Below are 72089 nucleotides of genomic sequence, written 5' to 3' on the forward strand. Positions count from 1 at the left end.
TACCAAACTTTTTCGATGTATTAAGCCTCCTGAAGATGTTAGAGAACTGCAAAAGGACATTGATGCACTCTTCTGCTGGTCCAAGCAATGGCTTTTGTCATTCAACATTACCAAGTGTAAGGTCCTCCGTATAGGTTCACACCACTATCAGATTCCCTACACATTGAATGGCACAATTGTCAAAATACTGATAGTGTTAGAGATCTTGGCATTCAAATGGACATCCAACTAAAATTCCATCAAACATCAAAAGTTGTACAAAAAGCAAACAGAGTCCTATCATTAATAAATAAATCTTTTGAGTACAATATTATTACCACATACACTACCAGTTTTATATAAGTCACTAGTTCGGCCTATCATTGAATATGGTAATCTTGTTATAACCAGGATATCAAGAGAGTTGAAAGTGTCCAGAGATGAGCTACTAGAATTGTTCCATCACTAGCTGTCATGCTGTACTCAGAAAGGTTGAAATCCCTAAATTTTCCATCCTTGGAATACAGGCATAAGAGAGATTTTTTACCTACCAACTTTTACACAATCAGTTTGACATGGACATGTCCACCCTAATCTATCCAGCAACATATGACAGCAGAGGCGGATCCAGAATTTGGAAAGGGGGGGGTACACTTTGCTAAAAAAGTTGAAGAGCAAAAAAAAAAAAGGACACAGCATCAATGGTTGTTCTTTACCAAACGTCTTTATTATAAAGTATATAAAGATCCTTATTCAGATTCTTATTCATAGCTTCATAGTTAAGCTATGTATACACTGCCTCATGAACACTGTGACTGCTTTATTAGAGTGATTGACTGCTCTATTAGAGTATCTCGATCTTGTATGCAGTTTTTTTAAGAAAGAGGGGGAACAGCACAAGGGGCCACAACTTTAAAATTATACAAACTGTTTTTAAGTATACTCAGCCAAAGACGTCGTTTTTCAGTTAGAGTGATCAATAATTGGAACAATTTACCCTATCAAGTAGTAACTTCTGAATCATTAAATACCTTTAAGAACAGACTAGATAATTATTGGCATAATATGTATGATTGTATGTAAATTCACACAATGCACACACTCATGCAGGTCAGGATACACAGGCATTGCCTTTAGATCCTTAACAAATACTAATAATAATAATAATAATAATAATAACAGTATAATTATCAATACTATACAATAAGGTTACAAGTTTATAAGCTCTAAGTATTAGTGCTAATGACTTCTCAGACTGCCAGTTTAGCACTGATTGCTAAGTATAGTTGAGCTCCTGCTCATTTGATCAAGTTTGGTAACGGTGTACATACTTCAGGTGATGGTGTCCTGAAATATAAATGTAATAGGTAGATTGTATTCTCCAGCTGAACAAGTGACACTGGCAGTGCAAGGCATATTAGCTACCTTCTACAGCAGCAGTAACCTAGCCCATGCATAAATTGCAAAATTTGGCAAGCTGTGATCATCTCATACACCTGATATTTTGTATGGAAATATTAACATAAGTATGAGCTATTTAGTGCAGATCTACAAGACAATATGCAAAAGAAGATATTATATCATATGACAGATAGTTATTATTTTCCAAAAATGTGCAGCCTTAGTTTAAGCACTTATGAAACATGCGTACAATATGTTTTACAATATGATTGATTATGAGATTACTGATTGGTAGGGGAAAGCAATAATATTTTCAGTTGGTGCTTAAAAATTTGCTATGATTTGCTAAAATTGGTCTTATCATGGCATTATAACATTTCAGTTTAATTTGAGTTGGGCAGGACTTAAGATTTCTCTGTAGGAATGCTTTGACTGATAGAGCCTTGGATGTGATGTTAGTAATGTGTGTGGACCATGACAAATCATTGGTGATTGTAACTCCTAAATATTTAGTAGATGAAACTTCTTTGATAGAGATGTTGTTAATGGTGTAGTTATAGGTGATAGGATTGTGTTTACAGGTGATTCTCATGAATACTTTTTTACCAGGACTAAAAAACATAGAGCCCCATTGTGATAGGGAGTTGAGATCATTTGGAGTGATAAACAGTCGGATGTAGAGTGAATAACAGTGTAAAGTATGGTATTGTCAGCATACAGACCAATGTTAGCACTGAGTGATAATGGTAGGTTATTAATATAACATAAAAATAATAAAGGGGCTAAAATTGTTCCTTGGGGACACCAGAGTTATCTGCATGTAACTCACTGGTTGGACCATCAGGAAGTACTTGTTGATGCCTACCGATGAGGAAGTTTTGTAGCCATGTTAGTGGTTCCCCTCTAATACCATAGTAGGATAATTTGTTACATGAACGGTGATGGGGGACTTTATCAATGCCTTAGATAGATCTAGAAAGATGATATCAATTTGAAAGCCAGAGTCAAGATATTAGAAATGTTATTTACAGTAGTAATAAGTTGTGATTCGCATGATCTTCTAGGTCGGAAGCCATGTTGTTGGTCATAGAATATATTTATTGATTCTAGGTGGGAGAAGAGATGAGTGTGAATTAGGCACTCCATGATCTTGCAACTGATACCGGTTAGCGATATTGATCTGTAATTGGATGCAAGTGTTTTGTCTCCTTTTTTGAATATAGGTACAATATTAGCATGTTTCCAGCCCATGGGAAGTTCTCCTTGATGAAGTGAAGATCAGAGTTAGTACTGGAGCAATTTCTTGAGAGGCTAATTGAAGTAAGTGTGATAGAATTTTGTCTGGTCCTGGTACTTTATGAACTTCCAAAGTTGTTAGGAGCTGGGAGACGTCAGTATAAGTAAAGGAAATAGGTTGTATATCAGGATAAGGGCTTTCATATGGTGTGAGAGTAGACTGGGTGTCTTTGGTAATAAACACTGAGCTAAAGTAATCGTTGAGGACGTTAGCTTTGTGGGTGGAATCAGTAATGGTATGACCATTATGTGACAGTGGGGGTATTCCAACATGATCCAATTTTTGCCTTTGGATATATGATCATAGTTTTTTGAATTAGCTGTGGAACTGGAGTCAATGAGCTTTGAAAAGTAGTCATTATAGGCTTGACGGCATTCTTTTTGAGCTAGGTTTTATAATATTGCCAGTTGGTAGGTGAGCATGATTGGTGATACTGAACATAAGCTCGCTTCTTTCGTCTACAAAGTCTTTTGATGTAGGTGGTGATCCATGGTTGGTTTGATGTCTTGTTTGAAGATAACTTACTAAGAAGTTACATTTAGAAAACAAGGTGAATGCATAAATTTAATGTGTACTGCAATGCTATAGTATTTATGACATTCCCAACACTATAAGGTTTAGTTCAGGTCTAGTAGAAATGTTCTGTAATAAAGGAAAAGTATAAGAGAATTTCATACGACAGATTTCCAGTTGCTGATAAAATGCAAGGAAATTTAGTGTGCACTGCAATGCAAGTATTTATGGTATTCTCTCACTTAGGTTAAGGTCAGGTCTAGTAGGAATTTCCTGTATCAAAGGAAAGTGCAGGAGAAAGCCATGTGGTAGGTCCAGTATATCTGCTGGAAATCTGCTACTTATATATCCTGCTGAATTCACAAAAATATAGGAAATTTGGATTTTCCTAGTGCTATATGTGTACAATAGCTTAGTTTAATTTTGAATAGTTTCTTTATGTGTCATACCTCATCTGTTGAAGTTGGATATCACATGGCCAATTAACATTTAAGAGTTGCTGTTAAAATATTAATAGGGCAAACTACAACAATACTTTCATTAGTACTTCTAGAAATTACTTTGTATTTTTATTAATTTAAAAAAAATGAAGTAGGAATCTATGCAATAAAAAGTAATGAAACAAGAGATGAATGATGGTATTACAGCATAACTTGGTGAGAAAGGCACATTAGCTGTAACAATTATTTTATTCAGTGCCAAAGTAGGGACTATCCCACCGAGTTATGCTGTAATAGCATCATTCATCTCTTGTTTCATTACATAGATCCCTACTTGACAATTTTAAATTGATAATACTTGTTTATTTAGTTTTTTTGTTGTAGCTCAGGAACTGTTCTGTTAGAATAATAAATGCATGACTGCTGTATTAGAGTGACTTGTATTAGAGCATCTTGAGTCAGACAAGGAGTGTACAGCTAGGTACACCAATAAGGTCTTGTTCTCTGTTTAGCAAATAGCTAGATAGTGAAGAGGTGTGGTCACCATACTCTATCGCGATTATAGCCAACCTAGGTGGGCGTAGTCACAAACCTATCGCAAATTAGTCTGGTGGCACCCTCTCTTTTGCAGGTGCATATCCCAATAGTAAAGTTGCAGATATCTACCTCTTATAGCAGAGCCAGGACTAAAGCACTTCAAAAATCCAGCTCTGAAATAACTCTGTGTCATCTAAGTGTGCTACTGAAAGAAAGTGTTGTTACGGAAAATTAACACTCCAATAATTATGGTTTCATTGGATGAAAAAGAAGACAAGCAGCCTGTTTGAAGATAAAATAAAAGACAAGGCACAGAGGACCTATGCTCTTCAGAATCCCAAAAGGCACATCCCACTAGTGAGTTTGTTATTGTGGTGTGAAATGGTTATGGTGCGCTGCTTCGTTTGGCCTCTAGCCTTGCAACTGTGATCAGGCAGTCAGGCAGTGCGTCTAAAATTCAAGTTTTGGCAATTTTTAAAAATTCTATACCCGGCCACTGTTAGTGTTTGGTTATATTTTATGCTGTAGTAGTATCAAAGTAGATATAGTACCGGCACCGGTTACGAACGTGAACGGCTATTTTACTGGCACAAGTCCATCATTTGCTGGACTATCAAACAAGCTAGTTGTCTCTAGGAGAGCTAGAGTTGGTACGCGCCCAATATGCCCCGAGCATTCAACTTTAGGGCACACGTATAGTAGGTTTCCCCGAGCATTCAACTTTAGGGGATGTGTCTAGTAGGTTTCCCTGAGCATTCAACTTTAGGGGACGTAAAAAGTAGTTCCTTAGCATTAGGGGTAGGTTAGGGTTCAGCTTTGGTTTCTTCTTCACTCTTGTTATATATAGCTAGAAGTCACTTCAGTCGGATGTTTATAAGGTAGAGACTAGAGAAGATAAGTAGCTGCAGCACTGGTGGTACAATGGTTACAAGCATTGCTTATGAGTACAGATTCCCAGGTTCAAGCCCCTGCTGAGAGAACTTTTTTCCCCACTTTCTTAGGTTTTTTTTGTCAATTTTTTAAAAAATGCATGTGACTGCAGGCACTATATAACTTGCCTATTAGTATATCGTATAGCTGGTAATGTTTGAAGGGTTTTTATTTTTGGATATTTCGAAGAGGCCCTTCTCTTCAAGAATAAATTCCCACGTCTGGTTATTCTTCCAAAATAAATCCCACAAGTGAAAGCAACAATCCAACTTTTTCTGATTCACTTGTATATTCCTAGAGTTTTAGCTCAGTGTTACTGATGATAATGGGTAAACTGTATCATTACTGTACCAATAACCAGAAAACAAGTGATCCAGAATGGGAATTGATGCCTAGAATCTATGGTAGATAGCTTATAGCTAGCTACGATTGAGTGTGATCAGCGAGAAAGTGAATTTACTCCACTTGAGACTCCCTCAGTCTTTTCTCCAGTGCACAGAGATGGGGATTATTCCATCAGTAAGTCAGTTTTTGGCAAGATTCATGCATCTTCATAATTTATGACACGAATTTCCATTTATTTGAAATCCATCCGGACTTCAAAATATGCACTCTTCAAAATTAAAATCCTTCGAAATTCTCTTCTTGTGCAAAATTTTGTTTCAAAAATAACCAGCTATACAGTATGTAATAGGATGGATGGCTGTGGTATTCGGGATTAATAGTGCGAGCATTGTAAACAGGAAGGAGTAAAATAGTGCGAGGCAAAGCCGAGCACTATTTCCTTCCTGTTTACAATGTGAGAACTATTAATCCTGAATACCACAGCCATCTGTCTTATTGCAAATTAATCCGACAACCATAGCAACTGTTACTAGGCAACAAAAATTCAATAACTACTGCAAAAGACCAATCACATCTAGCAACCACTGCTATGGTCTCAAAGTGATGTTTACCCTATCAATGGTTACTTAGCAACCATTGCTAAGCAACCACATTGTTGCTATGTCATGGGGCATCTATCACTATGGTAACACTAGTTGTCAAGTTGGACATGTACTTCTAATAGAAATACACCACACTATTTTAGCCAATCGAAGTAGTATTACAGATTTTTGTTAAGAGCCTTGACAAACAAATGTAATACTAATTCTATTGGCTAATTACTTGACGTATTTCAAATTAATACATCAAGGTGCTATTGAGAGTATTATACTGCAACACATTCTCTTGTTGGATTATATATCATATGAACTAGTACTATTCTTTAAAGGTAATTTTTGTTGCGTAAGATGCTTCTAGGGTACTTTTCAAAAACGGAATTTTGGGTGGCATGTGAAATTTTTGGCCCAATCCCTACTTACATGGTACTACTGTACTGTTTGATACTTTTTACTTATGATATGTACTGTAATTCGCTTTATTTTCGTGCAAAAATTTTTGTGATAAAAGTTTTTGTGTAAAAATATTTTCGTATGATTTACGTGAATGACTGTTCTATTAGAGTAGTTCGATCTTGTATATGCACAGAAATGTTTGTACAAATTTTGCATACGAAAATTATTTTACAACGAAAAAAAAAGCAAATTACGGCATATGCATTCACTAGTGCTACCTACTATACATGTTCTCAAGCTAACACATCAGGTTTTACTGTACATGTTCTCAAGCTAACACATCAGGTTTCAACATATATCTCTTGCTAGATAGTTTGATATTAAAATGACAGTCAATAGCTAAAAGAGTGTAACCTTAATGTGGCAGTATGTGTCCACTAATACAAAGAGCATGATGACTATAAAATCTGCACAGTACATACATGTGTGATAATTGTCTACTGCCTTACAGTGCAAGAGTTGCCAAAAAAATGGTGATGTTTTGTATTCAAGTAGGGTGACTGACTAGTACCTACACATGTCATACAATGTGTACTTTATTGTACACATTTTTCTTAATATAACACACATAGAATGTTCTAAATTATCCAGTGGAAATTATAAATGCTTACTAATGAGTATACTAGAACTCTGTTTATATAGTATAAATTAAGAGAGCCACAATTAACTGACAACAGTGGCTCAGTGGTGAAGAGTTTAAGAGTTAGGTGTATTTTTTGCTACTTAGTGACTGTTCTAATTTTGACCCTCTATTTTACACTAGGTTGGTTTTCTCCATGTAACCCCTGTTACTGTACTTAGTTTTAAACAACAAAAGATTTTGGTTAATATTGCCAACTATATGCATACTGATTTTCAGGTTATTCTCATTAGCTGTAGGTTTGACAAAACTGGTCCTTCTAATGAAAAACAATTAACTTTCCATAACTCTGTGAATGTTTATCAGATATGCAGACTTGGACAGCTATGTCACCCTATTATGTCCTTGAAGTACACCATTATTTCAAGGCAATCAAATTATGCACAGTAGGACCTCAATTATCCGAACAGTATAAGTGACTGCTCTATTAGAGTATTTCGCCATGAGGTGAACGTTTTATTAGAGTAAGTGTATATTCTATTAGAGTAGTTGCGCACAACTCTGTATATCAATAAATGGGCTTCATATATCTGAACAAATTCAGTTACCTGAACACTTTTATGATTGAACTGGCACACAGGTGTTCAGATAATGGATGTCCTACTGTATTTGCATTTTTACTGACTATTGTGAAGTGTGCAAAAAATAAGAATATAAAGTAACCCCCAATGTAACAAAGAAATCCAGCTAAACTCTGAGGGCTCCTATTTCAAAATGATTTTGCTCATAGTTGGCATGGGATGCCAAAGGTTAAGGGCATGCAACTGCAGTACAAAAATTATCATTCCATCTAGGGAAGGGATCATGTAGCTATGTAATGGAGAGAATCATGTTTTCTTCTACGATGTGGCATGCCAGCTTTCTTAGCTGCATAACACACTACTGTGCGTCTTCATACATAAGTTAACAAACATATTCAGTTCCTCAAGTTTAATTTGTGCACACCAAATTATTTGAGACATGTAGTGAACATTATACAGGTTTTATAGCCATCTAATATAGCTACTATAAAGTAATATTAAACATTCAAACACATCCAGTGTGTACATAGTGGCTAATCATAATAAGCCTAGATTTATACTGCGAGGTTTGTTAATGCATCTGTCTTCTGATAGCATTCACAATATCAATTACACCATTTACGATGGTGTGCGTGCACATCTTAGCTCATGGAGAATGGGTTAATTGCAACTTGTGATTAATTTTGTACATGATTACACTACAAATATAAAACATTTCAAAATGACACAAAATGTGATCCTCATACCAGAACTAAGCTAGATTTCCAGTGTATTGATAAATCTCAAACCAAGTTTCATGTTCAACACAGGAGAATGTAGGCCTTGAAACGATACAAAAGTCACCCGTAATATGCTACCGTCAAACAAATTACGGTGCATTAATTGGTGAACCCATTGGCAGTGAAACAGGTTTTTCAAAATTTCTGTAGTGGGACTTTTTGCGAATGGAACCTGTAACCTTACCCGCATTCATACTTATCGTCCCTCGTTATATACCTGGAAATCTAGTAACTAATACTCCTTCCAAGCCTCCCATTGCGTTAAAAGATTGTTTCGAATAAATGCGCATCATTAAATATTCATATGATCATGTGCATAAATTTATTAATGAAATCAATTGTTTTCCAGTTTCTTTACCACCACCACCATCACAGTGACTCAACAAGGAGGTCAAAGGGATCAATACTGCAATGGTATTATGTCAGATGACAAAACAGTTTCAAAAACACCACTGCTTACTTCTCCAAAAAACTATCCAACTGCTTTTTACTCCGTCATCATTTCACTGCTCCTGTCCAGCCTCATTTGTTTCAAACAAAAGTGACTACAGAATTTTAGTCGATTACAAAACAGTTAAATTAAGCATACCAAATGCTTACATTTCCACTTGTTCACTATTCTGCCTGTAGTTACTGCACCATTTGTCAGTTATTTCAAACAAAAAAGGGACTACAGAATTATGGCAGATTAAAACAGTTAGATAAGCACGCTGATACTTACATTTCCACTTGTTCACAACAGAATCTATTCTACTGGAAGTTTTGTTATTCCACTGCTCAGTTATTTCAAACAAAACGGACTAAAGAAATACGGCAATTAAAACAGTTAAGATAAGCACGCTTATACTTACGTTACCACTTGTTCACTATTCTGCCAGTAGTTACTGCTCCATTCATCAGTTATTTCACACAAAAAAGGCACTACAAAATTATGGCAGATTAAAACAGTTAGATAAGCACACCAATACTTGCATTTCCAACAGAATCCATTCTACTGGCAGTTTTGTTATTCCACTGTTCAGTTATTTCAAACAAAAAGGAGCTACACATTTATGGCAGATTAAAACAGTTGAGATGAGCACACCTGTATACTTACATTTCACTATTCTACCTGTAGCTTCAATATTCCACTGCTCCTGTACTTAAACAACGACAGACTAATTCTACAGAATTATGGTCGATAACAACACAGTTACATAATCATGCCACCACTTGCGTACATTTCACAACTGTAATCATAGTTTTCACTCTTTTGCTGCTCTGTTCTCAGTTCCTCCAAATATTCTACAACAGAATTGTGGTCGATTACAAAACAGTTACATAGCACGAGAACACTTACAATTCCACTTGTTCACAACCATTTCTATTCTGGCATTATTTCACTGCCCCACCCTCAGTTACTCCAAACAAACAAACTTATAGGCTATAACAAACAGTTAGATAAGCATGACAGCACTTATTCTTGCATGGCCAAACCACTATCTTACTTCTTTGTGATGTCATTGGTCGGCAAGATAGGGTCTGGTGAATTACTGTTGACAAAATGCATTCATAGGCAAACGGTTACCACAGTTTCTTGCTATTCTTGCTGGGAAAATGCTATGTAGCAATGGTATCAGCTCTGTTACAAGTTTTGCTGTAGCGTTTATGTCCACCATACTAACATACAGCTAGCCAATGAATCAATTTCACTGGATATTGGTTGAAAGTCACCACTATACTTCACCAGGCACTATCTCGCTGACATACAATGCCACAAAGAAAGAGAGGAGGCAGAAGGCAGTCTAGCCACATGAGACTAAGCAACACTTACAATCCACTTTTTCACAACTGTTGCTATGCCTGTAGTTTACTGCTCCCATCCTCTGTGATTCCAAACAATGAAGAAGTGATTCTACAACAGAATTATGGTTGATAACAAAACAGATACGTTCACATTTTGGAGATACAAATAGGGGTTTGACAATAATGCAGTGGCTTCAGTTAATGTCTGTACCGTACCCTCAGGAATAAATTAAAATCCCTTCATAATGTTGAAAATGTCCTTTACTGGGGGAGATGGGGAATAACATTGATAGCTGCACGTAAGCATACAGATGTTCTAATTTATATAAGTTAAATAATGATGTCAAACAAAGCAGAATTTACTGCACTACAAAAAAAATTATTATTATAGTGGCCATGTCAGTAAGGTGTACTTCATGACCTCTTTACTGAGACCACCTCACTATCAAAGCTGCATTATTTTTCTCCAGAGGTAGTTCCATTAATAAAGTTTGTGTATGCAAGTTAACTGCACAAAAATACTATGTACCTTGTGATCACCTTTCTTGAAATTCAGCCACAACATAACAGCAACATAAAAAATAGCTAGTAGTGTGCCATCTCTCTCCATACGTACTTCATCAATATTCTTCATCCATGTAAACTGTTAACCACTTGCGGTACAAAAAGGTAGTTAATCAGTTTCGGAGGTAAATCTTGTGAAACGTATCTTTGCTGCTACATAGGTCATCAATTTGACTGATAGAGTTTTGTACAGTTGTCCTAAAAATCATATCAATGATAATATTGTTACATGCAGGATTTCTATATAAAACACAGACATTACATACATGTCCCCCCAGCAAGACCGCTCAAGACTGATCGCTGGTTAGGAAACACAGATACATGAATACAAGTCCAACAGCAAGACCTCTCAAGGCTGATCGCTGGTTGGGAAACACATTCATACACTACAAACATGCCTTGTGTACAAGACCATACAAGCATGAACAATAACAGAACAAATATCATCATACATCATGGTCCATTATGTAGTTTCGGGCTCTTCATTTTCTTATTCCATCTTTTTCTTCTTGGATTAGCCATGTCTTATACTTTACAGTTGTGATGCACCTAGAAGGAAACAATTCTGGTTAATACTAGTTCACTGTGCATATCAGACAGAAAGACTATCTAATAAATGCTCACCATGTAATAAAGTAGACTTCCTAGAGTCGCGCAATCATCTAGTGCTGTGTAAATCGTAGGACTAGCTATAGGCCTGGATGACTTGTGTACTTACAACCAATTCTTCCTTCGTGCAGTAGTCCTTCGCTCATGTAAAACTTACTAAAAACAAAACACTGTTCAGTCGATTTGATGGCACATCTTTCTTTATACAATCCGTTCTTTTGTTACTGCGCATAGCAGAACACCCGTAAACGCTCCAGCACATGCTCTGTTCAGCACGCCATTTTTTTCTAGTGCAGCTGGTCATACCTGTGGTTAAGCACACGTGTACAAAATCATTTACCGTATATCGCGAACCGGGGTAGCCGTGTTTTGATATACGGAAATTGTCCCGTGATTTGGATAATCAACGGTAACTCATTAACAACCGTATAAAGGCCTTCAATCTCCTGTGCAGGGAAGCTCAGATGATTAAACAATCACAAGTTTAATGAATTTTATCACGCAGTATGGTAACTGTATACAGAAAATTGCGTTGTCTTTGCAACAACCAGCCATGCGCGGTTTGAGCATGCGCGTGTTTTGAATAATAAAACGCGCGCAATACCGGACGCAGGTACAGAAAATTGTATTGTCTTTGCAACAACCGGCCATGCGCGGTTTGAGCATGCGCGTGTTTTGAATAATAAAACGCGCGCAATACCGGGTATAACAGTCCGCAGGTATTGAAGCCGTTCAATTCAGCGTCAGTTAAATCATTGTATAACCGGAATTATACACACTTTTACGGCAAGTATACCAGGAATGGTAGGATCATCACTAGTTAGCAAATACCAAAACCCTGTATTGCACGCATTTTATTATTCAAAACACGCGCATGCTCAAACCGCGCATGGCCGGTAGTTGCAAAGACAATGCAATTTTCTGTATCGAAGCCGTTCAATTCCGCGTCAGTTAAATCATTGTATAACCGGAATTATACACACTTTTACGGCAAGTATACCAGGAATAGTAGGATCATCACTAGTTAGCAAATACCAAAACCCTGTATTGCACGCATTTTATTATTCAAAACACGCGCATGCTCAAACCGCGCATGGCCGGTTGTTGCAAAGACAATGCAATTTTCTGTATTAGAGATTGCGAAGCATCGACTCGATGCGCATGCGTGAGCTAGAGCACTGCACCTCGTATTTACCCAAATTATCGATTGTGGGTTACTGTCGATGTTGTGAAGAAGCGATCACTACACTGACTACACGAGTGGCGCCTTCCAAGAGAAGAAAAGAAAGTAATGTTTGCGAAGTGGAGGTACGATATTAAGTATAAGATGGCCATTTCGTGGTTATAATCTGTAGAGATGCAGTGGCTGGAGAAAGTGAAATGAAAGTCACGTGATAAAAGTGTTCTGCACACGGAAAGTTCGAGAGTAAGTTTTGATCTATTGCTATTCACAAGAGAAACTTTAGCAATAGCTAGTTGATAATTCAATCTGTACTGGCTCAATACCACTTGTAACAAAGCATTTAGCCTAGCTAAGTCTACAAACTGGCTGTACAATACATTGATTCATAGTTTTTTTTTTGTAAAATATGTATGCAGCAACACAAATTTTGTACATGTATTACTAATAAACAATTAATTCTCTGTAAAATGCATGTGCATAAAGTTCAGTGATAAGTAGCTGAAAGTGGTCTCAGATTCAATCTCAGAGTGATCCTTTTTCAAAAATTTCCTGGGGGGGGGGGCATGCCCCCAGATCCCCCTAGAAGGCTTGTGCTTTGCACTGCGAGGTGTGCTTCGCACACTAGGATAGTACACCTCTATCTTATGGCCATGCAATTTCAGAAATGGCCAATCAAATTTACTTTTGATTGGCCATTCTGTCCGAGCAATAATTTTCCCTTATATTGTACACTGAATGTTACCATGAAAATAAAATAATATTCAGTGGAATTTTCTACTAACTAATCGATTGCCTGACTGATGCTTTTAGACAAGTGTAACTCGATAATGGCTAAGGCCATGGGTAGGGACCCGCCGATTATGCTCATTATTTTACCTATTATGCTATGCTGCACTGCTCAAAAATTTACCTGTTATGCTTAAATGAATGCTCAATATTTACCTATTATGCTCAAATTATGCTCAATATTTTTACCTCAGTTCCCATGTTTTTCTAATAACTTTGTATTTTATGGAAAAGCAGTAAGTGGTTGAAGCACAGACTGTAAATCCTTGCTTATCAAAATACATGTCACAGAAAAGATCGATATACTCTAATAGAACAGTCAGCTACCTGATAATTTTATTAGAGTTACCGATTGTTCTATTAGAGTATATCGATCTTTTTGTCGGATATGTATTTTGATAAGCAAGAATTTATAGCATTGCACAAGTTTTCTGCCTATTATGCTAGCATTATGCTCAATGCTTTCAGGCACATATTATGCTCATAATTATGCTAGCATAATCGGCGGGTCCCTAGCCATGGGTTTGATTTTTTCACCACTCAACATCACTTCAGCCATAGTGCAGTAGCTACGTAGAATGCATGCATGCTTCATGGACATATCTGTGTCCTCCTTGGTGTCCCATGCATTTATCTTTGCTGACAGCCCAAGGTGTTGATTCGTGGTAGCACACAGTACACTTGATGACTTCCATATGTGTTGTGGAGTAAATTGACTTTTAACTGTTGAATTGACTAATTATTGTGTAATTAGACTACAGCTAATTATTATGTTGTTTATTGTTCTTATTCTGGAACTATCTCCAGACTTCTAGAATTGTAGTCTATAAAAGAGCATATTGTTGTACAATTTGTCAGTCCGCTTGAAATCAGTCATTAAAGTTGCTCTGTGAAAACCTTTCTATTACAACAGGTTATGGGCCCAGAGCGTCTTGCTGCGTTTATTGGCTTTGAAGACTGACGCCTCGACTGGAAGAGGAAGGCAAGGCTTCAAGCAATTCGTCTGGAGCAGACGAGAGAGAGACGCGCTACCCTCGTGACCTTTGACCTTGGCTCTGGCTTACAGCGCTTGGGACTGGCAGAACGATGGCTGAAGTCGACAGGTGGTCGATAGACAAGCTGGATTCGTCGAACTGGCCGACGTGGAAATTCCAGATGAAGCATCTTCTGCTGGCGAGAGGGCTGTGGGGGCTGGTCAACGGAACGGAGGCTCTACAGGATGAAGCAAACGCCCAGCAGCAAGCGGACTACAACAAGAGATCCCAGAAAGCTTTCTCAACAATTGTAATGGCGATAGGCTCGTCGCAACTCTACCTAGTAACTTCGTGCGAAGGTCCAGTAGCAGCATGGACGGCCTTACGGAACCATTTCGAGCGTGAGACGCTCGTGAACAAGTTAATGCTGAAGAAGCAGTACTTTCGCATGGAGATGGAGGAAGGAACTTCTGTTGAGGAACACATCAAGAGAATGAAGGAGTTGACGGACAGACTAGCAGCTATCAATGCTCCAATAACAGAGGAAGACCAGATAGTGACGCTCCTAGGGAGCCTACCTGCTACTTATTCCACCCTGGTGACAGCTCTGGAGGCCAGAGACACAGTTACTCTTGGCTATGCTCAACAGGCTCTAATCAGAGAGGAGCAGAGGCTGAAGGGACTGACAGGTGGAAGTGTAGCTACAGGAGGTAGCACAGGGCGAGCACTACTTGGAAAACAGTCTGATGAGGGCAGAAAACATAGCCAGAAGAAGGTATGTTTTTTGTGTGGAGAAACTGGTCACTTCTGTAGGGATTGTCCGAGAAATCAGCAGAGTTCCAGGCCTAAGCACAAGGCAAAGCCCGTTAGTACTGAGTCTGTGGGATCTCACTCCGATTGTGACACTGATGATGGAGCATTTGGAGCGTCATCTAGTTCATGTGAACCTGGGAGGTGGATAGTTGACTCTGCAGCATCAAGCCATATGACACCAGTAAAAGAAGCACTGGTTGATTATGTAGAGTTCGACAAGCCCCAAATGGTTTGTCTAGGGGATGGCCGAACGGTAGAGGCCTTTGGAAGAGGAAACGTCCACCTCTCTATGGTTCTTAGCTCATGTAGTCCTAAGAGGATTACTATGTATGATGCTCTGTATGTACCTAATTTGAAATGTAATTTGTTCTCAGTTAGAGCAGCTGCCACAAAGGGAAACGTTGTCAAATTTGGAGAAGCCAAGTGCTGGATTCATGGGAAGAGTGGCAAGCTGTTAGGAATGGGAACAGTTGCTAGCAAATTGTACTATCTAGACTGCCACACTGTTGCTCAGGACCATGTGACTGTAGTATCAAGACCTCAATCTGGAAACACTGCTGACCTTTGGCACCAGCGTTTGGGTCACTTGAATGGAGGTCAACTGAAAGAGATGCTTACCCATAACATGGTGATGGGAATGAAGATTCCCAAGGCTGAAGATCTTTCTTTTTGTGAAAAGTGTGTGGAAGGGAAGATGGCTAAGATACCTTTTAAGTCAGTGGGAGAGATTCGCTCGGTAAGAAAGTTACAGTGTGTGCATAGTGATGTATGTGGGCCTATGCCTACTGTATCAATTGGAGGTAGAAGGTACTTTGTTACCTTCATTGATGATTACACAAGATGTTGTAGGGTTTATTGTATGAAGAATAAATCAGAGGTGTTTGACAAGTTCAAGGAGTTTGAGCTCTGTACTACTAATGAGTGTGGTAATTTAATTGGAACCTTGCGTTCAGATAATGGTGGAGAGTACCTCTCAAAGGAGTTTGAAGAATACCTACGAGCTAAAGGAATACACCACGAGCTTTCAGCTCCATATTCACCTGCTCAAAATGGTGTTGCTGAGAGGCTGAACCGCACCCTGATGGAGTCTGCACGTACTATGATGGCTCAAGCAGGACTTTCAGAGAAATACTGGGCGGAAGCTGTGGCTACTGCAGCCTACCTGAGAAACAGAAGAGCTACCAGATCTCTGAAGAAGATGACACCCTATGAAAGATGGTACGGTCGTAAGCCAAATCTTGCACATCTTAGAGTGTTTGGTTGTGTGGCTTACGCGTATGTTCCTGACAGTAACAGAAATGGAAAGCTGAGCAAGAAGGCTGAAAGGTTACGTTTTGTTGGATACAGTCTTCAAACAAAGGGATACAGTAGACCCTCGGTTATCCGGCCCCCGTTTATCCGGAACCTCGATTATCCGGAATTGAAAATGACTGTTCTATTAGAGTATTTTGAGTATAGGTGTGCGTTCTATTAGAGTATTTCAACGGAGCTCTGTATATAAATGTATGGGCTTCAATTATCCGAACTATTCACTTATCCGAACACTTTTATCATTTCCTGAGAACAAAGAGGTTCGGATAACCGAGGGTCTACTGTACCGCTTGATTGATGAAAGCACATCGAAAGTGATCATACGTCGAGATGTCATATTCAATGAGGCTGATTTCCAAAATGACCGAGGTATCAACAAGAATTTGGATTGTTTCAATGATGATGTGATTCCTGAGGGAGAGGAGTCAGTTGTACAACAACCCGATGATCAAGATCAAGGTCATCATCGGTATCCTGCAAGACAGAGACGTCCACCAGTAAGGTATGGCATTGATGAGTACACACACATGGCATTGTTAGGTGAAAGCCAAGCAGAAGATCCTCAGAGTATTGAAGAAGCTCTACGGAGTAGGCTTTCTAAGAAGTGGCAAGAGGCAGCCGATTCAGAGTTCCAGTCACTGACAGAAAACAACACATGGGAACTAGTAGAGTTGCCCAGTGGAAGAAAGCCAGTTGGATGTAAATGGATCTTTAAGACTAAGCGTGGTAGTAATGAAACAGTAGAGTATGATGAGGAGAAGACTAGCATGTGGATGCACCAAAGGCTGTACATCCTAACGCTTCTGGATAAGTATGGGCTAAGTGAAGCCAAACCATTCACAACACCAGCTGATATCAGTGTTAAATTAGTTAAGGATGATGGAGTCAGTAAGTCTGTTGACCAAGTAATTTATCAGTCCATGGTGGGCAGTCTGCTATATGCAGCCACTGCAACAAGACCTAACATTGCCCAAGCAGTGGGAGCTATGTCAAAATTTAACTCCTGTTCCACTGAAGCTCACCTTACTGCAGTTAAGCAAAGAACTAAGCATACTGATGTTAAGTTTCACTTTGTGAAAGAAGCTCCAAGTAATGGATGTACTGAATTGATTTATTGTCCAAAAGAACAAATGGTGGTAGATGTGTTAAAACCTCTCTCGTGTGACAGATTCGAACATTTTCAGCTGGAGATGGGACTGAATACCTTACCCAGTGTCAAGTCAATTTAAGTGGGAGTGTTGTGGAGTAAATTGACTTTTAACTGTTGAATTGACTAATTATTGTGTAATTAGACTACAGCTAATTATTATGTTGTTTATTGTTCTTATTCTGGAACTATCTCCAGACTTCTAGAATTGTAGTCTATAAAAGAGCATATTGTTGTACAATTTGTCAGTCCGCTTGAAATCAGTCATTAAAGTTGCTCTGTGAAAACCTTTCTATTACAACAATATGTAACATGAGTTATCCGTTCTACACATCAAGAGGTGTTTCTCATAGTATACTTCATTTGTAACATCATAACTGAAACATAATGGGCACTTCACTATTTCAGTAGTTGATAGTTGGGGTACATGTTCAGATAAAAACAATAAGTCTGGTGCCATTCTTTCTTCTCATGTGGAAGCTATATGTGTTTTCATCAGTCATAATCAAGACACACGGTAGTGTGTCGTGCGGCCCAAGAAGCCGGCGCGTAACACCCGTGAGTATATTGACAGGAAGAAAGAAAACGCAATTTTCGCACCTCCGTAGCTCTGTGCTTCCTTGATGAAACAAGACGATTTTTGCTGTCGACATGCCCTCCAACTGCAGCACTCCACATTCCAAATTTGAGCGAAATCGCTTCGCGCGTTCCCGAGATATGCGACTTCAAAAATTGGCTCAGTTTCTTCGTTTTTTTTTTCTTCTTATTTTTCTTTTTCTTGTCGCACACTTACAAAAACTGCTATAAAACGCGAACGCCATATCCGATTGCCTTGAAATTTGGCACACAGAAGGGGGATATAAAGGCGCATCTCGGTACCAACTTTGGCTGGAATACGATAAACAGGCAAAGAGTTATGAGCGATTATTCACGAAACATAACACCAATATGTTGTCACGCCTACAGGGTAAACCGCGTATGGGAAGAAGCTGAAAATCGGTGGGTGAATAGGTTAACTATTGAACCTCAAACCTTTTGTGGTTTAAAAGAAATCGAGCTAAAAACCAGGAAGATACAACGAAAAAACCAACAGTGTGTAACAATTACGCAATCGAGATCAGCTAATAAAAAAACGACTGCTTGCCACGCCTACCAGATAAACCGCTTGGGGTAATGCTTTGAAAATCGTTGTACAGATGGAGTAATCATCTTAGAAAGGCTCATCAATGGTGTAGAAGAATCAGACTTAAAGCCACGGAGTTATAACACGAAATCCAACTTGGTGCAGCAAGTGCGAGATCGAGATACTCTAATAGAGCAGTCATCCTAATAGAGCAGTCACCCTGAAGAGAATTCAAGAGATCAGCTAGAAATAAGAAACCTGTATAGAGTTCAGCTACACACAAGTCACCCTGTAGAGAGATCAGCTAGAAGAAGTTACCTTGTAGGGAGTTCATGCAACTATGGAAAGAGATAGTTCAGCTAGAAAAAATCACCTTGTAGAGTTCAGCTACAAAGAAACCACCATGTAGAGAGTTCAGCTACAAACAAATCGTCCCGTGGAGAGATCAATAGAAGAAGTTACCTTGCAGAGAGTTCAGCTACAAAGAAACTATCATGTAGAGAGTTCAGCTACAAACAAATCTCCCTGTAGAGAGATTAGCTAGAAGAAGTTACTTGTAGAGAGTTCAGCTACAAAGAAACCATCATGTAGAGAGTTCAGCTACAAACAAATCTCCCTGTAGAGAGATCAGCTAGAAGAAGTTACCTTGTAGAGAGTTCAGCTTCAAACAAATCACACTGTTACAAACAAATCTCCCTGTAGAGAGATCAGCTAGAAGAAGTTACCTTGTAGAGAGTGAAGCTACAAACAAATCATCCTATTGAAAGATCAGCTAGAAGAAGTCACCTTGTAGAAAGTTCAGTTACAAAGAAACCACCATGTAGAGAGTTCAGCTACAAACTAGCTACCTTGTAGAGACATCAGCTAGAAAAGTTACCTTGTAGAGAGTTCAGCTACAAAGAAACCATTCTATAAAGAGCTCAGCTGCAAACAAATCACCTGTACAGAATTCAGCTATGAACAAATCATCCTGTAGAGAGATCAGCTAGAAGAAGTTACCTGGTAGATAGTTCAGCTACAAACAAATCTCCCTGTAGAGAGATCAGTTAGAAGAAATTACCTTGTAGAGAGTTCAGCTACAAAGAAACCATTCTGTAAAGAGCTCAGCTGCAAACAAATCACCTGTAAAGAATTCAGCTACAAACAAATCTCCCTGTAGAGAGATCAGCTAGAAGAAATTACCTTGTAGAGAGTTCAGCTACAAAGAAACCATCATGTAGAGAGTTCAGCTGCAAAGAAATCACCCTGTAGAAAATTCTGCCAGAAACAAATTGCCCTGTAGAAAGATCAGTGAGAAGAAGTTACTTTTTAGAGAGTTCAGCTACAAAGAAACCATTCTGTAAAGAGCTCAGCTGCAAACAAATCACCTGTACAGAATTCAGCTACAAACAAATCACCTGTAGAGAGTTCAGCTACAAACAAATCTCCCTGTAGAGAGATCAGCTAGAAGAAGTTACCTTGTAGAGAGTGAAGCTACAAACAAATCACCCTATTGAAAGATCAGCTAGAAGAAGTCACCTTGTAGAAAGTTCAGTTACAAAGAAACCACCATGTAGAAAGTTCAGCTACAAACTAGTCACCTTGTAGAGACATCAGCTAGAAAAGTTACCTTGTAGAGAGTTCAGCTACAAAGAAACCATTCTGTAAAGAGCTCAGCTGCAAACAAATCACCTGTACAGAATTCAGCTACAAACAAATCACCCTAGTGTAGAGAGATCAGCTAGAAGAAATTACCTTGTAGATAGTTCAGCTACAAACAAATCACCCTGTAGAAAGATCAGTTAGAAGAAGTTACTTTGTAGAGAGTTCAGCTACAAAGAAACAATTTTGTAAAGAGCTCAGCTGCAAACAAATCACCTGTACAGAATTCAGCTACAAACAAATCACCCTGTAGAGAGATCAGCTAGAAGAAGTTACCTTGTAGATAGTTCAGCTACAAAAGAATCTCCCTGTAGAGAGATCAGCTAGAAGAAATTACCTTGTAGAGAGTTCAGCTACAAAGAAACCATCATGTAGAGAGTTCAGCTGCAAAGAAATCACCACTGCCCAAATTTCAAGGCAATAGCTCTTTCCAATCTGAAGTTATCAATTGTCAAAGTTGGCAAATTGGATGTGTGCGGAAGACCCCTTTTCGCAAATCCGGTCACATATGTATTATATATATAATTTGTACATTTACTGATAAGATATTTAAAGTATATCTACTTCATCTTTTCTTCTTCCTGTAGTAAGAAAAACATAGGTTAAAAAAGTCCCAAAGCTGGCCATAGGCCGGATTTGGGGTATACAAATACAAAAAGAAATGAAATCTAATCCAAAACAGCCAAGCTGTAAAAAAAGTGTGCGGCCCTCAGAAAGGCTATGGTGAAAAAAGATGTGAAATCCAAGGTGGCGGCCAAGAAATGGCTGTGATGGTAGGTTAATGGTAAAAATTTTAATAACGACAATTCAGGTGAATTTTTGTGCCACTTCACAAAATTTACCTGAATTGTCATTATTAAAATTTTTGCCATTAACCTACCATCACAGCCATTTCTTGGCCGCCACCTTGGATTTCACATCTTTTTTCACCATAGCCTTTCTGAGGGCCGCACACTTTTTTTACAGCTTGGCTGTTTTGGATTAGATAATGTTAACTACTACAATTAGGAATTTGAAATTTGACTGAAATAGGGATTAAATGTCCACTAGTATTATCTTCAGGTGTGACCTTCCTTAATAGTTTATAATTATTTCTTTGATCCCTAATCAAACTTACTAATTTTTTCTTCTACTTGCATATTAAAAAACTTGGATACCAGAATGCCTACATGTCACTACAATCTTGAACCATTTTAACATTTAACATCTGTTAGCATTTGTGGACTGTGCCCTCAGCATGTGTGACTTACTATCACAGTTGGAAACCCCCATTGGCTATGCCCCCACACATCATAGCTAAGTAACCATTAACATTTATCCATGTATTGTTTATAAAACAAATGTACAATGTTGACCTAATTAATTGTACCGACTCATTATGAATCAGCTTGTCAACTACAAATACAGCAAAGTTGTGCTACAATTGCTTGTGTGCTTAGATAAGTTACAGTTAAAAAACTACATGATTAAATATAATGTGCATGTGTATGTGTTTGTGTAAGATCAACTACGAGTTATGTATCTGTCACACTGTTGTAATATTCTACTGTAAATTCTTTTATTAGTGTTGCATCTTAAGAAATATGTAAATCACATTTTATTTTACTTGCAAGGTCAGTGATGGCCTTGGTTCCATGTTGCTCCATAATATCAAGCATATCTGTGAAACTCTTAGTTGAACCACCTTCAAGATGATTGAATACTATTCTCAGAAGAATCTTTGCTTTACTCTTCATAGTAGGAGCATTATCAATGTTCTCTTCATCATCAATGGAGATGATTTCTTTTGAAACAAAATATGGTGAGAGGTCAGTAGTGAAAAGAACTGATGTCAGTTCAGGATAATATTTCTTGCAAATCTTCAGAGCAGCAGCATGTGGCTCCAATGAACATTCTATGCATATGATAATCAATGTATGTAAAGGAAGATAATAGCTATATCACTTAAAATTCTTGACATCAATAAACATTTATAGATAAGTGATCGGCCTGGCATTGTGGACACAAACTACACCCTGTCACACAACAGGACATACCTCAATACTGAAATAAAATATTTGCATTCTTCAACTTGTATTATAAAGCCAATTAATTGCTGTCTAAAATTTCAAAGCCATAACATAATGGCACTAAGTTATGGACAATAGAAGTTTGAAAATTTTATGTGCCCACATGCCCTATTTTCACAGGCCCGGTCACATATGTTGTTGTATTATGACATATATGCTTTTGCAGTACTATATACAAACAGCTAATGCATGTTGTTTGGTATAGAAGTGAAGCGTTCTATTGCATTGCCTTCTGGTGCGTGAGAGAAAAAATATTCATATCTTATTCAAGAATATCCTCCTGATTATCACTTGACAAAGTGGTGCATACCTAAAGAACTGCACAATTTTATTAGGACCAACTAACCAATATCCAAATAGTTAGAACATTTCTCCACTTCAGTTTGCCATACAGATATCATACAAAGTGAAATATTTAGGCATCAACATGTACACTTTACACCACAGAGTTCACTAAACACAACTAAAAACCATATAATTTTAGTGCATTAAAATTACAGACTTTTACACTGTATAATTTTCATGGTGGTTCAATATGTGACCACCTCAGTGAAAACCTGTCTAGTTCGCACAACTCCTGAATTTCCTTTTATTTTCTCAGCATTATCGGTATAGTCCAAGGAATGGTTCACCAAAATTTCAGTCGATTATGGTGAGTAGTTTTGGAATTACAGCACTAGAAAGTAGGCAAAGCAAGGAAATTGATTTGTACAGTGCACGTGACTATACTAAAAATAAACTACAGGCGCTTGCATTAGCAGCCATAATTTCCGTTTGGATAAGTCTACAAAGTTGGGATTTGGCTTACAGTGTTCACTATGGATTGGCAGATCAGCTATAGTTTTAGCTCTGCAGTCACTTGCGCATAGGCATATGAAGGTGGTTTTATTGAAGAAACGGCGTCGAGTTTGTTTATGTCTACCACATTGTAAACAAACGCATGTGACACGCAAACCATTGGCGCTACAAAAATGAAACAAAGATTTTTGAACTTCCCATGAGTAGGTGAATAGAGGTTTAATCGATTTAACACTTCCTTTCATGAGTAATGGCATGATTAAAACTTGCATAAAATTTTCTTTGTAACATGACTGTGTAATTTCACTAATTTTTTTAAATTTTGTTTTTCTCAATACGCATGCTTGTGCAAACTAGACGGGTTTTCACTACGACAGTCACATATATCAGTTTCCACTATTGCAACAAACTTTTTAGTTGATGGAATATTACACAGCACAACCAAATTTAGTCAAGTTAAAGCGAAGGAGAGGATATTTTCCAAATAGCTGTAATATTCCATCATGTCAATTGTTTAAATAAAGAGAATATTTTCTAATATTCCATCATGTCAATTATTTAAATAAGTTTTTATTGATCCCCGTGATTTTATTTTTAAATTGATAATTAGACTCTGTGGACTTGATGGGTTTTGGAGGTGTCTAGGTTCTTTAGACCCTTCTCAGGTTTACTTAAACTCTTTTCATGTTTATTACATGCACCTGCGCTGGTAATGCTACCAATCCATCGCCACCTGAAAATTAATTTTGAATGCATAACTGTTGATACAAGTGGAGTGATGGCTTGCTTCTACTAATTAATGCTACAGTTCTCTGTTACAAGCAGCTGTCAACAGTGTTAAGGGTGCTCTGTACAGTTCATATACGGTTCCCATGAAATTACCATAACTCACAAATGGTTTGAGCAAATATACTGTACTTTCTTGCTGGATATAAGCTAACACTAGAGAACATTTTATTCCAAACCCAACTGTTAATTTGCTGTAAAATGCGAGTTATGATTTTTCCTTTTAAACTAGAACTAGTCTTACAGTTTACACACTAGAGCTTTAATACTTTCATGATACACTATACAAAACAGTACAAACTATTGTGCGTTTTTATTTTTGTCTTTTAGCTTCTCACTCATCACATAATCAACTTCCGGTTAACTTCTGGTTTGACACTGCCACCAATCTTTCTTTTCACTTCCATGCTATTTGTCACCCGAAGTCGCTATCAAAATCTGCAAGCGCTATTTTTTAGCAAAATTACTACATTGCAATCAATAGCCTATACTGAAAATTTAGGCTTGCACCATTATATTGGGTTTTCGCAGATCCGGTCACATATATACAAGTACATATATGAAAATAAACTAGGAATTTTCAACAAGGGTAGGTCATATAGTACTCCAATAAAAAGTAGTTGGATTGGAGTAGTATGTAGTGCTCAATTAGTAAAAAAAAAAGAAGCAAATATCCCAAATACAAATTATACAAATCACTATAATCTATAGTCTGTCTTGCTGGTGCACACATTGTATTGTATATGCCAATAATTGATATTTCAAGTGCTTCTGTGAAAGAAGTAGGGGTATAGCTGCAGCCAGTTTCTTGACTGAATGCATTAGGCAGGAAAAAAAATTCTGTTACATAATTTTTTTAAAGTTCTGTAACAACTTAACAAAAGTATTTGAGTCAATCTTTTGGGCTTGATTTGACCTAACAATACTGCAATTTCATTTTGATGGGGAAATTAAGGTAGGTGTTTGGGTGATAATTTATCATATTCCATGCCAAAACCTTCCTCATCTTTACTAAACAGAACTACTGCAAGGAATGACTCCATAAGAAACATGCAACTGTGTGAAAAATTCTTTATCCTTTCATCTTAAATTCATGATAAAATTTAGTGCTCAAATTTTTGTACGATGATAAAGTAGTTTACTTTATGTGACTGCTTTGTTAATGTATCTCAGTCTGGTACATAACTACAGTGGTGGAAAAAATTGTTAGTAAGCCATGTAGTTATATGTGGACATTTTGGTAGGTAATTATAAATTATGATTTAGCAACAAACCATGCATTAACAGTGTACATAAACAATTGTACTAACTAACCTCCTTGGTTGCTATGCTTGTGAACACTTTTAGGTGAACAACTTGGTATACTGTGAGGCTAATAAATTAAAAATAATGCAAATGACACTAACACAAGATAAAGAACTTGAAATTACGAATTGATACTAAACATTCACGTCAGCCCCAATGTAGGTATTACACTGATCTGCATTGAAATCATATGAATTAATCATACAACACAAATGGGAACGTCAAATTAATTTCTTGGCAGCAAATGGTCCTAAACCCAAAACTAGTAGAAATTTTATTTCAATTTGCTATAACATTGTTATTATTTACAGAATCCTCGTGCCGATGCTGTTAAGAACTACTGTAATTAAGCCATAATATGTGCTATGAAGTGCTGTACTTTTAAAATAAACAGTACATTAAGATTCTATATATACAGGGTCTTTTACACTGACCATGCCGGTAATGAACAACACCTGCATACATACAGATAACTATTTGTACAATGCCAACTGCAGTATACCAAATAAATCATTTTAGAGATTGTTTGTTACCAATAATTACTAACTACCAAAATTTGCTTTATTTTGTTTCGTGCAAAAGTTTACATTGAACAAATTTATTTTGTGACTGCTCTACTAGACTATCTTAGTCTGTATGTATAATAGTAAAAATGATTTACCTACATTACATTCTTTAAAGCTTGATAGGTGTCAGTTTAAAGCTAATAGCTAAAGGCAGTAAGCCACACAGTTAATACTTGGAGTCTTTGGCTATTAACTCAGTTATATAGATTATACTGTACCAAGAGTTAATTAATAATAAAGGGGCAGAACTATTTGTTAAACAACTCTTCTCTATCACTAACTCTTGGTTACTTATGCAATAAAATGTGTAAAAGATTGGATAATTTTGCATACAAAATTTAATTATACAATGAAAATAAGCAAATTACAGACTACAAGATAACATGCATACACAATCACGTAACTTTACCTGAAGCCACACCAGGTGAGAAGCTGTCAATTCCATTTTGTTGTAATTACACTGTATCCATTGTGGAAGAGTAACAAGCTGTTTGGGTAAAATTGCTAAATGTTTTGCATTTGTATCACTGCAGCTACACAGAAAGCCAAACTGCAACAGGTTACTATCATACTGGAGCCGACTGCATACTATCTCCAAAGCAGTGACAAGAATTCCCCAAATTTTGTAGTGAACAGGAGAGAATTGCTTTATGTGTCTTATCTGAACTTCAAGGTACCCAATTCTGTCAATAAATGACACGGAATGACCAGTGTCTGATGTATGAAAACTTATCAGGTTGCTATAGGTATGGTGTTTCTGCTTGGTGTACTGTAGAGGAATTTGCCAATTTTTTGGTAAGTTTTGCAAAACTTGTACAGCCAAGCAACAGAAGAATCCTTGAGGTAGAGGACAATGTGAAAACTGAACACACAGTGGCTCATACTGAAGATGACCATACTTGTCAAGAATGTTATGACCACTTTGTTGAAAATTGTATCTTGGTAATACACACGGCATGAAATATTTCTCTTGGTCAATTGGAGCAATAATTTTCAAATAAACCAACAAAGCAATAAAGTATTCTGTGTCAATGTCTTTTTCTAATTGTATTTGGTGAATTAGTGACTTGGTAAACAACCCTTCATTTTTAAGTTGGTTGACAGCTTTTTGATTAAAGCCACTGCTTGGAAAAGAAACTTTTACAAGACTAGTCAGTTTATTGAACAACCACTGGTGGTCAACAATGACATATTTGCACATGCCAGGAACATCATGATAGTAAAATAGAATTCCCATGATATGGAAGAACAATAAAGCACTTAGAACTTCACTGTTGTCTCGACACAGATTTCCTTGTGTGCATATAAAACATGCTTCACCACATAATATAAAGCTAACATTTCTTTCAGCACAGAGTCTCTGTATTTCAAGCAATAATATAAGCCAACCAATAGGTACATCATAAACATCTCTTTTCTCTACAAGCTTTTGAATGTTACCACGAATTAATTCAGCATTGTGATCTTCGCTATCTCTGCCTGCTGTTGTGTTATCTACTGTAAATAGTACTTTTTCGTTTTGTTCCCATAAACATTCCCCACATTTCATCTCAAGGGCAACAGACTCTAATTTTCTATCAATTTCCTGGATCTCTGTTGCCTTAACTTTGTCTGCATGAGTGCCCACATAACACTGATATGTGTTATCACTTTCTACACCTTTGTGTGATGGTTGGATTGGTAGTGAAGTTCTTAAACCAGAATTCTTAGAGGATGCCATGAGGAGCTTAACAAGATCCAGGTTGGTCAGGCCTAAATGATAAGGCTCAAATGACTGTTTTCCATATTCACTGTGAACAACCAATACTTGCTCATCTAAAGCTTTTACTCCTCCTTCCATGTTTAGGACAATGAAGGTGAGGGATATTGAACTGCTAACAGCTGGAAGGAGATTAACAAACTCAGGCTGTCCGCCTGTGTCCAAAAGGTTGATCATGTTCCACACTTCACCTAATGATGGTACCCTATAAGACCAAGTTGATGCAATATCATCTTCTACTGCACATTTCTGTTTCTTGATATTTAGACCACTCGGTGGTGATTGTAAATTGATTAACGACATAGTTTTACTGGATACCTTTGAAGTAGTGGCATCTGGATATACTAATGGATCCTGTAGATTGGGTAGTGAGACAGTTTTACTTATTGTTGTATTTTCCTTTTTTTTTCTTACTAATCTCACATTTGACAACAGTTTGTTAAGCTGTGCTAGCATATTCTTGTGATCTAATTCTACCCATTTTGATTTGCTGCCTGATTCAACCATCCCAGCTTGTTTTACTGTCAAAACATGTTCAGATTCTACCACCCCAGTACTGTGGTGATGTGATATGAATTTTCTTTTATTAAGCAAGTTAAGGAAACTTGTTTTTCCTGATCTAGCTGATCCAGTGATCGCAATAGTAGTGTATGACAGTTTTAAAGTTGAGCCATTAGCCTTTGCTTGTTGAAGCTTGTCAATCATTTCTTCTCTCACTAAAATCCAATGAAACAAAACAATTGCTTACGACACATGTCTTATAGAACAAAACATCACTAACTATTACTTATAACCAAACACATTCCAACAAGGGGCTGTGGTTGTACACTTACATTATTGAAAATTATTTTCATGCTTGTGTTTGTGAGTGTCTTATTGTAGTGTAACATCGTTTTCAGCTAAAACAAGATCCAAGTAAAAATAGCGAAGCTGTATAAAAGGGCTGCAGCCTTCAAAAGTTTGAAAGTTGTGAAATCAAAAGTGGTGACCATGAAATGGTAGCAATTATGTAACATCATTTTTGATTATTGGTTTCACAACTTTTTTCACTCAGGCTGTTGAAGGCCACACTCTTTAGAATATAGCTTGGCTTTACATCATTGCAGCCATTTACAATGATGATGATATTAGACAAAGTATACTATACCAATACAGAAAAATACCAACTAATCAAATACAAAAGCCAAAGGATCTATGCAATAACCAATTAATATTGAAAATTGCCCTATAATTTTGTGTTTGCTTGTTCATGGCTATGGCCATATTAAGTTGTATTATAGTGCCTCTTATCATTCTATATATAAAGCCGAATAGCCATCTGTCCATCTGTCTGCATTCAATTTGAGTTCACTGATTCTTCTCGCCAATTGCTGCACGTATCGGAGTGGTTTTGACATCAAACAAAGCACTCATCATCTAGGAATAAGCTAGCATTTAAATGAAGAATAAAGCTTCTAGCTACTGTCGTTTGTCATTTACAGCGCCTTTAGTTCAAAGGTGTAGAGCAAAAATTTGCTTGAATTCTTTCTGTAAACTGCATGCAAACTGCAAGTAAACATCTACATCAGTCAACTACACATGCCTTTATCATACAGTATGATAGTACTGTATAGTAGAGACCACAAAGGAGTAGTAGGCATGGTACACAAAATATCACCCAAAAAACAGCTTTAGTTTCCCCTGACGACAATGAGGCAGTATTGGTTAGGTAAAATTAAGTCCAAACAAGCTTTCAAATCGACCCGAAATGCTTTCAACAAATTGCTACGGAATTTTTAAAAACATTTATTTAACAGAATTTTCTAGTGACTGACTGAATGACTGAGTAAGTGACTGATGCCTTCAGATAAGCATAACTCGATAACGGCTAAGGCTATGGGCTTGATTTTTTCATTGTTTGACGTTGCTTCGGCACGAAAGCTGCCATTTGGCATACCGCAGTACGTACAAAGCATTCTTCATGGACTCACCAGTATCCTCCTTTGTATCCCATTCATCTTTGCTGACAGCAAAGTGTCAACTTGGCGATAGCTGGTACATGATGGCTTCCCTTCGTAATGGAAATCATCTATAGTTGTCATAGTGGCTAGTTTGATAGCAGAGGTGCTTTTCAAGCAGTTCTTGATTCGTACTGGTGTGTAATGGGTTGAACATAGCCGATAATGAAGCGTAATGTATTTTTCACTTTTCAGACGATAATTGGGGCGCACGGCGCCATTTCAGATGCGATATCAGGGGCGGATGCAGGGGGGTTCAAGGGGTTTCATGGAACCCCTTTTCGAAGAGCCTGTCTTACTCGAGATACTCTAATAGAGCAGTCACAGTAGTCTTAATAGGAGCAGTGTAGTAAGCTATGTATGTAGTTAAAAATAAGGAAATATAGGTGGTGAGGAAATCTGTGGTAAGGGGCAGCTATTGTCAGCAGGTGATGACCTTTTTTTTGGTCTTTGACTTACAGCTAGGCTGAAGTTGCAATTCCAGAGTGGAACCCCCTTTTAAAAAGTCTGGATCCGCCCCTGGGTATGCATGGGTTCACCAGTCATAATAATTATTTACAAAAAAAGTTAACAAACAAGTACACAGAAAAATTTGGAATTTTCAACTAGAGTAGGGACCATAGCACATCGATAAAAAGTACTGAAACAAGCTGGAGTAGTGCACAATATTAAATCACAGTAAAACAATAAGAAGTGTTATATCCCTACTGTGCTCAAGATACCATAATGGAAATGCACAGTAGGGATCTTACACTTCTTATTGTTTTACTGTTGTGCACTACTCCAGCTTGTTTCAGTACTTTTTATAGATGTGCTATGGTCCCTACTCTATAGTTGAAAATTTTTTCTGTGTACTTGTAAGATGGTTTTCTTTTTCTTTTTGCTCTGGCAACCATTTTGTGCACACCTTTTTAAAACTCAACTTTTAAGCTCATATTACCTTAGCATGCAAATTACATATCGACGCGGGATTTTAGTGAAAGTATACCCCTTATCATCTGGCAAAGTGAGCATTGTTTGTTCTTTATAGGGCGATGAAGGCACTGGTGCAAGGGCGTCGGAACCAGGAAGGCAGGGGGCCATGGTCCCCTACACTATTTTCAAAAGCATTTTTGGCCCCCTATTTTTTTGGGTCAAGTATTAGTAGCCAATTAGCCAAAGTTATATACACACACAGAGAAATACATACCTCCATAGGAGAAGCCATACAACCATCATGCAAAAGCACTCTCTGGGGTGTGGCATCACCAGTCCACCGCAACTGTCAAGCCATTCATTGTACTGTGCTAAACACAAAAATTCCTGTAATTTTATTTCTGTTATGCTTGCACGTGATATCTGTTGTTCAAATATTTCTTGGATCCTGTGCAGTGAGAAGTTTAAACAGTAGAATGAGTGCCATATCCGTGGCACTCTATGATATGGGAAAGATTTAACCCGAAATGAGGGTGGTAACAGAGCTAAGTCTAAGAGGGCAGTCTCGCTGTAGTGCACAAATGTATGGGAGTTGCTGACTACCAATGATTAAACCAGAAATTATTAAGACTTTGTGGTGAAGTTGATTTATCAAGAGAAACAAACAAGGATGCTGAAAAATGAAAGTGGCCAACCGTGAACGCAGTGTGGTATTCACGTGATCTTCACCTGCTAGAGCAGACATCTCAGCTTGTAGTTCCTTAAAGGTAATAGTGTTTCACTTTGCGGATAATAATTATTAATGCTGTAATCCTTGTAGTGTCAAATATGTAAAGCTCACGTAAAGAGAAGACCTTCGCGTGACCACGATTTCTCATGTGATATATACATGTATCAAGCACATGCAGTAGGTGTAGAGGAGCATAGCAGCCATTAGCAGGATAGGGAGTGTAGACATATAGCTATGCAGTATAGGTGTAGGGCTATTAGCTAGTGATAACACACCCCACAACACCTTTATACAAATGCACGTATGAACTGGGTACAGAAGAGCCGATCAATGGGTCCTTGTGTGTCAGCATGGATGATGATCAGTTTATGGTTAACCGGTTATGGCTACCTGCCCCCACTCTGAAAATCGTTACTAAGCTTTTGCACTGGTGTAGGGAAGGATCACTGAAAAGTTGAGCTACATTCCTGTCAAAACCAGACAAACAACTGTGGTGATTTGCACACCTCCCTTAACCCCAAGTGATTTATTCCATACATATCTGTGATTAACAACGTGCAGTCATGAATGAATACTAGTGCATAAAAATTCTGGAATCGAGGGTTTCGATATTTAAATGCAAACTGCAAATAATATGAACATCTCTAACAAGTAAAACCCCACAAAATATGAACGTCTCTAACAATTAAAACCCCACAAGTAAACCTTTTCATTTATTGTGGTTGAGGAATAAAAGACCTATAGTGAGAATTCTATGCTTGTTACAGACAGTAAAGTGTAGTGCAAACAATAGTCAAGCACAAGCTTTATTGCTATGAACAACTTTACACCTGTCACATGTAGCTAGCTTCAGTCTGCAGGCTGTTAATTAAGAGTAAACAATAGCAAAGATCAAATTTCATCCCTGTAGTCTGGCATGTGTCTATCCTGTAGCACTTCCAGCTGCATGTGCACTTAGTTATATCCGAACACTATACACCATCCAACAGGATTAAAATATTTAGATTTTACATTTGAATACTCTTAATTGAACAAACCTTTGAATTTCAATACATTCATTTATGCACTAATGATTACTATGTCCATTAATTATGTTGCATCTCTGTAAATTTGCATTACACAAACATGAAAATATGATAGTTTTGTATAATTCAACAATGTAACTATATACATGACATGTGTAGCTTGTTTACCTGTTTTTAAGTTTGTTAATAACAGTGGAATTAGTACTAGCATAAGACGCCAATTGTTGTCACCAATTGGTCTAGTGATTGTAATTCTTTGCTGAAATCATGTATGAACTTCTGGTTTGAACTATTGAATAGAGTAGTCTTTAGTCTCTTAGCAAACCAAATTTTAATTATCTCACAGGAGTAATCGTTGTGGTATGAGTGAAATCACAAAGCATATCGTACACCATTTATTGGGATGAGGTACATATTGTCGACACTCCGTACTTCAGCAATTGACCAATTATCAGCAGATTTTGCACATTTGTGAGTAACTTTCTGGTGCCTTGTTGGTTCATTGTGAAATTTTTGTGGGATATACAGTCCTTGGATAACTCCATTTCACAGAAGATTTTATTTATTTATTAATATATCATACAGTACGATAGTACTGTATATTAGGGATGTCGAAGGTGTGGGGGCAATCTGTGATATAATATAACCCAAAAACCTGCCACGATTTTTCCTCACAACGACATGACAGTATTGGTTGGGTAAAACCATACCCAAAAGTGTCTTCAGACCGACCCAAAACGTTTGCACCAAGTTGCTACAGAATTTAGAAAAAAAATTATTCAATAGAATTTTCTACTGTCTGCCTGCCTGCCTGCCTGATGCTTTCAGTCAAGCATAGTGGAAAATTGGCTACAGCTACAGCCCTAATTTTTTTGCAGAAACGTTTCTAGTTCGCTTAAGAAAAAACCTTTGGTATATTGATAAGCATACAATGCTTGCACTATTGTCTTACCTTTTATCCTTCTTTACCATGGCCATCAGTCAAGGTTCTACTGTTGAGCGTTAATAGACTACAGTACGGCTTCCATACTAGTGTATATTGCATCAAATTATTCAAATACACGTGGTCGCCGGTTGCACCAAAAACATACGCGTACATGACTTGCTGGTGATATCGATCAGAGAGAGCAACTCATGACGAGTTATATAGCAACGTGTAAGTCAATAAATATAGTTTATTTAGTAACAATGTTAAACCGAGTTGGGTCATCCAGGTCCTGCTTTACAGATTATTCGGGTCTGACCCCACGTGCTAAATTAAATGTGGACGTGTTACTACACATCATAGCGTAGTTCTGCTTCTTTTGTAAGCCACGCCCACTTATGTAAATTATAGTCTGTAGACATGGTAGCCACATCCATTCATCAGTGTGTAGGTATACACGAATCCACGCCCACTTATGTAAATTACTGTCTGTAGACATATGGTAGCCACGCTCATCTCGTCCGTAGGTATGCATGAATCCATGCCCATTATTGTCTGCAGGCTTATGTAGAGCCACGCCCACTGATCAGTTGTTATTGTATGAGTCATAATCTAGTATAAATGAGCTTGCAAAAAAACTTCACAAACAAGTATAAGAAAAATTTGGAATTTCAATGCACAGTAGGGATGTTCACTTCTTATTGTTTTACAGTATTTGGACATTACGTACTACTCTGATCCAGCTTGTTTCAGTACTTTTTATGGCAGCATTATAAACTGTCCCTAATCTAATTTAAAATTCCAAATTTTTTCTTATACTTGTACTTTGTAGGACTGTACAGATCAATATACAAAATCAAACTAAAAAGCTTAACAGTTAATTTATAGACCTGAAGGTCTACCAGTGTCTTGCACTGGTAGCCATAATCAATTACTTACAAATTACAATTAGCTATATATCTACAAATAATAATTACAAGGGGTAGCTATAAAGAGTACAAGTTAAATAATGAAATAGTTTGTAGAAGCTGGAATGTTCAAACATTTTGGAGCAGGGGCAACAGAAGTAAAAAGTACATAGATTATTACTGTCAAATTGTTAATGAAAAATAGTTCTTGAGTTTGAATTTGATAGTTTGTAGGGTTTGGAATAGTTCAATGACCTTTAAAGAAGTTTAACTAGTATGAGCTGCTAGCTGACACCTGTTAGGCAATTACAAGTATAAGGTTTCCTGCTGAAGACAAAAATTATTTTCCAAATATCATTCAAACTCTGGCAGGACAGTCTCGTATTTCTTGTAATGCTTACAGATCACTTGAATGCACTGCACTGGTAAGTCAAGGGGGGCACACCACTACCTCCTTGTAGGTAATACCTGTGTCACCAGCGGTTCAGCAACCATTGATAATACTTACCAGCACCTGGTGAGCAGATAGTGTTCATTTATATACATGCTGTAGAATTCACCCGTACTTGTATATTGTATGTTACTGCTGTTGTGTTCTCTGCACCACAGGTGTGCCAGGGCTATGTCAGCCATTTTGTCCCCTGCACCATAGGTGTGCCACGGCTAGGTCAGCCATTTTGTCCCCTGCACCATAGGTGTGCCAGGGCTGTGTCAGCCCACTTTATACACACGTTGTATGTGTGTGACTGTGTGTGTGTGTAAGGTACTTGTTGCACCCTCTACACAAGGCTGCAGTTGCAGCACATCCAATTCTTACAGAAGGAGCGGACCGCCTGAGGTTTCACTAGGATGTTGCCTAGTAGGCACTAGGAGTGGCCGGCATTGGAAGAATTTGGAAGACTGGGAAGGTATTTTTAATCCAAATTCTTCCCTGCTTACCCAAGTATCTGTCATTCAAATATCATTCCACACTTTATAAATTTGGCCTGCTTAAAAAATTAGGAACAAATTAGCAGTGTATTTTAAGTTGCACCCAAGGCAGCCAAGACCTCAGGCACTTAGCAAACCACCCCACCATCAGTCGATAGTGGGTAGCCTGTAACATTTAGCAGGTGAAGCACCAAGATAAAAAGGAAGGAACAAAGGTGAGTGTCAATAAGTGAACAACATTAAATTAGTGGTAAACTGTTCCACAATCTGGGTATACAGGAATTCACTACACTGTTCTTAGATGTTTTCATGTGCCTAAGTTTGTATCCTGCTGATCTTGTGGGTCCAGAGACAAATTTTACAAGTTTATTATGTTGAACTTTTCAGATGGAAATTTTACTGATTTTATAAAATCATGATGTCAGCTAAATTGTAAATATACATGATTGGAAGAAGTTTCAGTTTCAAAAGCCTTTCTTTGTAGTTACTGGTGTAATCGTTAAGAGTATATTTGGTTGCTCTTCTTTGCACTCTTTCTAACAGCTCAATATCAGATAGTAAATAGGGCTTCCACAAGCAAGAACAATACATTAAAGTAGATCTAATCATTGAAACATACAGATTCTTCCTAGTCTCCAAACAGTAACTGTCTTTAATAGGTTAGTTCTTTCTTCTAGTTAATCAAGAAGAGGCACACCCCTTAATCCCACCGATTATTCCCATGGATGTCCGATAATTCTAAAATTATGTCTGTAACCATCCTATTATTCCGGAATTATTCTCACGAAATGGGTGACCTATTATTCTCAAAATTATGCCGGCGTATTAGGCGCAGGTCTAAAGTGCATATGGCTCAATGTGAGGCTCAGCTACACACAGGAAGAAAAGCTTGAAGTACTGGAAAATTTATGTCTCCTCAAGCGCTTACATCTTCCTTGCGGTCTCCATTCACTATGTATAAAGCAAATCAACCTTCTGGATTGTGATATTCTTGTTCATCATGAAGGATTTCACACAGAAATGGAGTCAAATATCCTTATACACTGGCGTGGTGACTACAAACTACTCTATTACAACTTACTGATTTTGTGTTAAGTACACCACAATTATAAATTAGACATACGTGATTAACATACATAAAGTTTTCTCCGAAAATTATAAGCACATGTGCTTAACAACCCGACTTAATGGTAGCTGTGTTGTGATACCACTTAGAGATGTACTGATCATTGGATCAGTGTTTCCCAGTTACTGCCATACTAGTACGTAATGTGCAAAAAATGCTCCAAGAACTGATATTGTTGCTGATAGTTCGCATGGCAAGTATAGATACAATTATTTGCAATTCATTACATTTGAGCTTGCCATACTACTTTGCACTCAGAAAAGACATCTCTTAAGACCAGCCTCAAGTAGTTTGAGTAACGAAACCAATAGTATGATAGTGTAGTCATTCACTGGTGGTGCTAGTTCAATTCTGCCTGATTTGCATTTTAGATCAGTTTTCTATATCTAATGTTAATCTGGTATGTAACACTTTCACACCTCAGATGAAAGGAGCTATCTGGGCTACATTTTGTATGTAGCCCAGCTAGTCGGGCTACTTATGAAATGTAGCCAGGCTAAAACTGGGTAGCAATTATATAGACGTCATGGCCGAAATCGATTGTGGGAAGCAATCAATATTCTCGTGATTAGGATGCACGACTTGTATTTTGCCATAAAAACCACTCAGATGGAGAGCGTTTTGTTATCCTCGCCATCCTGAGTTGAAAAATGTTGGCTAAGGTGAGAAATGGTGCTACAGCTTATTCACCGATTGTTTCCGAACAGAAACATGATCCCATCACAAAGTTACCACTCTGTATGGAGTAACCACTCTACAACCAAGCTTACCTATCTAGACCTTTAGTGAACTCTGTACTTTTTCTAAAAAAGGTTCAATAACACTGATCAAAACATTGAACTTGCATAACCGAAATTCTCCCTAATATTGACTCTAGGACAAGTCCATTCAACGTAATCAAACGTAACCAGAACCAGCAGAACGTACTAGCTGCTGACCCATAATCGAAACTTTTAGGTACGCATACAACTGTGTATAATATATCCAATGGCTACACTTTTCATAGTTATACTAGTGTTCATTTTGACATACTATCATGTGCAAATTGTTTAACTTGTTGAATATAAACAAACTAGAATCAATCCAGAGAACTGCTGCTAGATTTTGCTTTAATGAGTTTTTCAACATACTCAAGTGTTGCTAACATGTTGTTTTCTCTTAATCTACCATGTTTACAGGCAAGAAGAACCCAAGCTAAATTAAGTACTCTTTAAAAAATAATTAACGGATATTTGATTGTGCCAACAGATAATCTTACACCCAAACTTTCAAGTTTAAGGAGTGGCTACTATCACCAACCAATGACTCTAACTGATGTGTATAAATTTTCCTTTATCCCATCAACCATCAAATTATGGAATTCCTCTACCCCTAATGAGATTTGTAATAACTTAAGAAGCTGGAGTAGTGCACGATAGTATAAACAATAAGGAGTGTTATATCCCTACTGAGCATTTCCATTATGGTATCTTGAGCACAGTAGGGATATAATACTTCTTATTGTTTTACTGTGATTTAATATGCACTACTCCACCTTGTTTCAGCACTTTTTAATGGTCACTACTCTAGTTGAAAATTCCAAATTTTCTGTGTATTTTGCTAACTTTTTTGTAAACAATTATTATGACTGGTGAACCCATGCATACTGCAAAAGAAATGGTGTTGCACGTCCCAGCTAAAGCAATTAATGTCTGAAAAGTGAAGTATCTATTACGCTTCATTGTCAGCTATGTTCAACCCGTTACACAGCAGTATGAATCAAGAACTGTTGGAAAAGCACCCCAACAATCAAAATATCCACTATGAAAAATACGGACAATTTCCATTATGAAGGGAAGCCATCACGTGCCACCACCAAATTGACACTTCTTGCTGACAGCAAAGATGAATGAGACACAAAGGAGGACATTGGTAAGTGCATGAAGAATGCATTGTATATACTACGGTATGCCAAAAGGCATCTTTCAGACCAAAACGACATCGAACAGTGAAAAATTTAAGCCCATAGCCTTAGCCATTATCGAGTTATGCTTGTCTGAAGGAAACAGTCAGTTACTCAGTCAGTCAGTCAGTCAGTCAGTCACTATAAAGTTCCGTTAAATAAATATTTTTTATAAAAAAGTCTGTAGCAACTTGTTGAAAGTGTTTCAGGTCGATCTGAAGGCTTGTTTGGGCTTAGTTTTATCTAACCAATATTGCCTCATTGTCGTCAAGGAAAATTGAGGCTAATTTTTAGGTGATGTTATTTTGTGGGCCACGCCTACTCCTTTGTGGTCCCTACTATACAGTACTATTGTACTGTATGATATAAAACTTACATACCAGAAATTGCATAATTACCTACTACAAAGAAAAATTCACTAAAAAAACTAAAGTTACAACTACACTACCTAGACTAGCTTACTGTACTGGCAAACAAGCGTTACATTACTTAAATCATCCTCTGAGGTGAGAGAGCATACTGGCAAAGAATCATCCTGGCATTATAATGCCACAGGGTTACAGAAAGTTGCTGCAGTAACTGTATTCTAGCAATCTTCAGGGGCAAACCATTCCTAACTGTAGATCTGTTAACAACGGAGACCACCAGACATTGAAGCTCTTGCAAACAAGAGGAATAAAGTCTCCTCCAGTGCTGTTGACAATGTCCAGGTACTAGTTATCCTTAGCCTCCTCACCAGCAGCAGCAGCCACCCCAGCCTGAGAAGCAGCAGAAGAAATAACAGTAGACTGAGTGGTACACCTGATAGAGAAGTCAACGTAAGCAGAATAATGAAGGCGGAAGTTTGGGTGATAAATATTTGGGTGGGAAGTGGCTGCACTCATATTGGCTTGAGTGATTGATTGCCCTACACAGCCTATCAGTCTGATATGTGTTACATATTAGCTGTAACATTGGGCATTTAGGCTTTTCCTGATATGTATGCCCTTTGCCCTCGGGCAGTTGGATATACATATCAGGCAGAGCCCTCATGCCTGCGTTACAACTATTACATATATGTTGTACTTTGTGTGGGAGGATCAAAGTGATACCATGTACTGTATTGTCCATACAGTACTAATTAGCTGCATAACTGTACTGTATGAGTCCAGGGGCGTAGTTAGCCAGAAGGTGACGGAGGGGCAGGCAAGCCCCCAAAAAATTATTCATGATTGCAAAAGAAAGACTAATGACCCAAGGAGGGCTAGCCAACATATGGTGTTGTATTATTACAGCTTACATAACTAGCTATACACAACTATTTCAGTACTGATTGCTTTGGAGGTATATTCGTCGAGCATCATTGCACATGCCACAACTGTACTCCAACTAATTCATCCACAATCTGGTAGAGCTATATTGTTATTTTAGCGTCAATACAAGTAGCCACAGCCTGTGTTGCAGTCCTAGCACACTGCGGAGAGGATGACGTGTTCACTCACTTCAACCAACGAAATTCAAATGCCACGTGTTGCACGAAATCCCAGTTTAACACCAGTCTTGCTCAAGCAGAACTTGTAACCTTGTGACTGATCCACCTGACTGACAAAGTAAAAACTTAGACTGGCATGCCACTGCACTGCCATATGAAGATCCAGTGTGATCGACTTAAGAAAATAATCTTGTCGGGGACATTTAACACTTCATCACCTCGTAGACAGTAGGTTCGTAGCATCATATGGGCTCCTTTGTCACTTGTGAGTTGCGACTTCTGCGAGGTCAGTTTGAATGGGTCACTCTTTAGGTTTAAAAATGCTCCATCATGTGAGTAATCTAGGCTAAATATAGAAGTGTATCTCTAATATTTTCATTCAGTGGATTCACATACGAGTTGAATGTTGAGCAACTCCTGGCGATACCGTGTAGTTGCGCACATAATTTATAGTAATTTGCTTGTCAGATTAATACTGGTAAGCTTGTGATGGAGACTAAAAAAAAACACTGGGGGCAAATTCCTCCCCCTAGCTACACCTCTGTATGAGTCATACAGAACAGTTATGAAACTACTTGGACAAATACAGTACAGTCATGCACTTAATTGGGAAAATACAGAACACTCGGGCAAATACAATACAGCTATGCGGAGAATTTATTTAAGGAACATTACGAAAACAACCCCACATGCGTCACACTGTAAATCACTAAAACCAGCCAAATTAATCCCACCAATTCGTTTTACGGCTAGAAATAGATTGTATAAACACTTACTGATCATCTGATCACAAAGCTATTTAAACACAAGACAGCATGTTTGATCATGTGTGTGACATTGTAAATCGCTAATACTAGCCTAACTAATCCTACTAGTTCGTTCTATGACTAGAAATAGATTATATAAACACTTACTGATATCCTGATCACCAAAAATCGCAGCAGTTTGAGTCTAGAGAAAATTACTCTGAGCCAGATGACCAGGAAGTACAATATACCACTTAAAGCACCACCTATGATTGTGTGTACGAAAAATACAGCACTAAAAGGGTGTCTTAAGGCAAATACAGTACTCGGCGAAGCCTCTTGACACGCCTCCTCATGTTATATTATCCATACACACGTGTGGTGGTGCTTTAACTATAACACACACACATATATGTGTGTGTGTGTGAGTAGTTCAAGTAAAATCCAAGTATTATTGCTCCATTTTAAATCATATTTTACATAATTAAGTCTGTGATGAATGTCATATCAACATAATGAATCAGTTTGATGCATTGTGAAGTCGTAACAATGATGTCATAATGTTGACATCATAATGCAAAATTTTAAGTTGCATTTTAATAATGTTTAAAAATACCTTTAAACCTAGTTAATGTTGAAAACGATGGCAGCACCAGACACTCCACCATAGAGTGGGACAGCAAATAGGATCGACGGGGCACTAATTAGAACATCTGTGCACCAATAGGAATAGTGACGCCGCGCATGCGCACTAACACGTGATCAAGAAGTAGGAGCTGACGCTAACGCGCGACAACAAAAAACATCATGTCGACGAGATCACAGTCCAAAAGGACGCCATTGCAGAAGACGCCCCCAGCTGGAAACAAGAAGACCGCCAGCGGAAGGAGGAGGAAGCGTGCAAATAGCGGCAGTAACCCGAATCCAAAGAGAACGAAGACGAGGAGTTCTTCGGAAGTACGCCCTCTGACATCTGCGGACATTCCGGACATAGTTGCAACAGTTGCCGACGCCCACCAGCGCGAGATACCGGATGCAGTCAACGGCAGCCGACACACACGTAGAGATGGTAGCAGCTCTAGAAGAGTCTCATCGACAGCACACCATCGGAGCCGAGACAAGTCACCAAGCAGCGAATCCCAGCCCAGTTCGGATGAGGAAGACATGGAACACGAAAACTTTGGTAAGTACAGTCGCACAACAGATAATGTACAGCCTTCTAATATACAGTGTACCCTATATAATGACATAACTTATATATAATGTTCTATATAAAGCACACTAGCAATGTTTTGAGAGGTCTCACAGTAGCTCTATATAAAGCACAACCATATACAGTGGCCAGCTCTATGCAAATGCATTAACAACACTTCATGGCAATTTACAGCACTAATACCCATGTTTGCACATTGTTATGCTCCCTCGATAAACTGCTTGCATGCTGCCTGCTTTTTTTCCTATCCCCTTAGCCTTTGATGAGCTTCCTGATGGTGAGCAGATACCTCATGTTCAGCAGCTAGATGATGACTTTATTAGCATTGACAGTTCCAGCTCGGGGTTCGTGTACTCATCCAAGAAGTTGCACCCACCAGTACTGATCAGCAACGGCATCCCCCCTGTCCCCCTCAAACTTGTGAAGCGGGTGGAAGAAGGCCTATTTGTAGAGATGGCAGAACTTCATCCAAATTACCTTGAGTCAGTGGACTTCAACTAGGGTGATCAACCTACAGGATCACACAAGCGACCCCCGGAAGTCTTCGACATTGTGGACTAGATCCAGTGCTTCGGCATATACATGGCCATAATATCTCGCTCTAAACCAAAATGCATCGCTGACTTGATAGGCTACCAAAGCCTCATGATTGGGGCTTCTCAGCTGTGCCATGAGAGCCAATGGATCTTGTATGACTGCCGCTTCCGCCTCAAAGCATCTGCTTCCCGCACCAAACAGTGGTCTGTAATTGACATCACCATCTGGAACACGACGTTCCCGGATAGGGCAATTAGAAGGCACCAGGCACAGGGCCTCAACATTCACCCAACTCCCCTCAATCACTCTCAGCGATCACTTCGCCAAAACCAGCCCCCTCCCAAAAAAATGGCAATCTGCTTAGACTGGAATGATAGCCCCAATGGGTGCACTCGGACGGCTTGCCGCTATGAACACGTATGTTACAGATGTGTCCATAGTCCCAAGGAACAAGATAGGCAGCATAAAGCATCCCGATGTCCAGCTACCCAGCGAGTAAGCAAGCAAACCGAAAGACCACGATCCCTGATGCCATAAAGTACTCAACTTAATAATGATTGTTTTGCTGGAACTACTCTGCTTGCTTGCATAGCACATCACTTTATGTAACTATTGTGTGTGTTTCATGGTTTCTTATTAAATCTGAGCATCAATTTAAATATGTGTAAAAGAGTAGGAATGTTGCCACATTGGCATGAGAATGTTATATATCCAGATTTAATTAGCACAAATGTGCATGCCTACATACAAATGGTAGCTACCTATAGGTATATATATATATATATATATCACCATCCCCCCCCAAAGTGATGACAGAGGAACACATTATTGGAGTTCACACTGAAGACGTGCGTTGCAACTATGACAAACGGATCTCAGCTTGGACATCCCACTTAGGCAGAGCTCCAGCTACTGTAAGAGTTCCACCAGGGGCCACAGTAATCTCTATACCGCTGAGGGTAGACAATTGGAAAAGGATGTTGACAGACCACCCAAACAGGCCACTAGTGGAGTTTTTCATCAATGGACTAACTGAGGGGTTTCGGATTGGTTTTAGAGAACAATCAACACCGTTGAAGTCCGCTAAATGGAATTTATATTGTGCACTCCAGCACCCAGACATAGTGCAGAACTATTTGACTGAGGAAATTGCTCTCGGACGTGTATCCGGCCCATTTCCAAAATCTTCAGTCCCACAGGCACAGGTTAGTCGGTTCGGGGTCATCCCTAAGAACCACCAGCCTAGCAAGTGGAGGTTGATAGTTGACCTCTCTCATCCTATTGGGAGAAGTATTAATGAAGGAATCCCCAAGGTGTTGTGTTCCCTGAAGTACATTACGGTAGACTCGGCAATTGAACACATTAAGCAGATTGGCCATGGCACACTGCTGGCAAAAATAGACATAAAGAGTGCCTTTCGCCTTCTACCGGTTCACCCAGCAGACCGCCATCTCTTAGCTATGAGATGGGATCAGCACATATTTATTGACACCTGCCTACCCTTTGGTCTCAGGTCCGCCCCCAAATTGTTCAATGTCTTGGCGGATCTACTGTCATGGATACTTGAACAACAGCAGGTCACACCAGTCCTTCACTACTTGGATGATTTCCTGACGATGGGCCCTCCACAGTCCCCCACATGCTCCAATAACTTAACTGAGATCAAGGATATATGCTCTATGCTGGGAATTCCCCTAGCTTTAGAGAAGGTTAAGGGACCTTCAGATGGTTTGACCTTCTTAGGGATTACACTAGACTCCCAAAGTATGCAGGCACTCTTACCCGATGACAAGCTACAAAGAATCCGCCTCCAAGTTGCTTCCTGGTTATCTCGAAAGAAAGCCACGAAAAGAGAGATACTATCATTGGTGGGCCTTCTACAGCATGCTACTAAGGTAGTAACCCCAGGGAGGACATTCTTATCCAGAATGTACCGCACAGCAGCTCGCCTCAAGCGTCTGTCTTATTATACTCGCCTTAACACGGCCTTTCGGTCTGATTTAAGATGGTGGCACCTCTTTGTCTCTTCTTGGAATGGTCGCAGCTTCTTCAATTGTTCTCTCCCAGACCACGAGATACTTACTGACGCTTCAGGATCCTGGGGCTGTGGTGCAGTCTTCGGGACTCAGTGGATGCAACTGGCGTGGTGCAACGAGTGGTCACGAACGGACATCATGACCAAGGAGCTTGTCCCGATAGTTTTAAGCTGTGCCGTATGGGGGCCATTACTATCTGGCTACAGAGTAGAATTCAAGTGTGATAACCGGAGTGTCGTTGATTCTATTAATAAATGTTCTTCCAAGGAACCAATCACTATGCATTTGCTGCGATGTCTCTGGTTCTTCTCTGCTCATTTCGACATCAGAGTAGTTGCTTCCCATATCCCTGGAGTAGTAAATATTGCCGCGGACCAGCTCTCGAGAAATAAATCAATGGAATTTCTTCAGGCAAACCCTCATGCCTCCAGAACTCCTGTGCCGTTTCCAACACCCCTTTTAAAGCTGGTATCACCCCGAAAGCAGGACTGGACTTCACCTTCCTTTCTGCGCCACTTCAAGCGAACCATAAACAGACTGCAAATCAACTCCTAGCAATCTCAAAACACCAGACAAACACCTCACACATAACTCAATATATTTATGATTGTATATCGCATTTAGCAGCGTTGTCTCTTTGTTTGTTCTCAAAATGTATAATTGCATACCGTTCATTGAGAATGTTAACAATAAAATTTATAAGTGCACACTGCTCATTGAGAATAGTACAAAATGCATAAGGGCATACCGTCATGGAGAATGTTTTTATATCACCGCTGGTCATTCACCTTTAGGTGGCCACCAGCAGAATACCCACATCCGCGGGCTCCTCAGCAAGCCCAAAAGCTTTTGCAAACTGGCCTGTCCAAGTCAAGCAGATCCACCTACATGGCTGGTCAAAGAAGATATCTTCACTTCTGCAAGGCAGCAGGGATCAAGCCACTTCCTGCGTCCGAAGGTGCTCTGACGCTGTTTACAACACACCTGGCAGTTTCCAATGTTTCCCATGGAACCATTAAAGTGTATTTATCAGCAGTTAGACACCTGCACATCTGTAAAGGATTGCACGCCCATTTCAGCCAACAACTGACACCCCGACTTCTCCTTATCTTGAGAGGCATTAAAAAGCGTCAGGCTGATGTTCACTCAAAGAGGAAGCGTCTCCCAATCACCATTCAGCTACTCGGCAAAATTAGACATCTCCTGTCTAAACAACCTACCTACGACAACACCACTCTTTGGGTTATGTGCTGTCTTGCCTTCTTTGGCTTTCTAAGAGTCAGCGAATTTACAATTCCCTTAGAGGGCTCATATGACTCATCCCGCCACCTCTCACTTCAAGATGTCACAGTTGACAACAGAGCAAAACCCCGCCTACTACAACTGTTTCTCAAGCAGTGAAAGGCGGATCCATTCAAACAAGGTGAACAAGTCTACATTGGTGCCACCGACACGACTATTTGTCCAGTCAAAGCAGTGCTATCTTACCTGGCAAGACGAAGCAGTCACTCAGGCCCTCTTTTCATCACCAAGGAAGAAAAGGCTGGACAAACTCCATGTTCTGTGCAGCTCTCCAAAGCCTTATGGGGGAACTGAAGTTAAACAGGCACCACTATAATACCCATAGTTTTCGTATAGGAACAGCAACCTCGGCATCATTAGCAAACATTTCAGACACCCATATCCAGATGCTAGGTCGCTGGAGAAGCAACGCCTTCCAGTGATATATCCAGCCTCCGCCCACTGAGGTAGCGAAACTTTCCAAGTCAATTGCCACAGGGAATCAGTAATCAAGACACACGGTAGTGTGTCGTGCGGCCCAAGAAGCCGGCGCGCCACACCCGTGAGTATATTGACAGGAAGAACGAAAACGTCATTTCCACACCTTTGTATCTCAGTGATCACTTATACGATTGGAACTAAATTTGCTACACAGTTGCCCGCCAGCCAGGGGAGTCTACATTCCAAATTTGAAGGAAATCGCTCCAGCCATTTCCGAGATACGAGCTGCCAAAGTTTCGTTTTTTTTTCTTCTTCGTCTTTTCGAACACTTGCAAAAATTGCTATAACAAGCAAGCGCGTACTCCGATCGCCATGAAATTGGGTACACAGAAAGGGAGTCCAACGGCGAATCCTAGCATCAAATTTGGTACAAATCCGATGAATGGTTCAGGAGTTATGACCGATTATTCGCGTAAAACAAGATCGATTTGTTGTCACGCCTACAGGGTAAACCGCTTCATGGAATGAGTTGAAAATTGCTATGTAGATGGAGTAACCATCGTAGGAGTGCCTTTTGGTGGTTTGAAAGGAATCGAGATAAAGACCACGGAGATATGACACAAAACCCAACCTGTGTCACAATTACGCGATCGATTTTTACGAATAAAATAATATTAGTTTTCACGCCTACTAGGCAAACCGCTTAGAACAATGAGCTGAAAATCGGTGTATAGCTGGAATAATCTTCATAGAAAGTCCTTACAGTAGTACAGAAGAATCGGATTACAAACCACTGAGTTATGATTCTAAAGCCAACTCCGTGTAGCAAATGCGAGATCGAGATACTCTAATAGAACAGTCACCCTAATAGAGCATTCGGCTAATTTATTTACTCCATTATAGAATTTTATTACATCACAAGTTATTCTGTAGGGAGTTCAGCTGCTAACAGTTAATCTTATAGACAGTTCAGCAAGAAGCAAGTCGCCATGTGGAGAGTTAAGCAAATATATCACTATAGAGATTCAGAACATTACAAGTCACACTGAAGAAAGTTCAGCTATAAACAAGTCATGCACCCTGTAGAGAATTCAGCTACAATTAAGTCACTCTCTAGAGAATTCAGCTACACAGAATTCAGCTACACACAAGTCACTGTGGAGAGAGTTCAGCTACAAACAAATTACCCTGTAGAGAGATCAGCTACAAATAAAACACTTTGCAGAGTGTTCAGCTACAAAAAATCAACCTTTAGAGCGATCAGCAATGAACAAATCAACACAAATCTACATGTAGAGAGATAAGCTAGAAACAAATCACCCTGTAGAGAGTTCAGCTACAAAAAATCACTCTGTAGAGACATCAGCTAGAAACTATACACAATGTAAGGAGTTTAGCTACAAGCAATCACCCTGTAGAGAGTTCAGCTAAAACAAATCAACCTGCAGAGAGATCAGCTACAAACAAATCACCTTATAGAGAGTTCAGCTACAAACAAATTACCCTGTAGAGAGATCGGCTACAAACAAATCAACCTGCAGAGAGATCAGCTACACACAAATCAACTTGTAGAGAGATCAGCTATAAAAAATCACCCCGTAGAGACATCAGCTAGAAACTAGACACAATGTAAGGAGTTCAACTACAAGCAATCACCCTGTAGAGAGTTCAGACAGAGAGATCAGCTACAAACAAATCACCTTATAGAGAATTCAGCTACAAACAAATTACCCTGTAGAGAGATCAGCTAGAAACTAGACACAATGTAAGGAGTTCAGCTACAAATAAATCACCCTGTAGAGAGTTCAGCTAAATCAAATCAACCTGCAGAGAGATCAGCTACAAACAAATCACCTTTTAGACAGTTCAGCTACAAACAAATTACCTTGTCGAGAGATCGGCTACAAACAAATCAACCTGCAGAGAGATCAGCTGCACACAATTCAACTTGTAGAGAGATCAGCTACAAACAAATCACCCTGTAGAGAGATCAGCTAGAAACAAATCACCCTGTAGAGAGATCAGCTAGAAACTAGACATAATGTAAGGAGTTCAGCTACAAGCAAATCACCCTGTAGAGAGTTCAGCTACAAACAAACCAACCTGTAGAGCGATCAGCTAGAAACAAATAGCCCTGAAGAGAGGTCAGCTACAAAAAATCACCCTGTTGAGATATCTGCTAGAAACAAATCACCCTGAAGAGAGGTCAGCTACAAAAAATCACCCTGTAGAGATATCAGCTAGAAACAAATCACCCTTAAGAGAGGTCAGCTAGAAACAAATCAACCTTTAGAGCGATCAGCAACAAACAAATCAACCTGTAGAGATCATCTAGAAACAAATCAACCTGCAGAGAGATCAGCTAGAAACAAATCACCCTGTAGAGAGATCAGCTAGAAACAAATCACCCTGTAGAGAGATCAGCTAGAAACTAGACATAATGTAAGGAGTTCAGCTACAAGCAAATCACCCTGTAGAGAGTTCAGCTACAAACAAACCAACCTGTAGAGCGATCAGCTAGAAACAAATCACCCTGAAGAGAGGTCAGCTACAAAAAATCACCCTGTTGAGATATCTGCTAGAAACAAATCACCCTGAAGAGAGGTCAGCTACAAAAAATCACCCTGTAGAGATATCAGCTAGAAACAAATCACCCTTAAGAGAGGTCAGCTAGAAACAAATCAACCTTTAGAGCGATCAGCAACAAACAAATCAACCTGTAGAGAGATCATCTAGAAACAAATCAACCTGCAGAGAGATCAGCTACAAACAAATCAGCTTGTAGAGAGATCAGTTACACACAAATCAACCTGTAGAGAGATAAGCTAGAAACAAATCACCCTGTAGAGAGTTCAGCTAAAACAAATCAATCTGCAGAGAGATCAGCTACAAACAAATCACCTTATAGATAGTTCAGCTACAAACAAATTACCTTGTAGAGAGATCGGCTACAAACAAATCACCCTGCAGAGAGATCAGCTACACACAAATCAACTTGTATAGAGATCAGCTACAAACAAATCACCCTGTAGAGAAATCAGCTACAAACTAGACACAATGTAAGGAGTTCAGCTACAAGCAAATTACCCTGTAGAGAGTTCATCTACAAACAAATCAACCTGTAGAGCAATCAGCTAGAAACAAATCACCCTGAAGAGAGGTCAGCTACAAAAAATCACCCTGTAGAGAGAAACAAATCACCCTGGAGAGAGGTTAGCTACAAACAAAACACTTTGCAGAGAGTTCAGCTACAAACAAATCAACTTTTAGAGTGATCAGCAACAAACAAATCAACTTGTAGAGAGATCAGCTACAAATAAATCAGTTTGTAGAGAGACCAGTTACACACAAACCAACCTGTAGAGAGATAAGCTAGAAATAAATCACCCTGCAGAGAGTTCAGTTACAAGCAAAACACCCTGTAGAGAGTTCAGCAACAAAGTAACCACCATGTAGAGAGTTCAGCTGCAAACAAATCACCATATAGAGAGTTCAGCTACAAACAAATTATCCTGTAGAGAGATCGGCTACAAACAAATCAACCTGTAGAGAGATCAGCTAAAAACTAGACACAATGTAAGGAGTTCAGCTACAAGTAAATCAGCCTGTAGAGAGTTCAGCTAAAACAAATCAACCTGCAGAGAGATCAGCTACAAACAAATCACCTTATAGACAGTTCAGCTACAAACAAATTACCCTGTAGAGAGATTGGCTACAAACAAATCAACCTGCAGAGAGATCAGCTACACACAAATCAGCTTGTAGAGAGATCAGCTATAAAAAAATCACCCCGTAGAGACATCAGCTAGAAACTAGACACAATGTAAGGAGTTCAGCTACAGGCAAATCACCCTTTAGTGAGTTCAGCTACAAACAAATCAACCTGCAGTGAGATCACCTACAAAAAAGCACCTTGTACAGAGTTCAGCTACAAACAAATTACCCTGTAGAGAGATCAGCTACAAAAAAATCAACCTGTAGAAAGATCAGCTACACACAAATCAACTTGTAGAGAGATCGGCTACAAACAAATCACCCTGTAGAGAGATCAGCTAGAAACTAGACACAATTCAAGGAGTTCAGCTACAAGTACATCACCCTGTAGAGAGTTCAGCTAAAACAAATAAACCTGCAGAGAGTTCAACTACAAACAAATCATCTTATAGACAGTTCAGCTACAAACAAATTACACTGTAGAGAAATCGGCTACAAATTAATCAACCTGCAGAGAGATCAGCTACAAACAAATCAACTTGTAGAGAGATCAGCTACAAACAAATCACTTTGTAGAGAGATCAGCTAGAAACTAGACATAATGCAAGGAGTTCAGCTACAAGCAAATCACCCTTTAGTGAGTTCAGCTACAAACAAATCAACCTGCAGTGAGATCACCCACAAAAACACACCTTGTACAGAGTTCAGTTACAAACAAATTACCCTGTAGAGAGATCAAGTAAAAGAATTCACCTTGTAGAGAGTTCAGCAACAAAGAAACCACCATGTAGAGAGTTCAGCTGCAAACAAATCACCCGGTAGAAAGATCAGCTAGAAGAAGTCACCTTGTAAAGAGTTCAGCTACAAAGAAACCATCATGTACAGAGTTCAGCAACAAAGAAACCACCATGTAGAGTGTTTAGCTGCAAAAAATCACCTGTAGAGAGTTCGGCTAGAAACAAATCACCCTGTAGAGAGATCAGCTAGAAGAGGTCACCTTGTAGAGAGTTCAGCTACAAAGAAACCACCACATAAAGAGTTCAGCTAGAAGAAGTCACCTTGTAGAGAGTTCAGCTACAAAGAAACCATCATGTAGAGAGTTCAGTTACAAACAAATCACCCTGTAGAGAGATCAGCTAGAAGAAGTTACCTTGTAGATAGTTCAGCTACAAACAATTCACCCTGTAGAAAGATCAGCTAGAAGAAGTCACCTTGTAGAGTGTTCAGTTACAAAGAAACCATCATGTAGAGAGTTCAGCTGCAAACAAATCACTCTGTAGAGAGTTCAGCTACAAAGAAACCGCCATGTAGAGAGTTCAGCCTCAAACAAACCACCTTGTAGAGAATTCAACTACAACAAATCACCCTGTAGAGAAGAAGTTACCTTGTAGAGAGTTCAGCTACAAAGAAACCATCATGTAGGGAGATCAGCTACAAAGAAACCACCATGTAGAGAGTTTAGCTGCAAACAAATCACCTGTAGAGAGTTCAGCTAGAAACAAATCACTTGTAGAGAGTTCAGCTAGAAACAAATCACCCCATAGAGAGATCAGATGGACGAAGCCACCTTGTAGAGAGTTCAGCTACAAAGAAACCATCATGTAGAGAGTTCAGCTGCAAACAAATCACCCTGTAGAGAGTTCAGCTAGACGAAGTCACCTTATAGAGAGTTCAGCTACAAAGAAACCATCATGTAGAGAGTTCAGCTACAATGAAACCACCATGTAGAGAGTTTAGCTGCAAACAAATCACCCTGTAGAGAGACCAGCTAGAAGAGGTCACCTTGTAGAGAGTTCAGCTACAAAGAAACCATCCTGTATATAGTTCAGCTACATTTAAAGTCACCCAGTAGAGAGATCAGCTGCAAAAAATATCCTGTGGGGAATAATGGGCATGTAATAAATATATGTATATAATTTGTATAATTACTAATAAAATCAAAGATAATTGAAGTATTACAAATCTTCTTTAAGTTCTTTTCTTCTTCCTGTGGTAAAGAAAAAAACACATGGGTTAAAAAAGCCCCTTTGCAGTATACAAATACAAAAAGAAGTGATATCTAATCAAAAACAGCCAAGCTGTAAAAAAAGGTGCGGCCCCCCAAAAGGCCATGGTGAAAAAAGATGTGAAATCCAAGGTGGCGGCCAAGAAATGGCTGTGATGGTAGATTAATGGTTACATTTTAATAACGACAATTCAAGTGAATTTTGTGCCACTTGGTCTTGGCACCAAATTCACCTGAATTGTCGTTATTAAAATGTAACCATTAACCTACCATCACAGCCATTTCTTGGCCGCCACCTTGGATTTCACATCTTTTTTCACCATGGCCTTTTTGGGGGCCACACCTTTTTTTATAGCTTGGCTGTTTTTGATTAGATACAACTAAACTACACAAACAGTTTTTTTTAGTGTACACATGCTATGTAGTCACCCAGGTGCGTACTTCTAATTGTATGAATGTATATAATAATCATGTTAATATATATAACTTACCACTTGCGGGTGATGCCATACCTACACATCCAGAGATCAGGCACTCACACAGAAACTACGATACCTGGGTAAAAGGTAACACCTCTCTATGCAGCTATGGAGTGTCCCCTTTTTGTGGCTTAAGGGAAGGTACTCGGCGTGCAGAATGCCTCTGGATGCCAAATCCCTTCCTGGCCCAAGTATCGAGAATTTTAAAAAGGATATAAAAAAATTTAGGGCCTTATAGATATTTGACCTCAAAAAACTAGTAAGAAAAAATTTTAAAGGACCAAACATGGCAATCAAGACAAAGTACATTTACCAAACCACCACCACAAACATCAGTTTGTGGGAGGCGAAGAGCTACTAGTGGGTTGGCATCTTGGGCACATAAGAAAGGTTAGTCAAGTGATCAACATTAAATAATGTTTAAAAATACCTTTAAACCTAGTTAATGTTGAAAACGATGGCAGCACCAGACATTCCACCATAGAGCGGGACAGCAAATAGGATCAACGGGGCACTAATTAGAACATCTGTGCACCAATAGGAATAGTGACGCCACGCATACGCACTAACACGTGATCAAGAAGTAGGAGCTGACGCTAACGCGTGACAACAAAAAACATCACCCACCTCCCCCTCTTCATGGCTATTCTTTCCATACCTCTGCCTCTGTAGTGCTACAACTGCTAGAAATCACTCAAAAGATAACAATGAATAAAATAAAATAATTACAATTTGCTTATGATAACAGGCTAACATAGTTTTACACCTACAATCTGTTATGGGGTATACTGTTACATAATCTATGTTCCATATTGTTGTTCAATAGGTAATTATACACTGTGTATTGCCATCTTGTTGCTGATGTATAGCTATGTGTATGGCTAACATCTGTTGTATTCATTAGCAGTAGATTAGGCCACTCAAACAGGAGCGTTGATGTGCGACTCCCTAACGGGTCAACGTCAGCTCCTTCAAAGGTGGTGTTGATGGGGCCGCTCTCAAGGAGCACCATTGATCACCTTGTCTACAGAGAGCTCCAGCCTAGCATTTGTGCTGTCTCTCAGCAGGAGTGTTGGCCCCATGCTCCTTCATGAGCATGGGGCCAGCTCCACACAAATAGGAGTGTTAACGTGCGACTCCTCCGTGGGTCAACGTCAGCTCCTTCCAGAGGTGTTGACGGGGCCGCTCTCAAGGAGCACCGTCGACCACCTTGTCCACAGAGAGCTCCAGCCTAGCATTTGTGCTGTCTCTCAGCTGGAGTGTTGACTCCATGCTCCTTCGGGAGCATGGGCCAGCTCCGCACATGTCAGAGGGTGCATCAGCACGTTGTCACATGGTGGCAATGCTGGTTGTGCCGCTCTGATGTAGAGCTTATCCATAGCTCTAGCTGCACTCGCAGCATCTCCATTCCTGATAGGAGGAATGTGACAGTACTGCGCCCAACTAGGATGGTTGCCATGTACTTATAAGTATATTGCCAACGCAGATGTGGCTTAAGGGAAGGTACTCGGCGTGCAGAATGCCTCTGGACGCCAAATCCCTTCATGGCCCAAGTATCGAGAATTTTAAAAAGAATATTAAAAAATTTAGAGCCTTATAGATATTTGACCTCAAAAAAACTAGTAAGAAAAAATTTTAAAGGATCAAACATGGCAATCAAGGCAAAGTACATTTACCAAACCACCACCACAAACATCAGTTTGTGGGAGGCGAAGAGCCACTAGTGGGTTGGCATCTTAGGAGCCAGGGGCACATAAGAAAGGTTAGTCAAGTGATCAACATTAATTCAAAGGAAATGATATTTTACTTGTACTGGATTTTACTTATACTACCCACACATATGTAATAAGTGTTCTATAACTGGGGTAGAACAGTTGTGTTCTGTATAGCATTCATAGAATCAAAGCAAAAACAACAACAAAAAAACAACAACAATCCTATAAACGCCATACAGAATGCACCTGTTCTACCCCAGTTATAGAAAGGCCCTCAGTTCTATATCAGGTAGTTGTAGAACAACCAGACCTATTTGACTAATCACTCATTCTGGCCAGTGAATCAACCAAGTCATGATAGTCTGTATTGTGCTGACTGACCAGTCAACCCAACCAGTAAGAGCAGAACTACTGGATTCAGTTTATAGACAAACTTGAAGATTTTCATGATGGTTGCTGGTGGTCAGCATGCAGCAGTAAATGTTCTTACTACGTTTGTTCACATAAGTGAATGAGTCCTAGAAATATCACGACTTAATAAGAACTACAATCGAAAACTTTTAGACATTGAGATGGACTAGATTAATTCTCTCGCTCATCCTAGTCCAATACAGGTGCAATACCTATTTTGCTGATGGTTACACTACTGCGTGAGTTTCTAATTGTTTTGCGTGCCTTGTGCGTACCTCAAGTTGACAGTTCTCTTTACCAGTTAAAGCACTGCCTAGGCTCGTGCTATACATCAAATATAGCACTCAAAGAGTGGTCTCAAGACAAAATGTAGCACTTGGCTTCCATGTTTGTCTCTTTCATGTTGCTATAATTGACATATAGCACTTTCGACAGTGCTTAACTCTTACATATATTATCATTGTCGCCACAGGCAGTATGAGAGCTGGTTCACTATTCAATCAGCTTATGCTCAACACACAAAAGCAACATAATATTACAAAAGTCCCACCTAAATCAAGTGAGTACATAATTAGACTGAAATTCATGACAATTAGACATAATCAGTTGATCCATTATTTCACCTCTCTTTTCACAGCCACAATTTCTTGTCTCATACAATGTCTATCATATTTATCAAAGTATAGCCATTGTCTAAGCTTTTGTCCTGCTTCAATTGCTGCATTATTAGTAGGACAAGGGTAGGGTTCATGGGTAGATCAGCCACATCAGCATTTTTGCTATTATTATTGTGGTCAGATATCTGATCATTGTTATCAGTTTTGTCTTCAGTTGCTGATGCTAAACTATTTCCCGCATGGTATCAGCAACATTATAATCTGTGAACCAAATGTAATCCTTGCAGATCTGACTCTCTTATCAGATTTTGGATCAGTTCACAAATACAACCAACCTTTCAATAACCCCTATGGAGATTTTCTTTAACTGATATAACATCTCCCACCCTCAAAATGAATTCTGTAGAACTGTGAGGGCACTTCTTCAGTGTTAGCTGAGGTCCTTCACGTAACTTGAGAACATTCCATTCTTCAAAGAATCTAAAATAGGTTTAAGCATTTCTGCCTATGCTTCCAAATTTATAACAGTTACTGTGAAAAAGTTGTCTTTGTAACATCAAACTTTGGTTCAATTTCTCCAGTATGGTCAGGAATGACATTGAGTGAAGTGACAGAAAATGTGAGGTTGTAAGTACTATGGTTGAGTTGATATGATTGTCTACATAAACCAGTGGATGAGAATTAATAACTGCTTCTACCTCTGTCAATACTGGGACAACCGTCTCTGTGTTAAAGATCGGGTGCTAATGGTTTTCCTGAGAGTGCACTTTGTCAGCCCCACCAGTTGTTAATAAAACTCTCTGAGCTAGCTCAACAATAAACTTCCACTGAATGTAATACTTAGTAGTAAAATCACAGACCTTCTCATTCTGTCACTACATCACTCCATGCCTTGTGAAGAGTTGTGCTTGTGCACTTAAACTGCTATTGACTGTCTGAAATAATCAACTGAGGCACTCCTTGTCTTGAAATAAATTGACATGAACAAAAGAGAACTCATCTGCCGACATGTCTTCAACCAGTTCTCTCTTGTGTATGTCTTCAATCACAAAATGTGCAATTATTTAACTTTCAGCAAAAGCTTTTGGAATTTGGTCTCTTGTGTCATTTCTGCATTCCCAAACCTTCCATGGCACCTGAGAATACCATTTGTATCCAGTCAAGGCTATAATTACACATAGTCGCATAAAGAGAAGACCTTCACGTGACCATGATTCCTCACATGATATATACATGCATCGAGCACATGCAGTAGGTGTAGAGGAGCACAGCAGCCATTAGCAGGATATGAAGTGAAGAAATAGCTATGCAGCATAGGTGTAGGGCTATTAGCTAGTGATAACACACCCCACAACACCTTTATATAAACATGCATATGGACTGAGTACAGAGGAGCCGTATCAATGGGACCCTATGTGTCAGTATGGGTGTTGATCAGTTTATGGTTAACTGGTTATGGCTATCTTTGGGCCCCCGCTCTGAAAATCGTTGGTCCTCTGTATTTTCTATTCTACAAAGTGTGAGACTAAGCGCTGAAGTTATGAGAAGTCATATGAATGCGTATATGAGTACTAATGCTGTTGATGCTCTTACCCATAGTCACTGGTGTACTAAACTGCACTACAGGATAAACTACATAATCTGTACAGACGACCATCTTGACAACTAATCAAATACGGAGTAATCTGGACAAGTCTTTATGGGAGCATGTATAAAATTTTTGTGGTGCCTAATTGTCTGGATAAGGTAGTAGAGGACACACACCATGGGAAACTCATGCTCAATAAAATCACTTCTGTTGCTATAAAACTGATTATACCTGGGTCACATGGTACTAAACCATCTTGCTCCACCACTTGATCTAGTCTCATGCATTAAAACTAAAATTTTAGAAAACCACTTAGATAAGGACACCTCCATATAAAGGACATACGTATTTCATTCCCCCAATGGTGTCTGTCTTAGAGGGGTTCCACAGTAGTGGTCTTATACATTACATCTTTGTACATACATTTTAAAGCTGAATGTTTAGCTCATAGTTACTCGACATCCAAACTCATCTTCTATTGTTGCTGTAAATTGATACCTACTTTTACAACAATTGAAGGTACTGATATAGAGATAATTTACTGAGATGATAGTACTGTTTAATAAAGTTCCCTCTAAAGCGATGGGTGGCACCAAAATTCTGTATCTAAAAACCATCATAGAAATATGATATGAGATAACATCAAACACAACATTAAAACAAGAAAATACAGACAGCTGCAGCTGAACACTTTCTTGCCATCCATTTTATCTTCTATTGACGTTCATGCCAAGACATCATACCAAGGAATAGATTTTCCATAATGACACTCTTGAAGGAGCTTATTTATATGCCAAGATATTATTTGAGGCATTTAATGGACTGTAATATAGCTGATAGTACTGGGTGAAAGCTAAGCTGGGCTTATAATATGATTGCAATGGGCCACGGCTCCTTAAATGATCAGAACATGCTACCCACTTCTAATAATCAGTGCTAAGGTCATGTTGTTTGGTTATCTATATAGTAAGGTATTTGTACCACTTCCCTTACTGTGTACATGAGTAGCAAGATTGATACAGAAATCACAGCAGCACATGTCAAACAATACAGTAGTACTGTTTAAGTAGAGATCCTGACACGCACCACCCAAAATACCACCTATGAAATTTGAAACATCTTACACAACGAAAATCACCTTCTTAGTCCATCTAACATCAAAGCATAAAAAAACAAGAAAACACTTGCAAACAGCTGGATATTGAATTATTAAAAATCATCAAAACTTGAAGTTTCATCTGCCTGCCTTCCTGCTTGACCACAGTTGCAAATCTGGAGGCCACACGAAGCAGCACACAACCACCACTTTACGCTACAATAACAAACTCACCAGTGGGATGTGCCTTTTGGGGTACTGACGAGTGTGTGCCTTCCGTGCCTTGTCTTTCCTTTTATCTTCAATCAGGCTACTCTTCTTTCTTCTCCATGCAATGAAATCATATTAAGACATAAATTTTTCCTATCAACACTATTCCTTGAGTATCATATTTAGATGCCGCAAATTTACTGAAGTGCTTACACTTGGCAGATACCTGTAACTTCAGAATTGGTTCATTGCCATGCCTATTAATGTGACCTTGGTTGATTAACAACAATCAAGCACCGAGACCACACACCTCTTAACAATTTATCATGATAAAACACCTTGTTATTATTGGTCTAGCTGTATTCATAATACTAGCACAATGTAATGAAATGGTGACACACACACTAGTAGGTGAAAGTCTACTCGAGATACTCTAATATGGCAGTCATCCTAATAGAACAGTCACATGTGTATAGTTGTATGCTATAACAAAAAAAAGTAAATTACTAAAGTATAAAAGTAAAGTAGGAATCCAAGTAATAAAAAGTAGTGAAATAAGAGATGAATGATCATACACTACTATAGTAGTGTATAGTAGGGACCACAAAGGAGTAGGCGTGGCCCACGAAATAACATCACCCAAAAGACAGCCTCAATTTTCCGACAATGATGAGGCAGCATTAGTTAGGTAAAACTAAGCCCAAACAAGCTTTCCGGATTGACCCAAAACGCTTTCAACAAGTTGCTACGGAATTTAAATTTTTTTTATTTAACGGAATTTTCTACTGACTGACTGACTGGCTGACTGACTGCCTGATGCCTTCAGACAAGCATAACTCAATACCAGCTAAGGCTACGGGCTTGATTTTTTCACTGTTTGACATCACTTCAGCCCAAGAGGTGAAGAAGTACGCACAATGCATTCTTCATGGACTTACCAGTGTCCTCCTTTGTGTCCCATTCATCTTTGCTGACAGCGAAAAGTGTCAATTTGGTGGTAGCATGTGATGGCTTCCCTTCATAACAAAAATCATCCGTAATTTTCACAGTGGCTACTTCGATTGCAGAGGTGTTTTTAATACAGTTTTTGATTCGTACTGCTGTGTAACGGGTTAAACATAGCCAACAACAAAGCGTAATGGATAGTTCACTTTTCAGACAATAATTTATATAACTGGGGCACGAGGCACCAACCCTTTCTTTTGGTATGCGTGGGTCGCAGAGATGTTTTTTGAACAGCTCTTGATTCATACTGCTGTGTAATGGGTTGAACATAGCTGACAACGAAGCGTAATGGATACTTCACTTTTCAGACAATATAGCTGGGGCGCGTGGTGCCATTTCAAATGCAGTATGCGTCACCAATCATAATAATATTATTTACCAAAAAAAAAAGTTAATAAGCAAGTATTTCAAAAAAAATTGGAATTTATAACTAGAGTAGGGACCATAGCACATTGATAAAAAGTACTGAAACAAGCTGGAGTAGTGCATGATGTTAAATCACAGTAAAACAATAAGAATTGTTATATCCCCACTGTGTTCCAAGATACTATAATGGAAATGCACAGTAGGGATATAACACTTCTTATAGTTTTACCGTGATTTAACATTGTGCACTACTCCAGCTTGTTTCACTACATTTTATCAATGTGCTATGGTCCCTACTCTAGTTATAAATTCCAAAATTTTTGAAATACTTGTGGTATTACAGCATAGCATAGCTTGGTGGGAAAATCCCTATTGATTACATACCAATGTAGGGATTTTCCCACTGAGCTATGCTATGCTGTAATACCATCATTCATCTCTTGTTTCACTACTTTTCATTGTTTGGATCCCTACTTTATTTTAATATACTAGTAATATATAGTTGTACATTTTGTATGAGGATATTTTCAAAGTACATAATTTTCATGGATTTCATGGTTAACACAGCAACTGTGAAAATACAATCCATGAAAATTTCATAACGTGCAATGACTTCGACAACGAACTATCAGTAGTTGCATTCATATGCTACCATGTATATGGAGTCTCCCAGTCAGAGAGATAGTGAATTGTGAGATGGAGACACCCCCTTGTGGTAGGCCAGTGGCGCTTCAAAACCTCAACATAGCTGGTATTTGAGATCGCTTTCAGCTCTCATCAACTGCGACACACTGCTTTGCAAAGTGTCTTTTCTTGGGCTAGCTAGATGTGCTGGTTTAAAGTTATGAGTTATATCTGACTCGTAGTCAGTGTAACACTGAGTTCAAATACAAGACAACTCTGCACCCAATAAATTTAAGGTATGTGACGTAAAAATAAAAAAAATTGTGAACAATCCAGTATTGGCATGGAACCGTCAAAATAAAATCGTGTTTTACTTTGCAACTTGTGAAATAGTTATATCGTGAAAATTTCTGTGCATACGGTAGTTAATAAACTAGTGCAATAAAAATTTTTAATTTTACATTCCAGCAATAAAAAGTAGTGAAACAAAGAGATGATGGTCCCTATGAGGGAATATACTTACTTGATCTTCTCTCATAACCATCATCTCTTGTTTCAGTATTTTTTTATTGCTAGAATCCTAATTAACTTTTAAGTTAATAATTTTTATTGCACAAGTAGTGGAACTATACATTCTTGTCAAATCCACATACTGGTGTTTCGTGCTACAACCTGTTAACCTCAAGTTTTAACTAGTGTGGGTTATATCCCCTCATACTTTGCAACATTTTAGTTCACTGAACCATTTTGACTTATGTGTAACCATTATATTCTTTATTCACTAACTGGTAATTCCAGGGCCGCCCACAGGGGGGGGGGGGGGGGACTGGAGCATTTTGCCCCGGGCCCCAGCCTGAAAGGGGCCCCAGGAGGCCCCCCTGAATACCTGTTTAAAAGATCGATATACTCTAACAGAGCAGTCAGATCTAAATACTCTAATAGAGCAGTCACAGTATTCTTCAGAGGAGCAGTGTAGCAAGCTTATAGATAAGGAGATATGGTAGGTGATGGGTAGTTATTGTCATTGCCAGCAGGTTGTGACTTTTTTTTTTTTTTTTTTTTTTTTTTGGTCTTCACCTTACAACTTGGGTCAAGGGCCCCACTTTAACTCTTTGCCCTGGGCCCCTTAATTTCTCTGGGCGGCCCTGGGTAATTCTGTGTCAAATCAACAAGGAATTTAGGGTCACCACTTGGATTTTGATGGAACTTGGTGTGTTTGTAGTACCTGTGGTGCTCATCACCCATATAAATTTTTGACCTCATACACCACATGGTTTCTGATTTATGACATTTTGAATATTTCATGAAAATTTGGCCCATCTCTTCTATAGTTACAATGTGACTGTAACTTTCCCTCAATTATCAGACCCCCTTGGGACCAAGACATGTTCAGATAATCAAAGCCCATTCATACAGAGCCCAGTTCAAATACTCTAATAGAACATACATCTTAGACAAAATACTCTAATAGAGCAGTCATTTCCATTGTTTGGATAACTAAGTGTTCAGACAATAGAGGTTTAGATAATTGGGGGAGCACTGTACTGTGTTAATATCTTAAATAAATTTTTCACTAGCTGAAGACTGTTGAATGGACCATTCAAGTGATGCATAAATTATGGGATTTCAATGGTTGAATGGTACTTAGTTAAAAACTTTGATTCTCAAAAATGCTAATTAAACTTTTTGAATATTTTAGTGAATAATCATTGGGTCATGTTTGATAAAATTTTGTAGTGGGACCACAATGGGTTCAAAAGATATAATTAAATATTCTGTAATAGGCAGTGGAATTTTGTACCTTATCATTACCACATGGGATGTACAGTGTTGTGTGTAATACATTACTTATAACATGCTATATTTCTTATGCTACGTAGTAATATCTATACCTAACAGATAGTTACTTAACATAAGTAATGCATTACTAAAGTAGTGCATTACTACTTGTTACAGTAATGTTATTACCTAACGAAGTAGTAATGCATTACTTAACTAGCACATTACATATTATTACCTAACGAAGTACTAACGAGCTACTTAGCAGCAGTGTTGGGACAGTTACGTTTTAAAAGTAACTAGTTACATATTACTTGCAACTGAACTATTTAGTTAGTTACATATTACCCATAAAATAAAGTAACTATAATAATTATATTACTTTGTGTCCACAGCCTTAAGTTGTCACGTGTGATGAAACTACCACCTTATCATGTGACATGATTGTGTTGTTGGACAATGTGCATATCTTGGTTATAAATAAGAAGCTGGTGAATAAGCTTTATTCAGTAGGCTTCATTTCTTCGTTGTGGCTAGGCATTACTCAGTAGATCACTAAGAGATTAGTAACTTTGTTACTAGTAATAATATTACATAATATTAGATTTGTTACAGTATCTATATTACTTAGGTAACGTGTTACATTTGTAAGTAAAGTAACTAGAGTTATATTACCTGTTTTTATAGCGTATTTTGTTATATTACTTAGTTACCACAAAAGTAATAATATTACATAACGTGTTACTCCCAACACTGCTTAACAGTAACGAGTAATATTACTTTTTAAAAGTAGCAGCCCAATACTGGGAGTATACACCTCTAATAACCACTCCAAGTTTGCCTTACATAATAGAGGTATACAAGTACAGTGCAACCTGTATTAGTGACCACTTGTATTGAAAGACCATTCTTATTTCTCTAATTGAACATTAATGTTATAGATCCAATGCAGCCATCCTGTCTAATGGATCCAAAATGGTCCTGGCTAAAATGGTGGACTTCAAAATAAAACCACCATGTGCCCAGAACATGTTACCTTCTTTACTAAGTCAAACCCCATCATAGTGCACTTACACAGGCCCACTCCACACTACAATGTTTAAGTTACTGCATGGTGCAGTGCATGGAACTCCTCAAAAAGGACACCTGGGAGAATACTTGTTCACAGTCCTATTTTAATGGTGACACATGCATTTGGATAATTTCTACAGATTCTCTAATAATGAACATTATATCATGGTCGGTCCCATGCATGAGAGAACGGTACCATGACACATGTACATTACTTGTAAACTCAATGAATGAAAATAAATGTTACAGCATTTTAAGAAAGCATTTTACACCTAAAAACAAATCTTGTATTCATGCAGATACACATGCAGGAGGCAAATTTTTTCAAGCGTTAATTGGATGACTGCAGGCTCAAGGCTGCCTAGGTCCAGTCACAGATTTTTTTCCTTTCTCCACCTTTTCAAACGCACTTTCTGTAACAACTTTAAACAGGCTGTAGGACCAGGTGTCCTACAGACCTTCAGCACTTGTGTTGTAAAGCCTTAATAAATAATTTTTTTTAAAATTGCATGTGTAGTTGTAAGACTTGATCTTCAAAGTTCACATAGATATAAAATACTTTTAAAATACTGTAAACTAATAGTGATGCACCGATACCGATACTAGTATCAGTATCGGCCCTATTTTGGCGGTATCGGACTTGTATCGGTAAAGCTATAAATGCCCGATACCAACCGATACTTTAAAAGTGACATCATTTAATTACTTATCAAGATGGCGGCGTACATAGCGCATTGAACGGAGTTGAGCAAAAGCTGATATAAGCCATGAATTCCTTAAAAGAAGCCAGCTACTAGCATTATTAGTACAGTGGAAACTGAAGTAAGCCACGAAATAAGATTCATTGAAGCCATAAACTTATCTTTGCGCATAATTGATAGCCACAAAACCAGCAAACTGCAGTCAATGGGATTAGCAAATGAGTTTAGTAAGCTAAATCACTAGCTGTTTCTTGTGAGAAATGCCTGTGGGGCAAGGTATCGGTATCGGATCGGTCATTTCTGGCCTCAAATGTATCGGTATCGGATCGGTAGTTAAAAAGTGGTATCGGTGCATCACTATAAACTAATGACAGTAATTACTATAGAAGCATCTGGGATCCAATGTATGTATGGCATTGACCCTTAAACCCCACAGAAAACTTTTGGAAAATGCATGTTTATACAAATATGGGCATGCATGGTGACACTAGGTGAGGTAACTTAGCGTTTTAACTCTTAAAAGTGTGTTCACTGGGCTACTTGAAGAAGGCTAAATGAACACTGTAACTACAGTGGTTTAGTTGCTATGAAGTGATGAACAGCAAATCGAATCAAAATTCTAGCAACATTTTTGATTATGGGTTTACTCACATATCAAGCAAAGCCTGGATGCCCTGTGTTACAGCTAATATGTAACACTTATCAGGCTGTACAGGGCGATCAATCACCCAAGCCAATATGAATGCAATCACAGGATGTACTGTATATATATGTGTAATAGTTGTAACATGAGTATGAGGGCTTTGCCTGATATGTATGCCCGAGGGCATACATATCAGGCAAAGCCCTGTTACAACTAATATGTAACACTTATTACGCTGATAGCCTGTACAGGGTAATCAATCACCCAAGCCAATACAAGTACAGCCACTGGATGTATTATATACACATACCTAAAATTTTCGAGTGTGGGTCAGCAGCTAATACGTTTTACGTTCGGTTATGATAAACGGACATATCCTATAGATATTACGGAGAATTTCCGTTACACGAGTTTAATGTTTTAGTCAGCGCTATTGAATCGTTTATGGGAATACTACGCACTTCACTAAAGGCCTAGACAGGTAAGCTTGCTTGCAGAGTGGTTACTCCGTGATGGGGGTGTGTCTGTACTCGAAAATGTGCGGAAACGATTGAATGAATAAGCTGTAGCACTAGTATTCACCTTTGCCCAACGTTTTTCAACTCGTAGGATGGCGAGGATAACAAAACGCTCTCCGTTTGTGTGGTTTTCATGGCGAAATGCAGGTTGTGAATCCTAATCACGTGAGTATTATTCGATCCCCACAATCGATTTCGGCATCTACGTCTATATAATCAGTGCCCAGTTGTAGCCCGGCTACATTTCTTATGTAGCCTGGCCATCTGGGCCCATACGAAACGTAGCCCGGGCGGTTCCTTTGATCTGAGGTGTGAAAGTGTTACATATATATATACATACCTAAATTTTTTGAGCCAGTGTGGGCCAACAGGTACGTTCCAGTTACATTTGGTTACGATGAACGGATATATCCTAGAGATATCAAAAAGAATTTACATAGATAAGCTTGTTTGTAGAGTGGTTACTCCGTGCAGAGTGGTAGCTTCATGATGGGGACGTATCCATATTCGAAAACTATTATTATTATGGCAGGTTATATAGAGCCGGTACCGGTTACACTGTTTTGCCGGCTATTTTGCCGGCAGTGGAGGGTATAATACTTAGAATGTTACGTGCATTAAAAAAAAAACTTGTACAAAAAACCTAAGAAAGCGAAAAAAAAAAGTTGTCTAAGAGAGGGTTCGAACCCGGGCATCCGTACTCATAAGCAATGTTTGTAACGATTATACCACCGGTGCTGCAGCTAGTCATATTATTTAGTTTCTACGTTATAAACATCCGACTGAAGTGAACAAGAGTGAAGAAGAAACCAAAGCTGAACCCTAGCCTACCCCTAACGCTAAGGAACTACTTTTCGCATCCCCTAAAGTTGAATGCTCGGGGCAACCTACTAGACGCGTGCCCTAAAGTTGAATGCTCGGGGCAACCTACTAGTGCCGGCACAATAGCCGTTAGTGTTTGCAAACTGGTACCGGCTAAATATACACTTCGTATTATTATTACTGTGTAAATCTTATACAGAGTATACAACACAGATAATGTACAAATGAGTGCTATAACAGATAGTGTGCTAGTTTATCTTTAAGCTCATCTAAGTTGTTAATCATCACCAGTGACTCAGGGAAATCATTCCACATCTTGGTGGTTGAAGGATGTGCAAAGGTCTCTCAGTTCTGCTGGGAAACATGGCATAGCGGCAGGGGTGACCCCGTGTGACTGAAGCCAATGGTGTCAAGTTTATGGTGGTTTTGACAAGTCTTTTCAATTTTGTAAAATAGTTTTAAGTAAGTTCACCTGTTTGCTACTGTGGGTGAGGATAAATGATTTAACATACTCGTAACACTACTATATCGGGAGTAGTCATTCATCACAAACCGTGCCGTATTGCACTGTATCCTCTCCATTTGATATATCTGAGCTTGTTGAAAAGGACACCAAACTGGTGTGACATATTCACGAATTAGTCTGGTAATGGATTTATAACAGTTAGACTTGATTGTTGTGGGGCACTGGTATATATTCTGTTTTAGGAATGCTTTGGCTGAGTTGGCTTTGGAGCTAATTTTGTTTAATGTGGTCCTTCCAAGTGAGATGACTGTCAATAATGATCTCTAGGTATTTGCCTGAAGTGACTTGTTTTAACTGTTGGCTATAGATACTGTAGCTATATTTGAGGAAAGTTTTCTTGTTAGTTATGCCTAAGTGTACACATTTAGTAGGATCACATTTTATTGACTATAAGTCTGCCCAGTGTTCCAGTTTATTAAGGTCATTTTGTAGCATGTGGCAGTCATTTTCAGAGTCAATAACTTATATTAAAACTTTGTCCACATACAGTCTGATTGTACTGTTAACAGAAGTATTATGTCATTAATGTAAAGTAAAAATAGTAGTGGAGCTAGTACAGTCCCTTGCGGGACACCTGAAACAACTGAAATTGGTTTACTAGATAATCCATACAGATTGAAATCGATCAGATAGGTAGTTTTTGATCCATATAAAAGTTGATCATTAATTCCGTAACAAGATAGCTTGTGACAGAGCTTAGTATGAGAAACTTTGTCAAACACTTTAGTAAAATTGAGAAAGAGAGTATCAATGTGTGTTTTATTGTTGAGGAATTGTTGGAAGTCAGAGATACCACTAATAAGTTAATTGTGTTTCACATGATTGTTGTGTACGAAACCCATGTTGGTTATCAATTAATATTTGTTGGTTTTCTAGATGTAAGAATATTGACGAGTATACTACCTGTTCAAGAGTCTTGCAGTAGACACTAGTCAGGGAAATTGGTCGGCAGTTTGAAGGGTCTGTTCTTTTTCCTATTTTGTGTATAGGTGTGACATTAGCTGATTTCCAATCAGAAGGCAATTCACCCTGATCAAGTGATGCTTGAAAGATAAATGTAAGTAGCGGGGCCATTTGCTGTGTAGTTTCTTTAAGCAGTCGTGTTGGTATGATGTCAGGACCTGCTGCTTTGTAAGGGTCTAAGTTGACTACGAGGTTGCACACTCTATCTACTTCAACTGATATTTGTGAGATGTTAGGAATTGGCTCGTTGCTTATGTCAGGAATAGGAGATTGGTCATCTTCAGTAAAAACAGAGGAAAAGTGGTCATTGAGAATGTTGGTTTTGGAGCATCTGTCAGAATGGGATTCTCCACTTACCTGCAAGGTACTGATAGAGACCTGATCTTTACATACACTTTTGATGTATCGCCAGAATTTCTTAGTACATTTACTATGAGAGTCTAAGAGGGATGAAACATAGTTGTTGTGTGAGGAACGACATTATCTTTGGACTTCTTTCTTTAGGTTGTAACAGGCTTTCCAATGATCATTTGTGTTTGTTCTACGGGCTAAGTTATATTTTCTTTGCTTTTTTCTTGACAGTCTCTTAATATTTCTAGTAATCCAAGGTAGTTGCTGTTTGACAGATTTCGTTTGTGGTATCATTGCATTAATGCCATACAATCTTTACAAAGTGCTTTGTAGTCATTCCATAATACATTGACTGGATTGCTGTGATGATAAACGTTTAAAAATGTATTGGCAAACTCAGTTATGTGGTGTCTTATTGAGTCAAAGTTAGCTTTGTGCCATAGGAATGTTTTTCCCTGTGTTTTTGGTGTGAGATATGACAACTGAAGTAGAAATCGAGACAATTTCGTGATCACTGATACCTGGTATAACTTCACATGATGTAATTGTAGATGGTCTGTTGGTGAGGAAGATGTCTTATACAATTTGGGTTTCTTGTTGGAGTTAAAACAGTTTGTGAGAAACCATTATATGCTATAAAGTATAGGATAGTGCAAGTGGGTAACTGTTATTTACAACTGTACTGTTATTCCAGTTGATATTAGGAAGGTTTATGTCCCCACCTATCCACATGGGAGGAGTTGTTGTGTAATATCTTCAAGTATTGAGAGTGTAGGTGATGTCTGATGATGGTGGTCTATATATACACACAACAAACAATAACTCTTTGATCTTTAAACTTGAGCACACAAGCATGGGCTAAAGGTGAGAACTAGTGCTATAGCTTATTCACTGATCGTTTCTGCATACTTTAAAAAAATCACATAGACAAAAAATATCACGTGATCCAGATAGTAGCGAAATTTGACGATTTACCCAACAACATTCCAGCTGTTGTACCGTGGCATAGTTGATATGCACTATTTGGGAATAAGATGTCTACTGGACCTATCAAGCAAAAAGAACTGGCTAGCTCAGTCTCACCGGAAGCAAACTGGTCAAAGAAAGGGAAGTGACACATGTGTTGAGTGTAAATCTGTAATTAAGGATGATGAGGAATGTAGCATTCAGTGTTAGTGGTGTCAGTCATGGGTGCACAGTAAGTGCTCCAATTTGAAGGATGAAAAATGCAATATTCTATATAAATCTAGCATCAATCTTGTATATTTCTGCACCATTTGTGCATCAAACCTTGATGAGGCCCTTGAGTTTTTTGATGAAAACAAGACCAAAGCAGCACCACAAATTCTGAAGGACAGTGTACCTGATAAACAGAACCAACTTGAAACCAAATAGCATGCAGTGGTTGAAACAACACTGTTTGAGATTAAGGAAGAACTGATCCTTCAATTATCTAAATGCTGTGAAATGTTTATTACATATATTGACAGTGCCCCTAAACCACCTGTTCTTATAGCAAGCACAGTTACCACAGAATTCAATGAAGAAAGAGAGAGGCAAAGAAGACAACTTAACCTGATTGTTCATAACTTTGTTGAATCCAATGCAAATGAAGTAGAAGTTCGTAAGACAGATGATATTAAGCATGTTACTGATATTTTTAAGATTCTCAGGGGAAAAGCTAGTCTGACCAAGGCTATTAGATTAGAAAAAAAAATCCGATAAACCAAGATTGTTAAAGATAACTGTAGGCACTTTATAGTCCAAGATTTTTATTCTGTGAAATTGTACAAACCTCCAAAAGGCTGATCCATCTAGCCTATTCACCAAAGTTTACATCACTCCAGACTCCCGCTGAGAGAGAAACCAACCAACAACTGTGCCTCAAGCTCAAAGAGATGAACAAGGACGGAAATTGCTACAGAATAAAAAATGGGAGAATAGTGCAGAGGAGGGACTAGACCCCTCTCATGCACTGATAAATAATAAGCCAACCCCTTTAAAATTATTTGTGATTAAGTTTCATAGTGTACTAGCTAAGAGAGCAGAGCCCTCCACCCTAATTCACGAACATCAACCTGATGTTATTTTTGGTACAGAAATGTGGCTCTCCCCTAACATCAACTAATATTTTAAAAATTGTTAATTTAAAAGTGAAGTAGGGATCTATGCAATAAAAGTAGTGAAACAAGAGATGAATGATGGTACTACAGCATAGCTCAATGGGAAAGTCCCTACTTTGGCATTGAGCAAAATTATAGTTAATGTGCCAAAGTAGGGACTTTCGTATCGAGCTATGCTGTAATACCATCGTTCATCTCTTGTTTCACTACTTTTTATTGCATAGATCCCTACTTCATTTTTAAATTAACAATTGTTAAAATACTAGTTTTATTTTTTTATTTTAGCACAACTAGCTAGTTACAGCTTATTAAAGTATGTACTGTGCTAGGCCCATAGTAGCATGCATAGCTTACCTTTGATCGTAGTCAGTAGCAGTAGCGTTCAGATCTATGACCCGTGTCTCAGTTCTATGGTCCACGTTCTATTCACCACAGCTGGAAGTTGTTCGAACAAACAGGCCCTTTCAGTTGTCTGGAGCTTAGTCTCAACTAACAGGATGAAGTAATACAATTTCCACTTGAGTACTATCCAATCATATGAATCACTCGCTGCTGATCTCACCGTCCGGCACTGAGTGGCTGAGTCAGTGTGTTCAGAGGAACAAGCCGTCAAGTATCAGTCCATCTTAAGTCTCTTCGTCGATTGTAGTCCAAAAGTTAAAGTGACAACTCCGCAGCCTTAATGTTTCATGTGCAACATTTGAAATTATAAGCGCCCCGCTCTTTCAGCAGCATAAGCGCTTCTGAAATAATTTTGTGGTGTCTACAGAAAAGTGTTGATACGGAAAATTAACAATTCGGTATGGTTTCAATGCTTGAAGAAGAAGACAACTAACCTCATTGAAGATAAAAGGAAATACAAGGCACACAGGGCGTACACTCGTCGGAACCCGAAAAGGCATAATTTTGAGATCGTTGCTAGACAATAGTTGCTAAGTGTGGTTGGTCTTTTGCAGGGATTATTTTTTGAATTTCTGTTGCCTAGTAACAGTCGCTTTGGTTGTCAGATTAATTTGCAATAGGATGGATGGCTGTGGTAATTGGGATTAATAGTTCTTGCATTGTAAACAGGAAAGAAATAGTGCAAGGTAAACTCCTTCCTGTTTACAATGCTCGCACTATTAATCCCAAATACCACAGCCACCCCCTATTACATATACTAATGAATCTGAAAACAAATGGAAAATTGTTAACACTTACATGCTTCTGGCCATGGTGGCTTATTGGAATTCTTGGATTCACTAGACAGAGTGGCTGTTGGGAACTATTACATTAAAGATTAAGAACAAATAGCAGTATGTCTTTCAATACAGATGGTCACTAATACAGGTGGTACAGTGCTTCTACACCTCCATTGTGTATGACAAACTCTAGTTGGGAGTGGTTATTGGAGGTGTACAGCAATGATAGACTACAAAATTCCACTGTATACTTAATTATACGTATGTCTTGAACCCATCATAAAAATTTTATCAAACATAGACCATGACACAATTATTCACTAAAAACTTCAAAGAATTAAAATAGCATTTTAAGAATTGAAGTTCAACTAAGCACTTTTCAACCTTAATTAAGGTGATAACGTACGTATCACTTGAAAGGTCAACCAACTAGTGCTGTGCAATATAGGATATTTTCCTATCAAGATTAATGCACACAACATATCACCAGTGTTGGGAGTAACGCGTTACATAATATTATTATTTTTGTGGTAACAAAGTAATATAACGAAATACGCTATAAAAACAGGTAATATAACTCAAGTTACTTTACTTACAAATGTAATGTGTTACCTAAGTAATATAGTTACTGTAACGAGTCTAATATTACGTAATATTATTACTGCAAGTAACGAAGTTACTAATCTCGTTAGTTAGGCCACTCCAATTGGTAATTATGTTCCTGGTCCACCGCCCGCATCCTTTTTTGGAGAATGTGAAATTTCAGAAATACATGGGTAAAATGCCCGCATCAGCTTTTTGAAAAACCTGGATTTCAGAAACAAATATTGGGCTGCAACAAGTATGCTAAATCTAACTATCTAAGTGTCATGATTTGTATTTTATCAGTGAAAACCTGCAAGAAATGTGCAGAGTACATGGTACGGATCGAAATACTCTAATAGAACAGTCAGTAAATAAATAAAAAAACTGTAATTGAACAGTCCCTTCCTTGTTGCTTTGTTGCTGAATTCCACCCGTCCACACCTAAAACTGATTTTCAAAGGACCAGAAACATAATTACCAATTGGAGTGGCCTTATCTTCTGAGTAACGCCCAGCCACAACAAAGTAACGAGGCCTACTGAATGAAGCTATATTCACCAGCTTCTTACTTATAACCAAGATTTGCACATTGTCCAGCAACACAATCATGTCACATGATAAGGTGGTAGTTTCACTCGTGACAGCTTAAGGCTGTGGACACAAAGTAATATAATATGTAATATTATTACAGTTACTTTATTTTATGGGTAATATGTAACTGTAACTAAATAGTTCAGTTGCAAGTAATATGTAATATGTAACTAGTTACTTTTACAAAGTAATTGCCCCAACACTGCATATCACAACACGATATATATCATGATATTCAACTCATCACTCAGCTAGTGTATCTACACTGATGACACTTGTACAGTGATGTACTAGAAGTACAATACAACATGGTACATGACTAGTATACAACATTGCAAGCTCTTTTATCAAAAAAAGTACAGTGTACAACGACATCTTGGGTACATTTTTCTCTAAGTATAGCTAAAATCTATACCTATAATTGAGCAGCATAGAGAGCAAAAATGAGCAAATTGTGCTCTTTGTGCAGAAAGTATGAAACTTTGCACATAGTACCTACCTACCACGAAGTGTATTTTGAGATATGGTCA

At 38.5% G+C, this 72089-nt stretch overlaps 1 protein-coding gene and 1 long non-coding RNA gene across 8 annotated transcripts; both read right to left on the bottom strand.

The window, feature by feature from the left end:
- Positions 1–8703: 8703 nt before the first annotated feature.
- On the bottom strand, positions 8704–11907 carry LOC136244228 (uncharacterized). Of its 6 annotated transcripts, none has more exons than XR_010695097.1 (13): positions 11502–11901; positions 11408–11451; positions 11236–11332; positions 10749–10981; positions 10248–10328; positions 9774–9857; positions 9655–9718; positions 9531–9597; positions 9286–9476; positions 9156–9234; positions 9035–9104; positions 8895–8979; positions 8704–8840 (listed from the first exon to the last, which is right to left on the bottom strand). It is a non-coding gene; the product is annotated as an uncharacterized lncRNA (long non-coding RNA). The 6 variants fall into 6 exon arrangements; XR_010695096.1 differs by having other exon boundaries at positions 9286–9355; positions 9407–9476; positions 11408–11900; XR_010695095.1 differs by having other exon boundaries at positions 9922–10328; positions 11408–11905.
- Positions 11908–21667: 9760 nt separating this feature from the next.
- LOC136244336 (uncharacterized) lies at positions 21668–54784 on the bottom strand. 2 transcript variants are annotated; one of them, XM_066035914.1, is made up of 4 exons: positions 54751–54784; positions 26304–28369; positions 25338–25395; positions 21668–22264 (listed from the first exon to the last, which is right to left on the bottom strand). In XM_066035914.1, exons 1-4 carry the CDS (start codon positions 54767–54769, stop codon positions 21945–21947), a joined length of 2463 nt encoding a protein of 820 aa, XP_065891986.1. In that variant the 5' UTR covers positions 54770–54784; the 3' UTR covers positions 21668–21944. The 2 variants fall into 2 exon arrangements, with proteins under 2 accessions (XP_065891986.1, XP_065891985.1); XM_066035913.1 differs by lacking the exon at positions 54751–54784 and adding an exon at positions 32489–32546.
- Between the last annotated feature and the right edge of the window lie 17305 nt (positions 54785–72089).

This window comes from Dysidea avara, chromosome 14, assembly GCF_963678975.1.
Source record: "Dysidea avara chromosome 14, odDysAvar1.4, whole genome shotgun sequence".
Lineage (NCBI taxonomy): Eukaryota > Metazoa > Porifera > Demospongiae > Dictyoceratida > Dysideidae > Dysidea > Dysidea avara.

Bases quoted from the DNA above. Each gene is read 5' to 3' on its own strand.
- LOC136244336 (XM_066035913.1), bottom strand. From the start codon at position 32,531: ATGCTAGTACTAATTCCACTGTTATTAACAAACTTAAAAACAG. The intron at 25,396-26,303 runs GTAAAGTTACGT...TTAATTTATTAG, and splicing joins CTCACCTGGTGTGGCTTCAG to CCTCACAGTATACCAAGTTG. The intron at 22,265-25,337 runs GTTAGTTAGTAC...TCATATGCATAG, and splicing joins CAAGCATAGCAACCAAGGAG to AATGTTCATTGGAGCCACAT.